This window comes from Chenopodium album, chromosome 15 (genome assembly GCF_948465745.1).
Source record: "Chenopodium album chromosome 15, dcCheAlbu1.1, whole genome shotgun sequence".
In the NCBI taxonomy this organism is placed as follows: domain Eukaryota; kingdom Viridiplantae; phylum Streptophyta; class Magnoliopsida; order Caryophyllales; family Amaranthaceae; genus Chenopodium; species Chenopodium album.
This window is the reverse complement of record NC_137848.1, coordinates 16,801,766-16,873,854: the sequence shown is the minus strand read 5'-3', so window position 1 is coordinate 16,873,854 and position 72,089 is coordinate 16,801,766. Positions and strand designations below refer to the sequence as shown.

At 34.1% G+C, this 72,089-nt stretch overlaps 2 protein-coding genes and 1 pseudogene across 2 annotated transcripts; 1 reads left to right on the top strand and 2 right to left on the bottom strand.

Annotated features, from left to right (window-relative positions):
- Positions 1–12,458: 12,458 nt before the first annotated feature.
- LOC145582013 (nuclear transcription factor Y subunit C-3 pseudogene) lies at positions 12,459–13,297 on the bottom strand (annotated as a pseudogene).
- Positions 13,298–32,173: 18,876 nt separating this feature from the next.
- Positions 32,174–40,685, bottom strand: LOC145583025 (stem-specific protein TSJT1-like). Its single transcript, XM_081640129.1, has 5 exons — positions 40,402–40,685; positions 34,120–34,360; positions 33,904–34,024; positions 33,443–33,552; positions 32,174–32,662 (listed from the first exon to the last, which is right to left on the bottom strand). The coding sequence occupies exons 1-5, from the start codon at positions 40,602–40,604 to the stop codon at positions 32,627–32,629; spliced, it is 711 nt and encodes a 236-aa protein (XP_081496255.1). The 5' UTR covers positions 40,605–40,685; the 3' UTR covers positions 32,174–32,626.
- A 5,715-nt stretch (positions 40,686–46,400) lies between these two features.
- On the top strand, positions 46,401–47,053 carry LOC145580913 (uncharacterized). Its single transcript, XM_081637996.1, has 3 exons — positions 46,401–46,540; positions 46,643–46,825; positions 46,909–47,053. The coding sequence occupies exons 1-3, from the start codon at positions 46,401–46,403 to the stop codon at positions 47,051–47,053; spliced, it is 468 nt and encodes a 155-aa protein (XP_081494122.1).
- The last annotated feature ends 25,036 nt before the right edge of the window (positions 47,054–72,089 follow it).

Sequence of the window (72,089 nt, the reverse complement as noted above, 5' to 3'; positions counted from 1 at the left end):
AAAATAAATAGTATTGATATGTTGATGATTAATGACTTCTCTTATTTAATATGAAATGGGAGTTAAAGTGGGATAAGTAAGAAAATTACTTAACTACTACTTTTTCTTTCTCTTATTTCCTCCTTCCCTTTCATTAAAAATTGTCTTTTACAGAGTATACCCTAATTTCTATCCCGTTCTCTTATACCACTATTCCTAATTATACAGAGTATTCTAAAGGGAAAACTTGCTTTATTTATCTCTATTCCACCCCGACTTAATCTACAACTTCTATTCACCACTAGGGATGTCAATGGAGCGGGGCGGGGAGGATGTTGGCTTTCCCATCCCCATCCCCATCCCCATCCCCATCCCCGCCTAACATTCTCATCCCTATCCCCACCCCCATCCCCACGACGGGTTCAAAATTCATTCCGATCCCCACCCCACCCCCCACTTGGATATCCACCACCACCTAATCCCCGCCTAAGATCCACCTAATCCCCACCTTCTAAATACAACTATATTACATCATAATAATTAAAAAAAAATTATTTTTAAGTTACACATTTTTTTTTTGTTTATAATTTAAGTCTATTATTACAAAGTATTATACTTTTGCTATATTTTTTTTACTTAATTTATATTTAAAATAGTAAAAAAGTACGGAGTATATATTTATATGTAATAATATACTAGGTTAGTCTCATGCGATGCACGGTTTTTAAATGAAAAATGAATCATAGACTCTTTAGCATATGTTGAGAGAAAACAACTACTTTCTCTGTCTTCCTAATTACTTTCTAATTAAATATGAAAATATAATTTCCAAAAATCCATTATTTTCATATTTAATTAGGAAGAATCAATTAAACTATATTATTAACTATTTTTAACAACTACTTGTAAATAATAAAATAGCGTAATATGCGCAGGATCGTTTCTGACATTTTATGGGCCCTAGGCAAAATCATAAACAAGGGCCCTTCGAAAAAAAAAAGTATTCTAAAATAATGTAACATATACTATGTACTTCATATCAATTACTCCGTACTATTAGTCCACTTGATAACATAGTTCTATGTACTACATACAGAGTAAATAAGAACAATCTATTGCTATACTAAGTAGTACGAGTATATTTTAAGAGTATCAACAATCGAATTATTCTTCAATTACATAGATTTAAAATAAAGTGGAACACTTGATCATAAGTTTGTAAATTTAAAAGTTAAAACTAGAGTATTTGAATTAAACAATACGGAGTAATTCCCAATAATTTTCCATGGATAAAAACAGAGAAAGGAGAGAGAAACTTTACCTGAATGTCAAAGTGAATAAACACAATTAGTATAAATACACGCAAATGACTCGATGAGATGATTAAATCAATAATTGCCTTATTTTCATTCATATTTCATAGTAGGATATGAAAATGTACTCCATATAATTGAAGCTAATTACTGATGTAGTCTTTTAATAGTTTTAAGGATATTTTTACGTGCTTATAACATTTTCATTTACACTATCAGAATATTTAGGGAATTGGTAAAAGTGAAAGGCAGAAGCCATTAATTTATTTGGTGGGGGAAATGAATTTTTTTTTTTTTAGTATTTAATGCTTAGAGAATTGGAAAGTGGGAATTGCAACAATTTTAAAGTAATATAAGGGAATGTGAAGCGAAGCGTATAAAGAATTACTTGTATAAAGTTCTCTCTTCTCTCTGTTGTTATTAGAGTTTTCCTTTTTTATTTATTTATTTTTTTTTTTAATAATAATTTTATGAAAGCTCGGATAATATACTTTTTTTGGGCCCTCACTGGCCATGGGCCCTAGGCCTAAGCACTCCCCGCCTACCCTCAGGGTCGGGGCTGAATATGCGTAGAAAACCTAAAATTTAAAATTCAATTTGAATTTAATTTTCAAAACAATGTTAAATACTGTAGCTCAAAAAGGAATATATATATATATATATATATATATATATATATATATATATATATATATATATATATATATATATATATATATATATATATATATATATATATATAACATCATCCTTGCATTTTGGCGGGAAAAAATTAAATAAGAGAGTGACATGTAAACACTGATGACGTCAGCAGCTGTCACTTTAGTAATATTTATAGATAAGGATATGGGTATGGAACTGGTACAAAGTTAGGCGAGTGGATGTGAAGTGGAGATGGGACGGATACAAAATAGGGCGGGTGGGGCTGTGCGGGGCGGGTATGAAGTGGGGATGAAGCGAGTATAACCTAAAATCCACCTCCGCCCCATCACCCATGGCGGGTATGGTTTTTATCCCCATCCCCGTCCCACCACCCACCAAACCGAGACCCATTCCCGCCCCACTGAGATGGAAATAGAACGGGTCTCCTATTTAATCCGCCCCACTGACATCCTTATTCACCGCTATCTCAACCATTACTGTCAACAAGGGCCTATGTACACTCATCGAAGCAATGCGAGACAAGTTCAACAAACTTAACCTCCACGTCACCAACTCAACCATGGCCGCCAACCCTCTCCAGCGAGTCTCCTTCCCCGAACTCCCTTCACCGACCACCGTCAGACCCCCAACCACCGCCCTTACCCCGTCAGAATTCCACCACACCATCGCCAAACTCGCCGTCGCACAAATCCTCCGATCAACCGGCTTCAAACACTCCAAATCCTCCGCTCTCAACACCCTTGCTCGCATCACCACCCTCTTCCTCCAAACACTCGCCACTCACGCCGCCTTCTCCTGCAACCGTACTCAATGCAACATCTTCGACCTCATTCACGCCATTGAACACCTCTCTCTCTCCTTCGGCTTCCCTGGTGCTTCCGGTATTAACCAACCCCTTCTTGGGTCTAAAACCCTTAATCACCTCCGTTACTTTATCCACGCCATTGATGAAAACCCCCCTTTTCGTCGTAGAATCCCTCGCCGAGGAATTAGCTCTGATTCATCGGTATTTTTTTCTGGGAATGTTGAATTTTCTAAGGGGAAATGTAGAGGTCCTGAGATTCCGAAATGGTTGCCGGAGTTTCCGGTGGTTGAAACCGTTGATGATGGTGGGGTGAATAGTGGGAATAAGGAGGTTTTGTGGGAAGATAGAAGGTTTGAGTATCGTCCTTTAATGGCGGCGAAGGTTGGGAAGAGTAAAAAGGAGTTTGTGTTGCAGGGTAGGAGAGAGAGAGTGAAATTCAGGTTGGGAGGAAAGAGGAGGAATGTGAAAGTGGGTGGTTTGGATGATTTGGAGTTGCGAAATGGGGTTTGTAGAGGAGGTAAAAGGGTGTGTTTGATTAAAAGGGTTGGTAATAATTGTAGGATTTTCGATGATGAAGACGATGATCACGAAAAGGATTTCAACATTGGATTGTGAACTTAATTCTTTCAATTAATTTTGGGTGATTTGTGAAGATGGATGCTTGAATTCAATTAAGTTTTCGGAGGGATCGAAATCGATGCCAGTAACTATGTATGTTGCTAATTTTTTTGGTATGATTTAAGTATGTTTAGTTGGGTTCTATTTGCAAAGCAATTGATTGAGTGTATATACATATATAAATATATATGATTATAATAGTATGAGATGATTATATATCAATGGGGATTGGGGATTGGGGATTGGGTTTAATTGTTCCCCTTTAATCCAATTATACCGATTTTGCTGCTTAATGAGAATTATTTTGCTATTGCTGTTCCTATTCTGCAATTCGTTTCCTTGTTTTCAACTTATTGTTATTCTCGATGTATGAAGTTTGCTTGATGCATTTGCAGTATTGTGTTAATATACTCTTTATTATGCCTAGTTTAGATTTTAGAATATAAGAAACATATGGAATGAATGTTTCAGCTGTTTAGTGTGGTTTTAATAATAAGTTGACACTTGACAGCAGGAACTTAGAAAATCATTATTCGTGTTGCATAGAATAGAGCTTAGTTATGTATGTTAGTTTGGAAATTGGATACAATTACAAGCAAGTTTTCCTTTGAACGACATCTTTATTGTATATAGTTTGGTGATTCGATGCTGGCCTTGTTGCGTTGCTATCTTCTGTTTGTGTTCAATTGTTGTGAATATGCTATGGAGTATATAAAACTTGTTTGGCTTGGCATTGTGATTTTACTAAACAAGGATCGTTACCATTTTATCAACAATCTGGAGATGGAAGTTGATATTGAGAAGTTCAAGGGACAATATTTTGCTTTAAATGATTCTGGGAAAGATTACTTCATCAATAGTGTTGAGGGCTGAATGATATTGAATGAAGTGGTAAGACCTATTGCTTTGTTCGGATGATGCTGATAATAACTACAAGGTGTGAGTTAAACATGATGAGGATCTGTACTTGTTTGTTAGGGGTTTGTATCTATGGGAGAGAGTTTATAATTTGATAGATATTTACTGTGACCAAGATTTGCGCTTATTTGTTAATACTGATCATCTTCCTGGATATATTTGAAGGAGCACCTAGGCACCTGGACATTGGTGTGTTGTATTTGGATGATAACTATTGTCTGTGAATATCATCTAACCAACACTTGTCTGCATTCCCCTTTTGTGGCTATTGTCAGATCATTCCCCTTTTGTGGCTATTGTCAGATCATTCCCCTTTTGTGGCTATTGTCAGATTTGTGCCCCTCAATGCGGTCAAATCTCTGTATCTAACACATTAATATTGTAATCTTAATTATTGGAATTAGGATGGCATATAGGATGATTTGCTTAACTGCTAGTTAGTTTCATCATTTGATAGTGTAGGATGTTATCTCTTGAATACTTCGTGCCGGATTTACAATAGATTGTGTCAAAAAAATATACATAGCCTGAAAGGCTTTAAATTAAGTAATCAGGAACGATAATGTAGTGTAATTTTTCAACTTGGGATCAAACAAAATGTTTACATTGTGAGTGTGGCCATAAATCCTTTTTTAGCTTGTATATGTTCTTTTGGCTTACATGCTATCAGCATCTTGTTCTAATTCAAGCCTTCAATAGCTAAAATAGTTTTACAGCTTTTGAAGCAAAATGCAAAGTCTTCAGTCCAGCCAGTCTGACTATCTGAGTGGCTTGCATAGGGTTTTTGAGGGTGAAGAATTGGATTTATGTGGTTTATTTGGTCCAGAATACAGCTGAAAGGAACAAAGTTCTCTAATTTTTCACAACATGAGGATATTCCAGGTTATAGATTCAGAATGTAGCTAAAAGGTGTGGGATTCCTCTGTTTTATATATGGTTCAAATTGATACTCCTGACTCTTGGTTAGAAGAATCTAGTGCCTGGAATGGTTTTACTCAATTTTCTCCTGGCTCTTAAATTTTATATACTCATCTGTTTGACTTTTGCAGAGGAGTTTGCCTTTTTTTTTTTTTTTTGGATTCCCCTTCACTTAATATTTGGGAATTGATTTGCTTTAGTTTATAGTAATAGCAGAATTATGATAAGTTGATTCTGGATGTATATTCTCCTTATCAAGCATATTTAGAAGGCATTGCTATTCTGGTGGCCGTCATGCTTTATCTTTTGAGAGCTTTTTAGGAAACTAGTATAGTGCTTTTTATCTTCTCATGCAGTTTCCTGAAAGCAATGCTTTAAAGAAATATGTTTGAGGAACATGTTTTCTGTAACTCAATAGCACATATCCCTAGTTTGAAGTGGAGTTGCTTTCACTTATTAAGGTACATCCATGGTTCATCAGTGTTCACTCTTTTAGCTGCAGTTCTTTCTCTTGTAGAATCAGTAACAAGTAGGGTAGCTAGTTCAGCTTCTGTGTTATGGGATAACTCCGAATAGCTCTTTACTAGAGTAATTCAATTGGGTGACCTGAACTCCAATTCTATTCCAGGTTTGCAAAAATTATGGGATATACAGTACGGATTAGTTTATTTATGAGATAGATAAGCTCCATATATATAGTACGGATCAGCAACTAATCTGTACTGTATATGTGTTTTATACCTATTCGCTTGATTTAAAGCTATGTGAATATATGTGATACACGTAGCTTATCAGTCTCATAAATAAACTAATCCGTACTGTATGTGTGTTTGCACCAGTATGATTTTTCCTTTTCCTAATGGAGAAACTTCTTCCTTTTCTCATTTCCGTTGGCTTGTTTAAAGCTTTGTATTGCAGATTTATTTTTAAAGGGAGCTTCAGTGCTACAAGAATGTTTGTATCAGAATTCAGATCAGTTTCAGCTCTGATTGTCCCTGGTACTTTTGCTTAAATTGCTTTATTCTTCATAAGTATTAGGTTCAATATTTACGTATCTTGCATTGTTACTCGTATATTGTAACGAGTTTCCAATTGTCACACTTCTATTCTAGATTTTGTAAGACCAACCAAGTAGCATGACTCTCCTTGGATTAATGGCATCCGTCTATCCTTTTTTTTGAATAATAAAAAAGGCTACATTAGTCGGCCCACGTCTTGAAGGAAGTATCTTATGCAATACTATTATTAATAGTTGAGAGGAGAGGAGAGGAGAAGCGGTCTATTACAGTGATCATATCCCGTTAGCCCTCCTGTTTGTGGGATTCTGGTGAGAGGAGACAAATCCAGTTGATGTCGGTAGTTGTTGGAGTATTTGTTGTTGAAGAATGAGAAGAGACGGTGGCGGCTTAATGGAAAACTCTTGCAATTGAGTAGAATTTTTATTTATTTATTTTTTTTAAAGGTAAGGAGAAGAACCCTGACTATACCTCAACCCAGATGCTTTGAGAGTGAGGAGGAAGGGTAAAAAATCCCCATCCTCAAAGTGTCTTTGGTAGGATTGACCGTGAACCTCAAGGTTGGAATGTATAACCTGTACCACTAGACCAAGCTTAACTCAGTGAGTAAATATTATTGTTGAAGGTGCCATCATTTTGTTCTTTCAGGATACTCCCAAATTGAGTAGTAAGTTTAACTTTCCAGTTTTAATAAGAGCATAGCAACCAATAAAAACTACTATTGTATCCTGAATTTGACTCTTTTAAGGCCCAAAAGACTTAAAGGACTTAAAGTTCAAGAATAGGTAACAAGTACTCTCTATACACAAATTCCTCTATGGTTGGCCCAAATGAGTAAAAAATAGATTGAAAACACCTATTCCTACCAACCAACTTAAGAAACCGGAAACCACAATTAGGAGGGAAAATGTTGCATAAAATGGCTCCGAAGAGAACAAGTAAGCTCACAAAATGCTAAGGAATGGGGTGAAATATACTCCATAAAATAGACGCATTGATTGCTCGAGCATTATGTGTAAAATAGAACCAAACTCACCTTCTAACGAGGGTTCAATAGAACCCTTCATCTTACCATATAAATAAAAATAAAAATAAAAATTATGGGTAGACTAGGGCTGGATAAGGCTGCAACACCTTAGATTTTTCATGATTATGCTCATATATTTATTTTAATTATTAAGCACATAAAGGTTTTTATTTTTATTTAATTTTTTTTATTTTTGAAAAATAAAGAGATTAGATTGTCAGGCTTTGAATTGAAGGATATAGTAGTAAAGCCTATATGGACTTGTTTAAGAGATTTTTGTATACATCTGGGTATACCTTACACCCAACTAACTCCAAGGTTAATTTTTGCTCTTTATTTGATGATAGAATGTAAAATAAACATCAAAATGAGAGCAAATAGTCATGGGTGTACGGTACACCGGGTGTATAAAACAATTTCTAGACTTGTTTGTCTTCTGGAGCATTAACTAAGGAAATGATTTCCTCAATAATATTTTCTAAACAGTTTATAAATTTATTGGATAATTCTTTGTCAAAATTTTCGTTTTTGTCATCACTGTTTTGAGAGGTACATCTTACAATGCCAAACTGCTATTGTATGGTTCAGATTAGGTCATATTTGGGTGCACAATGCACATTTGCGTTTGTTTATCTTGTTGATTGATCCAACCAATATACAGTACTTAATTTTTCTCCACTACTGTCAATTGAAGATAAATCTACGGAGAGCAAAATTCAATCAATATTATTGTTGAGAAAACTTAACTCAATTGAATACATACGTAGCTAGTATTATAGAGAATCAGAGATTATGAAGTGTTTAGCTTTTTAATGTATTGCACGAAACTTGTACACTATATATGTTCCAATTGTTGAAGTTTAAATGGTATTATAGAGAATTAGAGATTATGTAGTGTTCCAATTGTTCCATAATGCATCTTGCTTTGAAGTGAATAAAAAAATCAATATAATACTCCGTATAAAAGAGCACACACTGAAAAACAAATGATAAAATGTATTCATATACAATTAATGTATTTCTTTTATCACAGTACAATTCCATTTTCTTTTGTTATAAATTGTATTCCGTTTCATATTATTTGCAACGATTAGACATTTTCTGTAATACCCCGTATTTTATAAAGTATTTAAGTACTAAAAAAATATAGTGTTAAGGGCTCAAGTATTTTAATTAAATATTTTAAAGGGTTAAAGTATTTTAAATATAAGGTTTTATAAAAGTAAAATATATTTTGGGCCAAACGTTTATTAATTATTGGGCAATGTAAATTATTCCTACATACTCTTTTTGGAATAACCCATCCCAAAACCCATAACTTAAGCCCACATCTTTATAAGCCCAAATTTAACCCTACACTCTCTACTCTATAAATACACCGTGAATCCCCAAAAATTTCCCACACAAAAAGGTTGGTCTTATTTTCTTCTTTGTTTTATTAATTTGTGTAATTATAATTATTGATTTATGGGTTTTGATTTTATTGTTTGAAATTAATTTAATTAGTATCAAATTGTATTTTGATGATTAAACTTTATAATTTCAGATTTTATAATTGTCATAATTTTCAGATTTTGTAAATTTTATAACCTAGGGTTTTTAATTATTGAAAATCACGATTTTAGGGTTTTTACGAACAATTGATTTAGGGCTTTTATAGTAATGATGTTTGAAATTTTGGTGATTATAACTACTGATTAGTTTAATTTAATCCCAGAATATTTTGAACACGTAAATTCGTGTTTTAATTCTTATATTTCCATTCGTTAATATTAATCCCGTTTTAATCCCGATTAGGTTCTGAACTCATCCGATTTTGATAAAAAAAGTAGTGTTTTCCATGTGGAAACAATGTTTTAAGAAAGACTCACTAACTTTGGTAGTGAACACCACCCTCTCGTGGCCAAATTCAGCCTCTAAATATGATTTTCGGGCAGTTTTTGATTTTTAACGAAGTTTTTTTATACTTTAAATTTTATTCTTGAGTTTTAAAGGGTTTTTGATTAGTTTAAAATGATGGAATTTTATTTAAAGTAGTATAATTGTGATTTTAATGAAAGGGTGTGATTACCCATTAAAAAGGAGTTTAATTAGGGGTTTTTAAATAATTTTCAGATTTTTTTTAAGTAGTCTAAAGTAAATTTAAGTTGCTGGAAATTGTGTATACAAGGAGAATTAATATATTATTATTGTCCCTTTATGTAGGAGATTTGATTCGGGAATTGTTGTAGTGTAATCGGCTATTTTAAGGGCTTATTTGAGGTACGTTCACGTATTTAGCATAATTATGTTGATGTAATAGCATGCTACATGCGTTTGATTGATTACAAGTAGTATCATGCTAGGTTTGGATTGGAAATTATGATTTGGATGTTATTGGTTATTGGATTATGAAGCATGATTTATTTGTGATGGATTATTGGATGGAAAATAATAGCTTGGAATATTATTTATGAACCACATATTTATTTATGGCATGATAGAGAGCATGTTTAATTAAACTAAATGTTTAATTTGGTTTGGGTTATTTAAAAGGAATTTATTTCTAGTTCATATAATTGTTATTGATGCTATAAGCATGAGGAAAGGAGCTATATAATTAAGTGTCTATGTACACGAGGAATAAATTGTATGTTGGTGCCTTAGTGCACTTAAGGTGTTTTTAACACCGATGGATAGGATTTGTGGCGCTTTATGCGTTTAAGGTGTCATTGGCACCGAGGTAGAATTAAAAAGGGTTCAACATTAAATATTATGTGGTCACTAATTATTCAAGAATTAAATTGAAATATTTGATTGTTTGAATAATTATTGTTGATTGAATGATTATGGTTTGAGAGTCATCACCAACTTTAATAACTAGTAAATAACGTAAAGTAAAAGAGATTATGCACCAAAACTCTTGGAACGTATATACCTTGAGTATGAACATATGGGGGGAGTTATGGGGTTTTATATTTAACCATAACTTCTAATGGAGTACAGGACGCCGTATATTCCTTTTATTATTATTATGCACAGGAATTCCGCCACCTATGTGTGGTTTTTGATGCTGGCACGGTTAGCTCCCGTGTCAGTAACCTCAATTTATTTGGGGGAGGTTAAGGGGAAACCCGTTCGATGCGTAATCAACGCTAAATAAATTATTTAGTATCTAGTGAGAATTTTTATTGAATGTGGTATGCTTGAAAAACAGGTGCAACAAGGTAAGTAGTGTGTTGATAGAGAATTGTGTGCTAGTGTGTTATTTGCGCTTATGTACTCAGCTTTGCTGATTGTGTGTTTTGTGTGTTTGTTGGTCTTGTCTTTATCTTGGCCCTATGATGACCCATTTTTAATGGAGAGTAGTGGAAATAGGTAGAGATAAGTTTTTCAGGTGATGAAGCATTTTCATGAATGGGCATGAGTGAAGAGCGTATTATGCTAGTTTCTATAAGTATATGATGTGTTACTGCTTTAATTATTTATGATAATATTATTATGCGCGACTAACGAAAAGGTTTTGAATTTGGTTTGGTTTGGTTTGGTTTTAATAAGGGCCTATAATGGTTCCAAGTTGTAGGTTGATTTTATTTTACTTTGTTTGACTTTGGTTTAACTTTACTTTTGTGGATTGACTTTTCAAGTAGACTTGTTTTGAAAAGTTTTGAAGTTAGTCTTCCGCTGTGTGTCTTTGATAGTTGCCTTAGCCGTTATCACGGTGGCGGTAATGTCTTAGATATTCCTAATTAAAGTTTTAAACAGGTATTTCTAAAGAAAGGAATTTTTAGGGTGTTACATTTTCTACTCACACTTTATATTAATAACTGCAAATAATATGAAACGGGGGGTAATATGTTCTTTCACTCTATATCTTCTTTACCATGCATGTTCTTTTATGAATGAAGATGAATTTTTTACCTTTAATTTTGAACTATGTGCCTTTTACATACTTTACTTATACTTACAAATTCATACGTTCTTCCATCTTGAATTCTAGGTTCTTTGTGGCTTTGCCTCTCACTATTGCTTCTCAAGCTGTTATGAATTTTAGGATTTGGAATTCTTTCTTTTTTAGAAAATAATTATTAGAGATTTTTGCAATTGAATGAGATTGATAGGAGTTAGTGATAATTAATTCATAGGTTTTGGTACATATATGGTGATTAGGGTTTTTATTTGCGCTGGAGAAAGATATAGAGAATGAAGAGGAGATTAATTACAGTGGTTTGATGAATGTGTGCCAGAATTTTGAGTTATGAATATAATTTCGTGATTTTTACATAAATAGTTTTTCTTTTGCTGCACAATAAACCTTATGCACTTAGATCCGTAGTTTAAGCTTTGTTCGCAATAGGAAGATGACATAAAAATTAGAATTTAGAAAACTGCTGGATAGTTTATATATGTACACTTCATGGTACAACTTGTCTAAGCAAAGAGCAAACTAGTTAAGCGTCTAATGATACAATAGAAAATAACACATTGATCAATTTGACACTTTTTGGTTCATTTTCAACTAGCAGCAACTTTTATCTGTGCAAGAACCGATTAGGAATAGAAGAGTAAAAAGCATCAAGCAATTTGTAATCTCATAGAAAACCAAAATTAATCTAATTCTAAGGAAATATAATCGCTAACAACACATATAAATCAGAAATAGTTTAATTGTTTGTATTCAAGATCTTATACTGCAATATTCACACTATTAATTAATTGATGAATAGGATATAGGTTGTTGGCAAATGCGTAATGAGGTGACTAACAATGTATAAACATGGTTACTGATAAGAGTGATAACCATTATAATGTTTTAAACAGGTTATTCTTAATAGATTAACGAAATTACTGATAAAGTAAAGTGGTAACACTATCATTTAAGAAAAAACTTAAACAAGCTTAGATAATTATAGTTTTTTCTATTTTTGTAACACCAAATAATTGATGTTTTTTTAGCATAAGTGTTTTTGTGACAATAGGAATCCATCTCCATTCTTTTTCTAGCTCAAGTGTTTTAGTGACACTATATAAACGAGGCAACCATTCAATCACAACTCACTAACACAAAATAACTTTATAATTAACCAAGTGGGCAATCATATTAAGTCTGAATTAATGATAAAATGACCAACTTGATTCATTAAATAAATTAAAATACATGCAATCAAACCACTAGGTTATGTAAAATAATTATCATATGTTAATTAAAAATAGCTCTTAAACTAAAAATACAACCCTTTGGGCTTTTGTATGTTCCATTATAATGGTCAAAAATCTGGTGGAGGCCAAGCAGATTGTTGACTATGATGAGACAAATAATTAGGCCACCCTCCATAAATATTATTCTTACTATTATCAAATCCTCCATTATTTACCTGTTCATGTTGCTGATCAACTCTCTGATTCATCTGTAACCCCTTACTTAGCCCGGTACCTGCAGCGTTGCCTACAGAGTAACCCTCATGCTGCTGCTGATGCTGATGATGATTACCGATTACGCCGAGGCTGCTAGAAGCTGCTGTATTCATCATGACATTCATGGGTGGGATAGTGGAGGTAAGTGGTTTCTCTCTAGGCAAGATATCAACCAAAAAATCGAACAAGTCTGTCGTCGACAGTGCAGCTGATATGTCTGCTTTCTGCAGTGTCTTTCTCTTACCCTCTTCAGTACAGCTCCATGCTCTGAGGGTTAAGTCCTGTATGAACATTTCGCAGGCTCGGGACAACAGCACCGGAGCATCAGCCGAAATCATACGTACATTATCATCAGACTTCATGATTTTCTTTATTCTTGCTAAAGGCAAGCTGTGGTTTCTGAAATCAACAGCTTGACTGCTCTCCTGACACTGACTTTCCCAGAAGCCCTTCAGCTGCTGCAGCAGGAGGTTGCCGGAACCGGATGGTGCTGAATCAACATGGGGTTTTTGTGGTTGCTGGTCATTAAACCGAGGAGTGTTATCGACGAATGAGAGTTGCTGATCAGGGTAGTTAAAAGACCAATGGGAATCCATGTTTAATTAATTTAGAAGGGTGTGTATTTTTAAGGGAAGTTTGATGTAAGAATTTGAAAATTCGGTGTATTTTGAGAAATAAGATTGGACAGTGGATTATTTATGGAGTTAAAAAGAGCAAAAAAAAGTGACAAAATGATGGGGTATGATGGAAGAATACACTAAGCTTTTGATGCCAAAGAAAAGAAAAGAACAATGGAGTCATGATCATACTAGGGTGAAAATACCTATTGTTGCAGTTTTTAAAAGGGATATTAAATGGTTATCATTTGATTTTGCAATCAATAATTTTGCCAACTTTATTGAGTTAATTATACCTTTTAAAATTTGATTGAAATTAATAAATTTGTTGCATTGTCTACAATACATATTTTGTTTGTAGAACCTTTTTGAAATTTTCAAAAATAAGGTTTTTTTGTATAATTAACTATCAAATTTGCATTAAATACCATTATACATTTTTCTTTTCTAATTCTATAACTTTCTAAGTTCTGTACAACCTAGTCGGTCTAAACATCTACTTGCATTATTTTTATATAAAAAACAAAAAATCAAATCAAATTGATCAATGCAATTATCATTTTACTTTATAATTTCTAGGACATGCATTATAATATAAGTTTGAATATTTAAAGGTTATGTACCCTAATGTATGCTTTGGTCCGTCCTCGTGAAGTTTCTATTGTTTCAAAAGCATATCGACATTTTTAGATGTTTTATTGAAAAATTCTGTGTTGTAACTTTTTTTCTTTTATTGGCCTCCAACGTACCCTGTATAAATAAACTAAAATTTTACAAGCTAATTTAAGTTTTTATGTTAGTGTACCTTAGTTAATAGTTAGCGGGTATATCTAGGGAAAACATTATATATCTAACATGAATTTTCTCTCAAGTTTATATTGATGTACTACATTGCCACATAAACATTTTACGATGTTTCAGCTCATTCATAAGCAAATAAATCTATGTGCTTGAAATTAAAAGTAATTAGCACGAGAAATTGTGCTTAAGGTCCTGTTTGGCAAAAGTAACGGTGGCGAGTAGCTTTTAGCGGTCGATCGGCGGATAGCTATTAAGGTAGCGAGTAGCGGTCAATTAGTAGTGGGTAGAGTTTAGCAGTCAAAGTAACGGTTGATAGTAATAGTGTTTGGCAAAAGTAACGTTTGCAATACTAAAATATCTCAAAATTTAAATAAATATTATTTACGAAGTAATAAAAATTTGTCAAACGCTACCCACTACTTCTAAACGCTACCATTTTTAACGTTTGAAAAAAGCTACCTAGAATCGCTACCTTGTCAAATACTCCCAAAGTTTTTCCAGTAGTGTTCTAGCCGATCAAAACGCTAACCGCTACCTTAAACGCTACCACCAAACATGGCTTAAATGTTCCTACTTTAATCAAAACTTACTTTTTTATGAACTTATACTATCTCCGTTAAATGTTATGTGCAACTTTGGAGTATTATTTGTGAGATATAAAATATTCCAAAGGGAGGTAGTATAAAAAGTTTAGTCATTTAAATAATACTCCTTATAAGATTTTAATCAATTTTTTTAAAAAATACAATTAAAAGATTGTGTGACCCTTCTTTCAAAAGTGAACCCTATATCAAATATAACCCACCTTTTGAATTTCTATATAAAAAGTCTCATCTGTTATATTATGTTAAATTTATTTCTTTTGAATAGATAAACCAACTTGTTACATACTTCGTCTCTGATTCGTAGTATATTTCTTTCTACTATATACTTCGTATTAAATTTGACCAAGTTGTAACTTGATGCATATCAATTGGTCACTCAATCAAACCCATGCATAATATTTTTTTTTAATTTTTTATTACGGTAAAGTATTATACAAACCGTATTTCTACGACAAAAGGTACGTCCACGATAAGCTAAAAAAATAAATAGTAAAGATACGAGGAGGAGTGATCATTATTTTGATAAAAAGTTTTGTCTTCAATATTTTTGGAAAGAGCTACTACAGCGTGATCTATGCCTGGAGTGGTAAATTGTTTGTTTTTGTTATACGAAGTATAATTAAACAAACAAATAAAGCTTTTTTGAATTGACTGATCTCTTAGCTTTTTATTTGCTGCTAGTCTAAGATAACATCATGATCATGATAAATACTATTATAAAAATTTAACAATTTAAAAAGTTGGGAGAACATTTGTATGATTGAGTGCGCTTGCTTGGCAAAGCTTTCAAGGCACCCCAACCTATTGGAGGAACAGTTGTAACAAGTGTCAAATGTTACCATAATGCGCCAATAAACCCTAAATCAGAAGTGGTAATCAGGTCATTTGGAATGATTTTGATTTAAATGAGTTATTTTTTTAGACATTTTGTTTTAGAGATTGAGACTCTAAGGATATTCGAGGCCTATTTGAATTTAGAATCGTAACAGTTAGCTAAAGACTTGATCGAGATAGTAATTCTCAAATTCACCTAGGTTCCCACTTACCAAACATCTATTTTGGTTATATTTAGAATTTTAGAGGTGACAAATGATTAATTTAGATGATATTTTGATCTGTTTGTATTTTTGAGTAAACTTTGAATTTAGGTTAAATGATTCATACAAGTACGAAGTATCAAGTATAATTTAATTTTGTTATGTGTTTAGCCAAGCTTAATGTGTTAAGTAGGGTTAAGGTTACGAATTCAATGTTTTTAACATATGGAGCTACAACATTTTAAATTAGTGATGATATACAAGTGTATAATACATCTAGAAACAAATAAAACATTCTAGGGCATGCAATGCAACTTTAAGAAATAGAAAAATAAAGACAAAATTACACATGAAAATAATTGTGTACCCCTCAAATAAAATCATTTTCTAGGAACTACTTCTGAAATTCCACTATAGAAATAAAGGAAGACAAATGAATCCAAAGATCGACGCGTACAATGTTGTTGATAATTACTTTAAAATCGTATAAACTTGGGTCCATAATTGAAAATCATTATCAAAGTTGAAAAGTTTCATGCTTGAGGGTTGAGGTGTACAATGTCTGTACTTGTTTTCCAAAGCCATCAAGTTTTATATCATCATTAGCTAGGTTTTGATATCCTAAGAAGTCAGCATATTTATTGGTATCACCAACTATTTGAACTAGTATCCCATACATATCACTGAGTAACTTTGTTCCCCTTCAATTCAAAATAAGTACTTTATTTATTTATTTTGACTTTTTTACTATTCACTTACTAATTTATTTTCAATATTGATGCTTACATATAGAGTTAAACATAATCTTGTGGGTATTGATAAGTCGTCTTAATATATGCATGCTTTGTGAATATCAATTTTTTTTATTATTATTTATAATTATAAATAATTATTACTCCTACTTATAAATATTATTACTCCTTATATGTATAATTATTAGTCAAAGTTTCATACTTCTTCCGTCCCTTAATATAGTTCCCATTTACTTTTCACGGTCTCTAAAACGTATTTTAAGCTGGCTATATCTCTATTTTCATACGCATAAAAATTATAAAAACTTGATATTAATAAAATATATAATGTGACGAATTCAACAAGATCCCACATGAACATATATATAATCTCTTATAAATAAATAAGAATTTATGGTCAAAGTTTGACTCAAATAAGTCAAATGGAAACTATATTAAAGGACGGAGTATGTACTAACAGATGTGCTAATTTAACTGGGACATTTATTTTGAAATTAAGGGTGTATTTAACATACTTTCTTCATTATTTTAAGTACATTGATTTGTCCAGCACATACTTATAGAAAAAAAAATACTGTATTATGTAAGACTATAACTGGCCTGAGTTTGTTTAAGTTATAAGGGAAAAAAAAAAAGATATAGTGAAGTTATAGTTTATTACAAATATAAAGTAAGGGATCGATCGATGTGAAAGAGGAGAAATAACTATATATATATGTTGAGGTGATTTGAGATTGTACAATAGTAGTAGTACTTTTTTTTTTTTTTTTTTTTTTTTTTTTTTTTTTTTGAAAGAAAGCAAGGCACATGTCCATGAGTACAAGGCGAAACAACATCCGGACAATGATTTATCCAAACTTGTTCAAGACCGAGAGGGACAATACGTGCTAAATGGTGCGCAACGTAGCTTCCTTCTCTTTTTACATGTGACCAAGCAATAAAAGAAAAATAAGAACTAACATCAAGGACATCCTCTAGAAGCGAATCCAAATCTGAGAGATAAATGGTAGCAATCGAAAGTCTCTTATGATCCCCTGACAATCCGATTCAAGAATTACTTCCTTGACTTCCTGCTTTCGTGCCAAGCTTACTGCAAATAATATAGCCTTGCATTCAGCAAGCTCAGGGTCCCAGTTACCCCTAATCCTTCTCGTTCCTAAGAAAATAACCTCCCTCAAGTGATTGCGTGCTACCACACCTAGCCCAATCCAGCCTTCATCCCTGGTGGACACATTACAATTTAATTTAATGCATCCTTGAGGAGGGGGAATCCGTCTGGAAGGGCTTTTGTCCATCACTTTCAACTTGCAGCCATAAATCCGAGAAGCATACTTATCATAGTCCTCCACCAGCTGATGCATTCAAGAGATGATGACTGTAGACACCTGGTTGTGTCTCCCCAACAACCAAACCCAGTGATGAGTACCTTTCACGTCATTGATTATAGAATGAGATGAAATGTTGAAGATTCTCGTGAATTCTTCTAAAAAGTTTTAATAAAAATATTCATTTCCTACTTCGAAAATCATTCATTTCGTATCCTATTTATGAAAAACGTCCAATCCAATTTAGTTTGGTTTATAATATGGGTCCAATAATTTGTAGTTGGATGGGGCTTGAAAAGATCTTTCCAACGATATATTATAAGCTCAATTCTGAGTTATAACGAGGAAGTTATGGTCAAAATACTAAATTGGGCCTAAAACGGATTGTATGTACGGGCCCTATTATTATGTGGAGGGTCCATTAATTATAATTGTATTCCTAAAGTCATTAGGATTTATCTTAATCTTCTATAATTATGTAGAAGGTTATTTTGAGTTCTAAAGGGATTATGATTGAGAATTATAATTATTATTTACTTTGAAAAGATAAAGAATTCTACATCGGATAAAACATGTGTTTTAAAAAGGATTAAATCTGATTTAATAAAAGATAAGTACGGACTCCGGCTAACCCAATTTGATTGGAAGTCGGATTCCATAAGAATTTTATCGTACATCATCTATCGCGCCGCAATAGCACCGATAGGCTTATCGCTGTGCGATGGCGCTATCGCGTCGCGATGATCCTGTCGCGTGGCGATGGAACCAGTTTTAGTCCGATTCGAATTCTGACTCTTTTCTGATCGTTTTCTGTCATTTTCTCTATACATAGGGATGATTTTCTCCGTTTTCATTCACCAAAAATCACCCACAATCATCATCTTTTCCCTCTCTTTAAGCTAAAGTTTATTCTTTCTCTCTCTCTTGATTTTCTAAGCCTTTTCTACAACTTTTTACAAACATGCACCATACGTTCTTCACGAGACTTAGACACACATAACCAAGCTCGAATTTTCCTTAGACCTCGACGTGAAAGGTTGATAGTTCTGAGGCTTTGGTCCCAAATCTATATTTCAATTAATATTATTTTAATTGTTTGATTTAAAATTTTCCTTGAAGTTACTAACGTGTGTTTTGTTTTGATAGAAAGAGGTACGAGGCATCAAAGTAATTAATTTGATTACTTAACTATTCTTTTGATATAGAAATCATGCTTAGATTATTTTAATTCCTAGTATCATGTTTAGGGAGTTAATTAATATTTTTAATATTTTATTGCTTCCCAGTATCATGTTAGGAATCAGTGGCGGAGCCAGGATTTATAATTCGGGGGGACAAATTTCAAATGTTTGATAAAATCGACAAAAATTTTAAGAAAAAAAAGATGATCACATAAATTGCTTAATATATATTTTTGTTATGGACAATACAATTATTTATATATGGCAAAAGAGGAGTTTTTATAAGTGTCATTGCATATTAAGAAAATTATCAAAAAAAAATATATAATTTTTTTGTTTGGTGAACCCCAATTGTAAGCTATGTGAACCCCGATGATCGAAAAATACAATTTATCAAATATTAAGCGTTTAAACAATCTGAAAATATATATAAAGGGATTTGGGTTACATTCGAAGAAAATAAAACACAACTTTATTTAACTAATAAAATTATTACAATGTGTTCTAAAAATAAAATTAGAAATTTAGTTCTAAAAACTATAAAATAAAATTTTTGAATTTAGGCACACATAATTAAAGAGATAAATAAGACGGAGATATGTCTTCATTACAAATAGTTGAATAGCACATTATTAATCATTATAAAAAAGGTAGTACTTGATTAAATAGCTAGAGGTTTAAGAACTTATAATACTTTAAATTTATAACTTATATATAATAAAATGAAATCCAAAACAAGTATATAAAAAAAAAGGAAAAAATCCAAAAACAAGAAAAAGAAGTTAAATGACAGCACTTTGTATAAACTATAAAATGAAATAAATATTAAGTCCAAAAAGAGGAGGAAAAAAAAAAGTATACAAAAAAATGTTTGAGTGAAGAGTCGAAACTTGGAAGAACTATAAAATGAAATAAATATTAAGTCCAAAAAGAGGAGGAAAAAAAAAAGTATACAAAAAAATGTTTGAGTGAAGAGTCGAAACTTGGAAGAACTATAAAAGGAAATAAATATTAAGTCCAAAAAGAGGAGGAAAAAAAAAAGTATACAAAAAAAAAATGTTAGAGTGAAGAATCGAACTAGGAACAAGAGGAGATATGAAAGTCTTATCCAAGGCCCAACAACCACTAGACCATCTCTTAACTTTGTGATAGATATTGTCTATGTAATGTATATAAGCGTATTCCTGTATCTTTGTATGCTAAAGATTTTTTTTTTTTTTTTTTTTTTTTTTGTTTTGAAAATGGGGGGACAGCATGTTCCTATAGTGGCTCCACCACTGTTAGGAATAAAGCTTTGATTTCATTTTTATTGTTTAGTGACATGGTAGGATTTGTTATTAATCTTGTTAGTATCATGCCTAGGATCTTGCTAATAATGTTATGCTTTGATGAGATTGTTATGATGATGATGATTTGTGGAGTTGATGTTATAATCATTATGTTGCTTGATATTATTGTTATTGCTTGATCACGTCCTCTTTTACAAGTTTAAAGGAAATTTGTACTTGAAATCACGCTTAATAAGATAATTAATAATTTGATTTAGGCTAATATGATTTTAATTCAAGTTATCGCTAATAATAGATTTATTTGTGCATTAATATTCAACCAACATAGATTAAACAGGTTTAGGATTAATATAATGATTGTATGTTGATCGAAAAACGCACATGAATATGAGGAGAACAAAGTAGAGGCCTATTAGGGCGAGTTCAATCTCTTTTAGGTTGGATTCGTACCATCATCCCCGAATGTCCAGTCATGGTTTAAGACCACAATGGAGTTAGCGATCTCTGTGATCGTAAAGGGGTGTAACCTTCACCTCGTGAACGGTTTACAAGTTCCTAAAACTTGTTGGCGACTCTTTTACCCTATCTTCCTTCCCTTTGAATGCCACCATACTTAAGTGCATGATCACAGTGGCGCTCAAAGTTGGATGTTTGAAATATTCCCTATAATGACCATGTGAGGGGTGTCTTTTTTATTAAAAACCATATCATTTCGCCTCCTCCAAATAAGCCATAAAAGAGCAGCGCCTTTCTATTGCAGCTTCACATTCGTCTTGCCCCACTCTTCGAACACATCCTTGAAATCAGAAAAAGTGTCATCCCAAACAAGCTGCTCATAGCAGGCGTCAAACCACAAGTCACGAACTGCAGGACAGGTGAATAATGCGTATCTTAATGTATGTGGTTCATTTTTGCACCAGGTGCAAGACACATCCTTTGACATATGTCGGTATTTCAGAAAGGATTTTACAAGTAAAGTCTGAGTATATGTGCGCTATAGCATGTGTCTGACTATTGGAATGGTGTCCAATTGCCAAATTTTCACCCAAGCTTGATGGAATGTGTCAAAGTTACAACCTTTTCCTATCAGTGTCTGACTTTTGAAATGTGTCCAATTGCCAAATAGATATATTGAGTATTATCCATCCTTGGAGAAGGCCCAAGTGAGACAATCACTGGGAGCTCTAATACTCAGGGGATAGATCGAATGCAAGCCACATCTCGTGCTATAAAAATGCGATCCAGAAGGTCATGGTTGATGTAAAATCAGTTATGATTATGTTCCCCTTCTCGTCTGCTACCCAAGAATCCTCCCATATTTTGATGTTACACCCATTGTCAACTCTCCATATAGGCCCCTTCTCCATGAGATACCCTGCCCCCAAGATACTTCTCCACGAGTGACTATAGGTTTGACCAGCAGAAGTGCTCATGAAATCACCTTTTGGGTAATATTTCATTCTCATGACTTTACTCAAAAGGGTGTCAGGTTTAGAAATTAGCCTCCAAGCTTGACGCCCAAGCATAGCGTCATTGAATACATCCATATCTCGAAAGCCAAGCTTTCCCAGACATTTGGGGGGAGCATATATAGAGAATCTCAATTAACCTAGTGAACTTTTCTTCCTGTGTCCAAGATTCCACACCAGAATCTAGCTGTCATTGCTCGAATTTCATTGATCACACTAGCGGGAATTTTGTAGACACTCATGATATAAGTTGGGATTGCTTGAATGATCGACTTGATGAGAGTTTCCTTGCCGGCTTGGGAAAGTAGCTTTTTCTTCCACCCTTGGAGTTTCTTCCAAATTCTTTCTTTTAGAGCTGCAAAGACATATTTCTTCAACCTTTCGATAATGGTAGGAATCCCGAGGTATTTTCCATGATCATCTACCAAACGCAATCCTAACAGTTCCACCAACTCCTTTTGCTTCGATTGGCAAACATATTTGCTAAATGATACCTCCGACTTATCAAAATTGATTTTTTGTCCGGAAGCTGCTGCATGACTGTTGAGGATGTTAACTATCTTTGAGCATTCCGTTCGGTTGGCCCTGGAAAATAGCAAATCCTCATCTGCAAAAAAGAGGTGAGAAATTTCAGGACCATTACGTCTGGCCTTTAATTTGCACCATAAATTTCTCTGTTCAACACTACTTTGGAAAGAAGTCCAAAAAAAGCATCTGCGATCATTATGAACAAATAAGGAGAGAGGGGATCTTCTTGTCTCAATCCTCGGGAGGGCTTGACATTTCCACCGACTACCCCATTAATAATGAAGGAGTAAGTAGTAACAGTCGTCACACAATTCATAACCACCCTAACCCATCTACTAGCAAAACCCAGTCTCAAGAGAAGTTTTTCTAGAAAGAACCATTTGACTTTGTAGTACGCCTTACTCATGTCAAGTTTAGGGCAATGGTTCCTTTGTGGCTTGTACTTCTCTTTTTCATGGTGTGAAATAATTCCAAGGAAATTAGAGCGTTATCAGTGATCAATCTTCTCGGGACAAAGGCACTTTGATTTTCAGAAATATTCCGGGAAGAATTGATTTCAATCTCATTAACAAAGCTTTCGACGCAATTTTGTATATTACATTACAAAGAGCAATTGGTTGAAAGTCAGACATAGAGTACGGAGATTTTACCTTCAGAATTAAAACAATATTAGTACGGTTTTCTTCATCCGAAGAGCACATGCCATGAATAATACTAAGAACATGATTAGAGACATCGTCTCCAATAATATGCTAGAAATTTTGATAAAAGATGGCATGAATTCCATCGGGCCCCGAAGCTTTGCAAGGGTGCATTTCACAGATTGCTCTATATATCTCATCTTTAGTGTATGGCTAGAGGAGTTGATCATTAATTTCATTGGATACGGCAGGGGCTATAGCATTGAGGACCTCTTCGCATTGAGTGTCAAGGTGCGTGCAAGAAGAAAACAAATTGGAGTATTAACTTTCTGCTATCTCTTTAAAATCTTCTACATCAGTATACCATACTCCATCAGCATCAAACAAACCTGTAATTTCATTCTTCTTTTTCCTTTGCGACGCCTTGTGGTGAAAGTACGAAATATTACTATCTCCGTCTTTTATTTCTGCTGATCGAGACCTCAAAAACCAATAGGCTTCCTGTTTATCAAGAACATCTTTCCTCTTCTTTTTAAGCTATGTACACATTCGAATATGATCATCCGATATTTCCTTCCCCTGTAATTCTTGTAGTTCTTTATCCAGGGAATCAATCTGTTAATTGAATTTGACACACCGCTTACCACTCCAATTTCTGAGAGACCCCAACATCAGACCCAACCTATCCAGCATACCCTTCCCCTCAGACTCGTTCCAAGCTGATTTAACAGTCTGCTCACAAGAGTCTTCTGGTAGCCAAGCTGTTTCGAATTTGAAGTTCTTCTTTCCCCATCGTCGCTTGCGTTTGGGCCTTTTTTGTCGCACAAAAATTGGGGAGTGATCTGATTTAACTCGCACAAGGTGTTTAACATGGAAATCTGGGAACAAATCAAACCACTCCTTGTTTGCCAAAATGATCGAGTCTTTCACGCACCATTGTAGCAGCAGTAAGTCTCCTCTCCCATGTAAACCACTGGCCTTCGAAGCCTAGATCGCGCAGTTTATAGTCATCTAACACTTTCCGAAAGCCGTCAATTTCTCTCCTCTCCTTCTCAGAACCTCCCTCATTTTCTTCCATACTCAGAATTTCGTTGAAATCGCCTCCAATTAAGACCAAGCCATCAAGATTTTCACACAAAGTACGAATCAAATTCCAGGTGTGATGCTTCTCACTATTACCTGGCCACTCATAAATGCCAATGAAATTCCAAGACGAATTTCCTTGTTCCACTCTCCCACAAATGTGATTGACGAAGTATGAGATGAGATCATAAGTCATAATATCCCTGTTCTAATACAGACATAAGTCTCCCGCCTTACCCACACTACTAACACCAAAAGCACTATTAAAGCCTAACTTGTTTTTTAAAGCTTTCGAAGCTACATTGCTTATCATGGTTTCCGAAAGAAAATCAAGGTTAGGGGCAAGAGAGGTGTACCACTTGCGTAGTACTCAAAATGCACGAGGGTTGCTAAATCCTCAGCAATTCCAGCATAGTGTATTCATTGCTTTTTGAGGGGTTGATTGCAGCCAACGCCCTCTACTTATTTTACCCCGTCTCCGACATGAATAGGATTAGAACTTTTGGTTATTTTATTTATTATATCTTCCTCCACCTGCTCATGTCCTCTCTTTCGAATCCCCTCCTTCAATATGCTGCTTGTGTCACAACCCTATAAGTGTCCAGCAATATTTACTCTTGTTATCCTTTTCCAACTCCGTCCCGATGTCATAGTTTCATCAGGATTTTGCTTAAAAGGATTAGCATGTGTGGCCATGTGAACTTTTTTACTGGCAGAAGAGGGAGGATAGTCAATAATACGACAAATGTTGTTATTTGTACTACTTATGAGCACCTTCCCACTTACTGACTTCTCAACGTTAAATTCCCCATCAGACTCCACTAGCATAGGACTCACATCCATTCCTTCCTCTGCTTCATTAAGTACCCCCTCTTTCACCTTCTCCCCCTCTTCTACGACATTCAGATCTCCATTTTTATTATTTTTATTTATCAAGTCCAGCCCTCTAGTTTTGAGCACCCTTTTGGATCCTTCTTGTTCATGTTCAATCATTAGCCGAGCCTCTCTTTCCCTTGGAAAAATGATAGCTAGCTTCCCCTCCATCTGGTCATTTGCTTTTCCAAAAAGTAGTTTTCTAGCAACTCTTGGAGGTCCCAATTTAATGGTACCAGGGTCTTCATAATTTTGCGGCTTTGGAGTGGAACCCACTCTGAGATTTTGTCTCCATTTTTTTTCCTTCTCTCTCTTAGCAAGACTGATTCTTGAGCGGTTTCTCGGAGTAACATGTAGCCATGGCCCCTACAGAAATACAAGAGCCTCCTCATTGTCCCTAGTACTTTCCTTGAACTGACAGTCTCTATCAGTATGGTTAATCCTCCCACGGAAGAATTAAAAGTCTGCCAGTCTCTCATACTTCCAATCTATCCATTTCGTAGTACTAGAACCTGTAGCAAGCAGTAACCCTCTTTGCAGAGGCTTGCGAACATCCACCATAACCTTCAATCGAACAAACTCATTCCAACCTAAAGGGTCCTCATCATCAAAATCGACAAAGCCACCCAAAAATTCACCGACATCATGCATTATAGATTTGCATCTTTTATTGAAAGGTACACAAAGAGTAGCCGAATCCACATAGGGGTATGTGTAAAGCTGATTTCAAAGGGTTGTTCGTCTTTATGGAGTTCTTTCAACAACAATAGTAGTACTTATAAATTTCCGATAATTGTAATATTACCCTCAAATTTTCTGGCTTCGCCCCTAATTTAGGTATTGTATGTTTTATACATATGGTATAACATGGGAAACATATGACAATGAAAGAAGGCCCACAATTCCCCAACACCTTATGATAATGAAAGTATTGTATGTATTGCATATTGTACAACATGGGCAACTTATGACGTACAATATCAACAAAAAAAAAATTAAGGTTAGATGAATGACCCTACTGAATAGGCACCTCTCACATATTAAGTCAGCTCAGTTCTGCAGGTAAACGCTTGAGAGTAGAAGGGAGGTAAGAGAATCCCCTTAATTCTAAGAAAATGTAGTTGGTGCCCTTGGTGGGGCTCGAAATCATGACCTCAAACTCACAAGGTGAGTTCTCCAAGTATTGTATGTATTATGGTATAACATGGGCAACTTATAGAGCTGTCAATTCCGGTAAACGTGTCGGGTTTAGGTCAAGTAAGTGTGGGTCGGGTTAATATCGTAAACTATGCGGGTTGGGTCATTCTTGAGTCCGGTCACGTCGAGTCATACATCTTATTGGGTTTAGATCAGGTTTAGGTCGGGTCAATAACAAGTCGAGTTACATTCGGGTCGGGTGCATAATAGGTCGGGTTTGATTCGTATTTTCACGGGTTAAAACGAGTTAGGGTCATTCTCGAGTTCGAGTCGAGTTTAGTTCAAATCAATAATTTGCAGGTTATAATCAGGTTGGCTCATTCTCGGGTTCGGTTCAAGTCAATAATTTACGGGTTATAATCAGGTTGGGTCATTTCCAAGTCGGGTCATTCTCGGGTTCAAGTCAAGTTCGGTTCAAGTCAATAATTTGCAGGTTACAATCAAGTTGGGTCATTTCCAAGTCGGGTCATGTTTGGGTTCGGGTCTCAAATATTGGATTAATCTAGGTTTAGGTTGATTTCAGGTCGGGTCATATCAGGTTCGGGTACATTTTTTGGGTCAGTTTGTTAACAATTCATGTAATGACATTCACGTTTAATCATTATCAATTTCTTCATTTATTGTAAGAGAAATAATTTCTAAAAAGTTTAAATTGGAGCTAATTAGTTCAAATAAGTTTAGATAAGATTAAGATATTCATAATAAGTGACAATGTAACTATATAACTATACTTTGATCAATAGTAATAAGCTGGTCTAAAATTAATTTAAGGTGATTTAAAATCAGGTCATGTCAATAATAGGTTAGGTTGAGCTCAAAATGGGTTAAGAACAATTCGGGTTGAATTTTTGTCAGGTCAATAACAAGTCGTGTTAATTTAGGGTCAGCTAGTAATAGATCAAGTTGAATTTCGGGTCGGGTTAGTAATAGGTCGTGTAAAATTCAATTCGGGTCTGTTTAATAACATGTTGGGTTAAATTCGGGTTGGGTTAGTAACATTTCGGGATAAATTCGGGTTTTGACGGGTTAAAACGGGTTTGGGCCAATCTCGGTTCAGGTCACTAATTTACGAGTTGTATTCAGGTTGGCTCATCTCCAGGTCGGTTCATGTTCGGGTTCGGGTCTCAAATACTCAAATTAAATCGAGTCTAGGGTTGGTTTCAGGTCGAGTCATGTTTGGTTCTGTAGGGAATGTTTCAAGCATCCCACACTTGAGCCCCATTGCGATCATACACTTAAGTATGGTGGCGTCCAAAGGGAAGGAAGCTAGAGCAAAAGAGTCGCCAACAAGTTTTAGGAACTTGTAAATCGTTCACAGGGTGAAGGTTACACCCCTTCACGATCCATGAGATCACTAACTCCATAGTGGTCTGGAACCATGACTTGATATTCGGGGATGAAGGTACAAATCCAACCTAAAAGAGATTGAACCTGCCCTAAATAGGCCTCTACTTTATTCTTCTCATATTCATGTGCACTTCTGACTAACATACAATCAATATATTAATCCTAAACCTGTTTATCTATGTTGGTTGAATATTAATGCACAAACAAAACTATTATTAGCGATCACTTGAATTAAAATCACATTAGCCTAAATAAAATTATCAATTATCTTATTAAGCGTGATTAAAAGTACAAATTCCCATTAAGGCTGCAAAAGAGGGCGTGATCAAGCAATAACAATAATATCAAGCAACATAATAATATATTATTGATACAACAAATCATCATCATAATAATAATCCCAATCTCATCAAAGCATAATAATAATAGCAAGATCCTAGGCATGATACTAACATGATTAATAACAAATCCTAGCATGTCACTAAGCAATAAAGATCAAAGCTTTAGCCCTAACATGATACTAACATGATAAGAGAAATAGAAAGCAACCTAAACATGATACTAGAAAGCAATAAAAGCATCTTAACATGATACTAGAAATTAAAATAATAAAAACATGCTTTCTAAAGATATAGGGCAATTAAATCAACTTATTTTGTTGCCTCGTATCTCTTTCTATCAAAACAATACACACATTAGTAACTTCAAGGAAAATATTAAATCAAACAATTAATTTAAATAATTGAAATAGGGATTTGGGACCAAACCCTCAGAAATTATCAACCTTTCACGTCTAGGGCGAAGGCAACTTCGAACTTGGCTATGTGTGTCTAGAACTCGTGAATGAGGAACGATGTATTTTGAATAGGGAAGTCTTAGAAAGAGGGAGAAAGAATAAGTTATTGCTTAAGAGAGAGAGAAAGATAATTGTCGATGATTGTCAATGATTGAAAACGGGGAAATACGACCCTATTTATAGGAAAAATATCCCGGAAAAGATCAGAAAAAGACCGAATCCTATCTGGAATAAAACTACCTCTATCGCGGCACGACAGGGTCTAGCGCGACGCAACAGCCCTTGTCGCTGTGCGATAGATTTGTCGTGGCGCGCTAGTTTTGTCGTTTTGTGATGGTGCACGCGTTTTCTAAAACCCGTACGGAATCCTTAATCTAATTAAATTCGATTAATTAACGTCCGTACTTATCTTTGAAAATGAGATTTAATCTCTTTAAAACACTTGTTTTAATCCAAATAGAATTCTTTATTTTCATAAAAACATAATTATTAATCCTAATTCCATTAGAACTTAAAATAACCTTCTACATTATTCTAGAAAGATTAAAATCAATCCTAATAATTTTAGGAATATTAATTAATGGGCCCTCCACTAGATAATTGGGCCATATAAAACCATTTTAGGCCCAATTTAGTATTTTGGCCATAACTTCCTCATTATTCATCGGAATTGGGCTTATAATAAATCGTTGGAAAAGTCTTTTCAAGCCCCATCCAACTACATCATTATTGGACCCTTATCATGGACCAAACTAAATAGGAATGAACGTTTTTCATAAATAGGGTACAAAAAGGAATATTTTCAAAAACAGAAAGAAATATTTTTGTTTAAACAGAAGCATTCACAAGTCTCTTTCACATTTCACCTTATTCGATAATCAATGACGTGAAAGATATTCATCACTGGGTTTGGTTTTTGGGGAGACACAATTAGGTGTCTACAGGTTCGAATCATAATTTTTCCAGGTTCAAATAGATCGGTTAAATCGGATTCAAATCGTTGTTTCGAGTCATGTTAGCTTTTATACATATTGTATTTTCTGGCTTCGCCCCTTTTAACTTGAATAACAGCTGGCCTCTAATGCAATGGCCTCTAATGCAAAATGGATTGTTACATATCAAAGAAGACCCACGCTAAGGCCCACAACTTCCCCAATAACCTAATAAGTATGCTCAATAAATGGCAGGGACGTCCCCACCCATTTACCAGTGTCCAGTGCTCCAAAGGGAAGATGATCAACTAACAAAGTTGCTCGTCTTTTCATTATTCCTTTTGCTATACATCATTTCACAAATCATATCACAATCCTTCCCCACTTGTATTTTAAATACCCCACCCTTGGGTTGTACTAAATTTATTATGCTTGAATATTACTAACTTAGTACTGTTAGTAGGTTTTTCTGTTTCACAAATCACAATAGCCAAACATTTTTATTAAAAAATTAATAATATTAAACTTAAATTACTACATTGTTGCGTACTAGCATTATGAATAAATAGCAACACCGGGATGAACGATGGACTAGTTTGTATGAGTCTGTTCCCTTAGACAACTCTGACGGAGATTGATTTATTTTAATAAAATGCTCGTGTTACCTTTTCCTAGAAAAAAAAAAGAATAATAATAAAATAATAGATAGCAACATAATTAACAATATGCTCGAGAACATGTGATAATGTTGTTAATTAGTGTTAAATGATATCATAATAACTAAATTTAAAAGTCGAACCGCTCATAATATGGATATATGTAGTCTCTCTTCTAATGCATTAGGAGTTTTCAAAGCGATGAGGATCTCCTAGTGTCCTCTATTTTACTTATTGTTCGGGGTCATTTGGTTGAAACTTTTTGACAAATTAGAGAGAAAATAGAATAGAATGGCTTGTATTGCTTGATTATATATACTAGCCTAACCATAAACCCTAAAGATATATTCTTAAAATGATATCTTAACATAAATATCCTAAATATATTATTCTCTTAATGATATCTACAGAAAATATATCACACATATATTTTCCGGTATCTCATATGTCTAACACTTTTTGAATGGATTTGAAATTCATTCCATCTACTTTTTTTGTTTGGCTGAGTATTTTAAGTATGAAATTTTATACCTAAGGGGCTTTGACACTACCTTATACCTTTTGGAATTGCATACCCACCTGTTTTCCTAAGATTTACAATCCATTGTATTAATGAAGCATGTAATCCATTCCAATATTAAAAAGCAAACAACTTTAGACTAATACGTGTTTTAATATTTATACCTCTCTAATCTATCTATAACTATTACTAAAGCTATAACCGCTGACATCATCTTTATACACATGTCATTTTTTAATTAAAAAATTTCCCTCCAAAAATTGATTATGACATCATCTTTATTTTTCAATCATTTTTTTTAAATTTTTTATTTTTCCAACAAATAAATTCAAATATTAGGAAGATTATTTTGTAAAAAATAATAAAAGTACAAGTATCAGTTACTAAAAACGTATTAATGAACTTTTTCTTCCTAAAAGTACTCTTTCATATGATTTGTTGCAAAATTATTAATTAATTAATAATATAATATTAATAAAAATATCTTTCAAATTCCTAAATCGTGCATCGCATGAGTACTAATCTAGTATGAAATTTTATAACATTCCATTCCAATTCAATGAACTATATTTAACCGATGAAATTGTACTTGAAAAGTTGAAATTGCCAAGCAATCGAAATTGAGTCAAATATTAGGCCCATCAAAAATAGCCTTGCAGGATCGATCTAATGGCTTTCCGTCCAAAATTCAACCCGATCCAGTAGTCTAGTTGTTGCTGTAAGTCTTGTAACTACAATTTACATCTTGTGTATTTTAATGCCAAAGTTTAATATATACTACCTCCGTTTTTTTTTTTTGACACGTTTTGACTTTAGCAATATTCACACAGTCGCCTTTGATCGTGTTTTGTGCTTTATACGTAATGCAAATATAGTCATGTGAGATCTTGTTAGATTCTTCACGATATATATTTTCAATATGTCAAATTTTCATAATTTTTTACTTATCGATAACTAAAGATTGAATGATTAAAGTTGTACATTGACAAACGTGAATAAAGAAACGTTTCAACTAAAAAGAAACGGAAAAAGTATGTACGAGTAACAAAATTTGGAGGCCACATTTATTTAGGTGACTTATGTTCTATATGTCCTCTTGGACCGCCCAAAAGACGGGCTTGATACAATTTGCCTCATCACAATGTTCATCATTAAACTTGTCCACACCTAAATATTTCCTTTTTCTTATCAATAATTATTACCAACTAATATCAACTATAAAGTTATAATGAATGATCATCAACATTAAATAAATTCGCCTTTCAAAAGAATTAAAACTAACCAATTTGGGACTAGTATTTAGGTTATTTTTACCTTTTGAACACTTCTTTTTTTTTTTTTTTTTTTTTTTCTGTCCATTTTGATACTCAAATCTAAATTCAGCCAACTACAATTAATTCCTCTTTAAAAGTCGGTTACTTTAAAATGTTAATTGCTTGAATTATTAAAAGTGGATCCCTTTTTTCTCCCTACACCTTCGGAAATCTCTCAAGTCTCCTCCTATTTCACTTACCTAAATCTTCAGTTCACAATTCTAATTACCTACAATCCTAGATATCAAGAACTAGATTGTGTTTATTCAATGGATCTTCAACCCCTCCATCATCACACATTCACACATTCTTTCATCAATTTTTTTTTTTCCCTTCATATACTTGGCCAATTTTGTCATTTAGATGTAAAAAAGTCTTGTAGTTCACCACCGTTGTTGAAGAAATAATGAGTGATGTAGTCTTCATCAAAACAACACAAATTTATATAGTTCAATTACAAGTCTCCCACTTAAATTCATATATCATGACAGTATGAAGTTCTTCATTAATTCGTTTAAAAACCATGCAATACACAATAAATAAGAAATGGAAGAAAATAATAACATCAACTTTTTTGGCGAAATTTATTAAAATCACATGTAGTAGCTAATGTAGCTATGCATAGTGATATTATGAGTACTACATTACATGGGACACCAATAAGTTTATCTTACCATGTTTTTCTTTTTCTTTTCTTTTTTTTTTTTTTTTACAACGCATCATACCAAGTACTACCCTAGACCTTACCACAAATAAAAAGTAGAATATATTACCCTAGACAGAAAATCTTACAATGATAAAGCCACACATTACAAACAATAATGATAAACTTAAGTATCACAAAAACTCGACCCGCCCGAGCTGGCCCGCCTGCCCGGCCACCCGACCCTGACTCTAATTAGACATCATCTGTACATGGCATCCCTATACCACAAATTTAGTGACTACAAATTAAATGTTGGATGATAGCAAATTGATCTGAATGTGAAGGCACCGAATTTGGAGTGACAATCCTATTTTGTGGCTGCCAATACTGCTGGCCCTTCAACCTGAAAACATCATCCAAATATCCAATCATGTGTCTTATTAACTCAATAGTATAAAACTTATATTTGTGGCTATAACTTCTTAGATGTGGCTTTTGGACATACACAATCAATTATTTACATTATTGTGATTTGTCGAGTGCAAATCAAGGGATCCAATGTTAATCAATGTATAAATAATGAAAGATCCCTACAAAACAGTGATTTTCTTAACATTATTTCGTTTCGAACAAAGCTAACCTAGTATTATTATAGATTTAGAATCATTTAAGTCTTGTAAACTTACTTCATCTCTCTTTACGACGTACTAATTTGATTTGAAAGTCGGTTGGTTGTTAATATATTATTGTATAGTTATCTTTAATTTAGTAAATATGTCTTTTAGGAGTTTTAGACAAGCTAGGTCAATATTGTGTACTATGAACATATATATTGTTGTGATTAGTATAAGACTAAGCCATTTTCTCCAATTCCGTCTTTATGTTAACAATGATTTTAACAAGTCAACTTTTAAGTTTTTTAACGCTCAAATTAAGATTATAAGTGATTAAAGTACTTCAGATTAGGTGCATTCACAAATTCTGTGATAAACTAAATATTAACTCAAATCATATTTTTTTGATTGCCTTTTAATTAATTAGAATGTTTGCTTTGTGTAAGTCAACAAGACTTTGATCCTAACACACTTTAATTTGATTAGTATGCTTTTCACTAACTCACTACTATGAAGTATGAACGCACATATATTTTGTTTAAATTAAGTTTACGTGATCATTTGATTACCTTGAATGTAGCACCCCACATCTCTTCATCAGTAGCAGGAACAGCAGTAACCTTGTGCTTAGGATTCTCATAGCTTCTTAATTCTCCTATGGCAGTGGAGAAGAAACACCCTGCAAAACAAGTGTGACAGTAGTATTATGTATAAAGTAATACGTAAACTTGTATATATATTACGATAAAAATATGTTTAGTAAAATTAGTTGAGGTAGTAGCTGGTAGCTGTGTAAGTACATGTTAGTCGTGAGACTAGATTTCTTCATTTTCACTCGATATATTATTAATTTATTATACTTTAGTTTTGTTTATTAGTCTTTATATGAACATATTATTGGTCCATTTTCAACCTATATTATCCAATATTTTGTACCAGAAGAGTGTTCTCAGGGTTCCATAGTCAATTTAATAGTTAGGGTGGGTTCGATATCTATCGCAATCTAAACAAGTCATACTCAAGCACCTACCTTGAGGGAAAGAAGCAAGTGACTTGCCACAAGAACCTTTAAGCAAGTCTGCATCATTAGCGAAGGCGACGTACCCATCACAAGTGATTCCCCAGTATAGAGGAACTTTACCGGATTGGTCCTGCAACAAAAGATCGATAGATGTCACAAGTCTATTACAATTCTTAATAATCGGGTTGCTATATACATATATTTGGATGTACGTAGTATACACACCGATGCCACAAACAAGGTGGAGGTAGACTTGTCGAAGACAATGAAGGAGAAGTCTCCATCGAGGTGGCCTATAACATGGTTTGTAGGGTGTGGAGCTCGATCACGAAGTGCCTTGTATGCTTCAATGATCAAAACTGATTCATTGGCTGTCTTTGATAGTCCATAATGTTGGTTTAGACTGCCTAGATTGTGTAGTGCTCCTTCAAATAAGCAGAATATCTCATCTTTCGCGGCAAATGACCTGAAATTTTATGCATATAAGATATAAGATTTGCTAGTTAGCATTATTGAAATTTGATGAGGTTGCCCCTTTACATTAAAACGGTTACACTTAAGTTGTTTATGATTGACAATGTAAGACTTTGACCAGTGAAATATAAGAAGATATCTGATGTTTCAAATATAAATATAGAGACAAATTATCTAACACTTTTTCAGGACTATTTTTCCACCAGCATGAATCATAAGTATTAGTCAAAGTTGAGTTCGTAAATAGTGTCGAATTTCAAAGTGTAACCATCTTTATGAAACATGGGCGTAATATTCTGTAAAAGCAGGATTATATTGTAGAAACAGTTGGATGTACTTAGAATTCATATACGTAGTACATATTCTGTATTAAGGAACCAAGAATCAAAGTATATACTCTTTTGTCTAGTAATAATTAATAATTAATAATAAATATATAGAAATTTTGTGGTCCATGCATTCAACTTTTTAAGAATTCTAATATATGTGGGTAATGAATTCTTATTCTGCAAATAAGCTTTAAAAATCTTTCATATCTGGTATGGATTAATTGATCAGAACGAAATACATGACAAGCTGACAAGTATATACTTCGTAGATGTTATAAATAATATATTATATTCCATTAATTTTAACTTCTAGCTCCTTATATTCAACTCTTAGAAGTATCAGTTTTCTTCTTATAAAACATATTTGAAATTGTTTTTGTTCTTAAATATTGAATTGAAAATGGTGTGAAAAGTATACAATAAAAATTGTATTGCTTGGAAAAAAAGGAAGTAGATTTGCAAGAACAATGTTAAATTTAGAAATGTACAAAATTAAAAATGCAACTCTAGTAGACTCATAAATCCAAAAAAAAAAAAAAAAAAAAAAAAAGAAGGTATTCTGTTATAAGTATTTCACTAAACTTCTTCATTCATCCAACACAATGAGAGACAGGAAGAATTTAAGGGGAAAAAGAAAGACTACAAGTAAATGGGTAAGTAGTAAAGGTAAGCATCCTATCAAGTATCAACATCTTACCTAACTTTAAAAAGTGTTCTTAATTTTAATAATGATGTTTAAAATCTCATCTACATTTCAAAGTTAGATAAGCAATTTAAAGATAAACAGGTTACTTAGCTCCAATAAGGCTTGATTAAGTACGATCCAAACAATTTGACTCATATTTAACTGATTAAATTTTTGCTTCATAGTTTGTCCAAGTGTGATAAAAAAAAAAAAAGTTTATTCTAATTGGGTCATGTTTGCGTTTATGGCAACTAATATGTCATGGGGTTTCAAAAAAAAAAAAAAGAAAAAAAAATAATGTATGTTAATAAATTAATTATTGAATATAAGTCACACAAGGTTTCTAGTTTGGTCAATCTGCGTCAATTTTTATTTTATAGGATCATATGATTGTGTCCGAAAAATTGCTAGACAACTTATGTATAACCAAAGTTTCCAAACTTCCATAGTCCTAAAATCTTAAAAAAGGAATTGGTAGTATGTCATATTAATAAAGTCTAGATAAGTAAAATTTTTAGCCATGAGGTTAGCGGTTTAATTCTTGTAGAGTTATAGTCATCGATATAGAAACAAGATTTTGTTTTGACTTATGAGTGATCTCTTTATTTCTTCATGATTTTATCTCATACTATCATCTAAGAGATAAGGTTATTCCATTTAAGGCTACTGCGCGAATTTTAGAATTGAACGTGGAAACTTATATTTTGTCTATTTTATATTCTCTCTGTCCCCTTTTGATAGTTTCTTATGGACATTTTTCACAACAATTAATTAATACAAATAAAAATAGTAAAAGTACATTGAAAAAGTAAATTGACATTGGGTATGCAAAAAAGTAGAGAGAGAAAGTAATAAAGTACATGGAAAAACAAAATTTATATGGAAAAGTTAAATTTGCAAAAATATTGTTGCAAATTGAAGGAAATTTTGGTAAAAATTAATATTAATGGTTATTGAAAAAAGCAAATGGGGTGAACATTTTGGATCTAAAATTTGCCCATAAAAGACTATTATTTAGAGACAGATCCCTTTTTATATTTATCCTACAATTAACTGAGAAATGATCCATTGTTATCTAAATACATTATTATTTCCAATATCAAAAGTTAGAGCCCCACCGCGGCCACAATCTATCTCTCTCACACAAGCATTCATTATAAATTATTTCACCATAATCTAACCGCACCCCCCCCCCCCCCCCCCCTCCCTCCCCCTATTTCTATTTTTCTTTCCATTTAATATTTTGGTATTATTCAACTTTTTTTTTTTTTTTTATTAATATGTAATTAAAGATATTCATAATTAAAATAACGCATTAGTAAACATCCACGATTTATTATTATTATTATTATTATTATTATTATTGCTAACGAATGCTCCGAAGGCGTTTAATAGGAAAACTAAAAGTAGGAATATTAACTTAAAATAAACATTAATTACACCGATCGACATGAGATTTTGGCATGCATTCCCAAATTAATAACATTTTAAGTAATATTTTAAAGGATTATCTAACGCCCCGAGAGCGTTCGTTAACATTATTATTATTTGTTCATTGAAAAAACAATAGATAATTAAACAATGATTTATATTCGTAGTATATACCTCCATCTCTTTGTTTGCGAAAATTTTTCCTTCATTTTTTCAATATGATACAGATTTAGAGGCACCTAGTTTTAAGTAATTTATTGACTTTAACAATTAACATAATCCACTATTCCCTTATATCCATAGCACTTTATTTTTTGAGTCAAATTTTTAAAACTTTGATAATTAATTAATTTATCAGAAATAATGTATTCGTAGCTATATGGATATTATTAGGTTTATTTCATGTTTACTTTTTTTATTAACTGAAGCAAAAAAAAAAAAAAAAAATAAATAAATAAATAATCACGCAAACAACAATTTTGTCAGCAGCCAAATCGTAAGAAATTAAGAATAATGTACTCCGTATGACAGTAGTCACTTCAGTGTCCAGGCCCGTTTCTGAGATTGTGGTGGCCTAGGGGCGGGAAAAAAAATGGGGCCCTAATTAACTAACGATTGAATTTGTTGAAGGAAAAAATTGGGTATGCAAAAAAAATTTAACTATTCAGTACGGAGTACTGTAATACTTAATCCAATGTTATGAAATTTTAAGTACAATAACATAAATTCAGTATAATTGAATAATACGTTTAATTTATAAAAAAGCATATTACTAAAAATTCATGTAGAAGCGGTAGAGCAGTAAGCCCGTAAGCAACATTTGACAATTTGATAATTCAAAATCATACATCATAATTCAAAGAAAATATAAATCTGACACATTGATAATTTATTATAAATCAAACATTATAATTCGTATACATGTATAATTTCATCTAAAATTAAAACTTTTAATTTCTGAAAAAAAAATGAAAGAATTTATCAATGATTTTAGGATAATTAATGGCTGCTGCCTAAATTTATAAAACTGGTGAAAAAATTATAGAAACAAATGGAAAAAACTGTTTAAGAAAATTGATAGAGTAAAATTTTATAGGAAAATTAGTACTCGTAGGAAAATCCCATTGAAAATTGATTGCAAAGAACATTTACGGAAGAAATCAACTTTTGAGAATTAAGTTGTGAAGGAAGTTCAAAAAATCAGAAAAATAAAGGTAAAGATATAAATAATTGAAATTTGGTTAGATTAGGGAAATTAATTTGGCAATTGCAACTTCCCAAAATGGAGGAGCTATTTTCAAGGAAGAATATTAATGTGAGAGGATTACGGAGTATTAAAGGGAATGAAATCAATGAATTGATTAACTGGCAAGTGAAAATGTTGCATAATTAATTACGGATTGTATTTTTTATTTTATGTTTTTTTGTGTGTGTTTAATACATATATGGGCTTCGGATTTTGGGGCCCTGGGCGGCTGCCCCGGGCCAGATACGGCCCTGTCAGTGTCAGTGATATATACGGAGTAATATGATACGACGATGAATACGGTGTTATCACCACGTCAACCTTTTCTGTCAAAAATCAATCCATATTTATGTTTATGAAATCAATCAATCCATTTTTGAGTTACACGTCAGTATGAGTTATGACATATCTATAATTCTATAAAAATTTCCTTTTCAAAATAGTTGTACTCTATTAATTACTCTCTTTGTTTTTAAGTGTTTTATTTGAATTTTGGCACTATTTATTAAATATACTTTAACTAATATTTGTAAATTATACGAAAAATTATAGTGTTGTGGGTAATTGTTGAAATTATCTCAATAAGTAAAATATTAATATTTAATTATTATAATTTATAATTAATGATAAATAAGATATTATTGCTAAAAGTTTTGCATCGGCATGCATGATATGTTACTATGAGACACTTAAAAAAAAATAGAGGGAGTATTGCAATACTATCTTTAATTATCAATATATAAATTATAAATAATTATTATAAAAGTATAAATTGAAATAAATTGGTTAAAGTAGAGTATACAAATCATCAAAATTGGTTAAAAAGGAGTATATAAACACGATTAACATTAAAGCCGTCAATGTATGTAAGAACATACAGTAATTATTTGAGATTTTATTGTTTTGAAGGAATGAAGTTAAGTACTACAAGTACATTTTATTACGGCAATACTTGGAGAAATGTGTTATTTACGCAACTTTTTTTTGAAACTTTGTTTACGCAACTTTCTTAAGAGTGCTAAAAAATAATTACTCCAATATTTGTCAAGAAACCAACCTTTGGATTTAGAGTCAAACCAATGTACTCCCTCCGTTCTTTTTTTACATTCTTGCTTTTCTTTTTGGGTATTTTAAAATTATATTCCTACTTTCCTTTTTTAGTAAGTAAATTTTTACCAAATATCCCAAATTACTCCTATTTTTCTATTTTGTAATTAATGCTTTCTCTATTTTCTCACTCTTATTTTCTAATTCTCACTCTTATTTTCAGAATCCATGTGCATCAATTTAGATGAAAATAATTGATCATTTTTTTCCATCATAAAATATTATTAGTCATTTTTCTTTTCAAAGGATTGATGACATTTGCAACATTAAATATTATTCTATCTTTGTTTTACTCAAAAACATCAATTAATGTCTTGTAATTCCCGTTGTAGTTTGTTTTATTGTTTTTTGTTTTATTTCAAGTTTCATAATTCTCGTATAATTTTACAAAAAAAATGTAAAAAAGGGACGGCGGGAGTAATCTTTAGGCCATAAATCTATTACCAAATCCAACTTAACTCCTTATCGGGCTGGGTTGGACAAAAGGGTAATAGCCCGAATAAAATAATCAAGTTTTGTATGTTACCCAAGTGGATCGGGCCAAAGTTAATAAACTCTAAATTAGCATTGAAAATTATAAATTAAATAGAAAATATTACTAATAATAATAATAATAGTAATGTTATTCAAAAATAATAATAATAATAATAATAATAATAATAATAATAATAATAATAATAATAATAATAATAATAATAATAATAATAATAATAATAATAATAATAATAATAATAATAATATGGGCCTTTTATTTAGTTTCCTATTTAATTTTGCGATCTACACCCACTCATAAGTCACAACTTTCCTATTCAACTTTTAGTATGTGCTTGATCACCTATGTCAATTAATTTAGCCAATTAAGTCATTGGTGATATGATTGATATCAAAGACTTGAGATCGAACAATTATAATCTACTCTTATAATTTACTTTAGCTTTAATTAAACTATAAGAAAAAGAGATATCTTAAGCTGAATGCAAATTTAATAAGAGAAAATACAATTAAAAACATCAACCATCACTTGTTTATCTAGTGGCAAATTTGTAATTAAATAAGGTATTTTTGCAATGTTTATATGTAAAACTGTCAACCCACCATCAGTGATTTTACTGGTGTTAGCGGTTCTACCCATTTTTATCCCAAAATATTACGATTTTGTCCCTCAAAAAATGAGAGTAGAGCTATGAATATTGAATAAGAACCCAAAATGAAAATTTGAAAGCAAACATATATACCTAGGCCGGAGAAGAGATTCTCTTTCATGAGAGAAGGCTAAGTGAGCAAAATCCCCAATCTGAGCCGAGATAGCGGCGGTGTTTCCGGCAAGGAAGCGGCTAACGAGCTCGGTCGCCTTCGTCTTCGGCGAAGGCGTCCGACTTCCAGCAGCCACAAGCTCCTCCGGGGGTGACACTACTGAGCTGCTGAACACTCCCAACATATTTAGCTCTCTTTCCTTCTCGGATCTCTTACTTTGTACTTTTCTGTAAGTTTCGAAGTTCAGAGAAAGGACATATAATTTGCAATGATCATAGCATTGCCTTTTAAAGGATGCTATAAGGGCATTTTTGTCATTTTTTCTGGGCGCGTGACCAATATGAAGGTTCACTTATCTTTAACAAAGACTAATAGGAAGCGTCTTAAATAAAATTACCTAATTTTATTACAATACTCCAGAGTATTAATTAATATTTTTTTTTTTTTTTTTTTTTTTTTTTTAGATGTGGAAAAATTAATAATTTGATAACCACAATGCATACCCGTACCTCATTTGTTTCATATAGTTGATGTGTTTTAACTTTAAAAACTGGAGTATTTATTTTTTATCTTTAAGCTAGCGTGACTTGATTTAAATTACAGTAATTAATTAATTTTTTGGGGATTTGGATAACCTAATTTCTTTTTTTTTTTAAGCTTACATTTTAGTTCGGGCTGAAAATGGTCCGAAAGCCATCCCTTTTTGGCTTGAAATAGTAGGGTTGGGCACAAATTTCTTACTGCAAACTTGGGCCTGGCTCAAAGCCTCGACCCGAGACAATTTTTTTAGCTTAGGCCCGACCCATGATCAAGTCTGTATTTTATTTTTATCTATAAATCACAAAAGGTAGTCAAAATAGAAATTGTAAATAGTGGCAATAGTAAAAATGTGTCAACTAAAGGCCTGTTCATTTCAGCTTAATTTCATTTCAGTTCAGCTTCAATCAGTTCAGCTCCTACTTTCCTTCTCTCATAAAATATTCATTTCATCTCATTTCAGTTCAGCTCCAATCAGTTCACTTTAGCTCAGTAAATGTGAACAGGTCCTAATTTGAAGAGAAGGTTTTGCGTAGAACGGACTCATGTGAGACTGGACTCAGCAACAAAAAGGCGCGGGTCTGAGAAACCCGATCAAAGCCCGCGCATCAATATTTTATAAAATCGATAATTTTGTTTTATTCATGATAAAAATTATCTTATTCCTGACTAAAATAATCTTGTTGTTGACTAAAATTTATAATTTCTGACAAATATTAAACCAATTAATATTAATCTAATACCTGACAATACTAATCTAATACCTGACAATACTAATCTAATACCTGACAATAAACATTTAATACCAAACAATAAACATCTAATACCTGACATTATTTTCTCCTTCATCACCGACCTTCTTCTTCTTCCATGACTATAATATTTTATCTCTCCTCAACCCTCAGATTTCACATCATCCCTAACAAACTCCTACATTTCATCATCAATTAACAATTCCATGATCAAATTTTACAAAATCAAATTAATCAAATTCACCCAAAACCGCCTCGACAAAGCCGCCTCACCAAAATCCTCCTTATCTCGACCATCATCTATAGAATTCGAACTCCCCAAACTCAACAAAGTAGAAGCACGGATCTGGTCATTCTCCATATCATCTCGAAACTCCGAATTCGAAGCATTGATCGCCAAAACAAGTTATATCTGATCATTCTTCATCGCCGGTAAGTTGGGAGGATCTGGCCGCCATTGATGGGCGGGAGAGTGGCGGAGGATCTGGCCGCCATTGATGGGCGGGAGGAGAGAGAAAGGAGAAGAAGGAGAATGAAGATGGTGGACTTATGTGAGTCTGCCTCAACCAAAAGTTTACCTAATTTGAATGTTATTAAATTATTTTTTAATATATTAACTTTTCAAACCTTTAGTTAAATTATGTATTAATAAACGCAAATACGCAATAGTTAAACTATCGTAGTTTAAGAATATTAATGTTTAATTAATGAAAGATGGCTCTGAGTAGAGGTACTTCATCAAATTTTGACCCAATCCGAAAGTGACATGATCTAAATTTCATTTTGTAAGGACAAAATATTTTAGGATGACTCAAACAATCAAATCCAAAATAAACCCAGCAGACTCAACCGACCCTAGTGACCTGATCTGAATTTTCCAACCAAGACTTGATTCATTTTTTTGTTTTATAATGAAGCACAAGACTTGATTCACTTTAAAAAAAAAAAAACTTGTTATTAAAGGCTAAAGCTGTGGTTAACCTTAATTAAAAATAAAATAAAATAAAATAAAATAAAATAAGTTAAATGATGAGTATTTCACGTGTAATGGGACCCAGAATAAGGTTGTTGAAAATCATGTGTCCACAAGTGTTTAAGGTGGGGCCCTTGGTTGTTTTGCATGGATAAGAAATTCTGAAAAATAAAATTCCAAAAGTAAGGAAATTAATGGAATCAAAGTCCAAAAATAAATAAAAATAAAACACATGACTTAAAAGAGAATCTAGAGAGTTCTTATCTGGTGTGGTAAGGATCAGGAACACTATTCTGGCACCATTTATCAAGCCACTTTTATTTTGTCTTTTTCCGCCATGTCATATCAATGATGAGTAATTAAGATATTCACGCCAAATCTGTTGCCTTTTCTTTTTAATTTTATTTCATTTAATTTAATTTAATTGGCATTTTGTAATTTATATCGTTGCGTATTTTAGCCACCAAACCAGATAGTTTGATAGTTGTGTGGTGGAGAAGAATAATGTCAGATTAAGCCAACGCCCCACGGTATATCGCCCATGGTTTGCCACAGTTTTTTCCTTGACCAAGGTAGTAATACTAATACAATAATAATCGGGCATGTTCTCTTCAAATTATTTTCATTTCAGTTCACTCCAGTTTTTAATTTCCTTCTCTCAATACAGTTCATTTCAATTTAATTCATTCAATCAGAACAGACCCTTAAATCAGACCTAAACAGAATATGTGAATCAATCTTAACCTACCGATTATATACATTTGTGATAATATGCAAATATTTTTAAGTTTTTTGATAGGAAATTTTGTAAAATAATACCACAAAATAGTAAAAGAGAATGGATTATAACACCATAAAATATAAAACTTTTATTGTAACATTACAAAATCAATCAATCAATCAATCAATCAAAGCCTTAATCCCAAAAGTGGGGTCGGCTAACATGAACCAAATTTGATTATTCCGTGTAGTCATCAACATAAATCTTTCTCCTCCATCCCTTACGATCCAAAACTTCATCCTCACGTAAATCCATGCACTTCATATCCTTCCTCACTCCTTCCAACCAAGTCATCTTTGGTCTCCCTCTTCCTCGTTTAATCCCTCCATGGTCCCACTCTTCCACTCTTCGCACCGGTGCACCCTCGGGTCTCCGTCTTACATGTCCAAACCAACGCAGACGATTTTCCCTTAATTTATCTAAAAAAAAAAAAAAAAAAAAAAGGATTTTACCTCCACTTAAACGATTTTTGGATGGAATCCGTTAGTGCAACCCACTCTGAACACGTGTCAAAAAGACATTGGTTTTTAAAAATGATAAATAAAAAGAAAATTAAAAAAAAAAAGAAAAGAAAAAAACCCTAACCCTATCCCAGCCACTAGCCCACCACCGCCATCCATGACCCCACCGCTGGCGGCAATCCAACCCCACCTACTAGAACCCCCTCCTTCACTGTCGAAATCACCGGCCATCACCCCCCGCCCATCATAGCCCCCCTGCAAATCCCACCAATCGGTGGAAACCCCACACCACAAACCCTTAACCGACGACGGCGAAAGCCACCCCTGCCCTTTGTCTCACCGCGATATCGACCATTCTAGGGATTTGAAGGTTGATTTCGTCTGTCTTGAGGGTGAAGGGTAAGGCTAGGGTTGGTTTTAATTTCGAGGAGGGGGAGAAGGGGCTAGATGGTTTTCACGATGGTTTGAAGAGGTTGGGCTGGTATTCGGGGAGGGGGAAGGGGGGAAAGGTGGAGTCGTCGGTTTTAAGGGTGGTGTTTGGGCTGGTTTCGATGGTCAAGGTGGAGGCAAGGGGTTCCGGCAACTGGGGTTGGGTTGGCGGCAGTGGGGTCACAACTGCCAGTGGTGAGCTGGTGGCTAGGTTAGGGTTTAGAGTTTTTTATTTTATTTATTTATTTTTAAAACCAATGTCTTATTGACACGTGTCTAGAAAGGGTCCCACTAATGAATTTTATCTAAAATTCCATTAAGTGGTAGTGAAATCCAATAATTTTTTATTTATTTATTATTTATTTATTTATTTATTTATTTATTTATATTTTTATAATTCATTTTTTAAGAAATTTGTGGTGTTATAAGTCAATATTTTCTTTTTGATTTATGTAATAAATTATCCAAAATCGACACAACGCCAAGAACAAACCCAAGTACCCAACTCAAAAATTTGTTTTTCCAGCTCTAATATGAGCATCTTAGCTCACTTGTTTAATCTATTATAGTTAGGGTGGGGGTTGTTCGTGTATAATGTGTTGTTGATGCAAGTCCATGCAACAATTATCGCCAATTTAAAATCAATAATTGATCGTGGTGACATATAATGCACAAAATTTATAGTGATATATTAATCACAATAATTTGTTAAAGTCCATGATGTGTGCTATCATATGTGAGTTGTGCCAAATAATTAAATTAAAGAATATGAGAGACACTAACTACCTTCAAACTTTCATAAATCATCGTTTTCATCACTAATTGTCTTATTGATTTTGATAAAAAAGCTCATTTAAAACGTAGGCGATGGCTTTATTCTTAGGTTCCTTCTTGAGCATTACTAAACGACATTATTCAAAATTCTTTAACACTTGCATTATTCTTGTAGATTTCAAATAATTGTGCTTTTATGACATTAGAAGATCACACATATTCTGATACATATCATAGTGTTAAATTTTTGAGATAATATGAAATAGGTTTGGGCAACCCGAACAAGGAGGATGAGAGTTTGGTCCACAAATAAGGCTTAGAAGTTTCCATAATAAAACCAATTGAAAATAGTAGAAGATACTCCTATACCTTATAAAGTGAAACTATCTCTCCTCTTTCTCTAATGTGGGACACTCACAAGTGGGCTACAATGGGTTTCAACACATAGTAAGTACTCCCTCCGTCCAATAATTTCGTGCCCGTATTCCTTTTTGGGTGTCCCAAAATGTTGTGTATGTTTCTAAAAATAACCTATAATCATTATTTACTTTTTATCTGTTCTATACAAAATGCACATAACCCAAAAAATCATTACATACTTTTTCTTTTTTTCATACAATATTCTTTACTTTTTATTATTTCCATACAATATTCTCTACTTTTTACATTTTCAATAGAATATTCCTTTACTTCCACCATTCCCCTTTATGAAATAATACCCTCTACCATGTCATCATCGCATAACAAACTTATGCCAGCTCAAAGGAAGTTAGTTACAGGCATTTAATTATGTTATTAGCCTTGTAATAGTAGAGCATTTATAAGTTGTTGCTCAGCCCATATTTTTGTTAATTCAATGAGAAACTTCTCTCTCTAAAATAGTTTCCTCTCTCATTTTCTCTCTCTACATTTCTTCCTCATGTTTTGTAAAAACCTCGAACTCCATTAATGGAAATCAGCTTGTTTCTTCTTCTTTGTTTGTTCATTCCGTCAGCTTAAGCTTTCATTTGTTCGTTTGTAACATGGTATCAGAGCAGGAAATCGGTTTTGGTGATTGTTGAAGAAATTTTGAGCTACTTTAATAGTGGATGTCTGGTAATCCTACTACTTCTGTTTTTCAATTTTTTTTAGCAAATTTCTGGTGATTCTTGATTGATTGTTACTGCAAATTGGTTGTTTTTTGAGCTGTTTTGATTCTTCAGTTGAATTGTTGGGTGAATCTGTTCATTTGTGAAAAATTTATGAAATATATATTCTGTAATTTGTTGAACTAATGGCGGGTGCAAATTTAGAAAGAGTTTTAGATCTTAATCAAGATCCTACTTCCCGTTATTGCTTACATCCTTCTGATTGTACTGGGATGAAACTTGTGTCTAATGTGTTTGATGGGAATGGTTATGGTAAGTGGAAGAGGTCAATGATAATAGGGTTGACTGCAGAACAAAATGGGTTTTAATTTATAGATGGTTCTTTACCTAAACCAACTGATGCTGTAGTTTTAAAGGCATGAAATAGGTGTAATAGTATGATAATTGGTTGGATTATTGTTGTTCTTGATCCTCAAATTGTTGGTAGCATTTTGTTTGTTGAAACTACAAGAGAAATATGGTTATATCTTGAAGAGAGGCTTGGTCATGCATCATCAGCACAATTGTATGCTCTGCAACAAGAAATTTCAGGTGCTGCTCAGGACCTTATGTCAATTCTGAGTATTACAATCATCTCAAGAAGTTATGGGATGAACTGGATAACCTTTATCCTTTGCCTACTTGTTCTTGTAGCCATTGTACTTATTCATTAACTCGGAAGTATATTAAGTTACAGCAGGATCAAAGATTAATGGTATTCTTGATGAAACTCACTAACAACTATGCAAATGTGAGGTCTAATATTCTTATGATGCCAAGTCTTCCAACTTTGGCTTAGGCATACAAAATGGTTCTACAAGAATAAAGGCACAAGGCATTGAGTGCAATTCCTGAAAAGGCTATTGAGTGCAATGCCTGACAAGGCTATTGAGTCTATAGCCTTTGCTGCAGATAAGAGAAAATTTGATGATAGAGGTGGTCAGAACTTCAAGAATTCTGGTTATGGAAGAGGTTTTAGTCAGAATGGTCCTAATAAGTTTGCTGGAGGTAGGAGAACTATCAACCACTATTGTGATCATTGTCAAATGCATTGTCACAGTATGGAAAGATGTTTTAAATTGAAGGGTTATCCACCTAGTTATAAAGTGAATCAAACAGTTCCAACTGCCAAGAGATTTGCTATTGTGCTGATGTGAATTCTGGTTTTGATGATGCCGAATCTTCTGAGCAAGCAAACGTGATGAAGTTGGCTACTAGTTTCACCTTGGAAGAGTTGACTCAAATGAGATATTTCCTCAATAGGCAGAATACAGATCAAATTCCAGACAATCAGGAAGCTAATGCTATGTTTGCAGGTAACTATTGTCTTTTGTTTTCTGCTTATAGTAGTGGTTGGATAGTAGACAGTGGAGCTAGTGACCATATGTGTCATAAGTTGGAAATGTTTGATTCATATGAGTTAGCACATGATCAGGATTGTTATATAACTATTCCTGATGGCACAAGGGTAAAGGTGACCCATATAGGAACTGCTGTTTTAGGGAACAACATTACTTTGAAGAATGTGTTGTATGTTCCAAGTTTTCAGCTCAATCTCATCTCTGTGCACAAGTTATGTCAAGATGGAGTTTGTATAGTTCAATTTGCCACTAAGTAATGCATTATTCAGGATCAACATTCTTTGACTCAGCCACTTGTTCTAGGTAAAGTGGGAAATGGCCTCTATTTCACAGAAGATTCTCATGGGATTGCTGCTTCTGTTTCAAGTTCTGCTTCAGGGTTCCGCTTCTTCTGTTATTGTGTGCCAGTCTTCTTTAGAATAGGCTAAGTTGTTGCATCTTAGATCAGGTCATGCTCCTTTTAGTCAAATGAACATGATTCAAAATAAAGTAGATAGTAGACAGCTGGGTAATGAAGTGATTTGTAGTACTTGTCCTGCAGCAAAACAACATAGAAAGTCTTTTGCTAGTAGTTCTATCAAGACTACTCATCCTTTTGAACTAATTCATGTAGATGTGTGGGGTCCATATCAGTCTAAAACACATAATAATTGTAATATTTTTCTTACTATTGTTGATGATTACACAAGAAGTGTTTGGGTACATCTGATGAAATACAAGACTGAATCTGTGGATATTTTAGTCAACTTTGTGACTTTTGTTGAGAAGTAGTTTGAAGTTTCAATCAAAATAATTAGAACTGATAATGCAAAAGAGCTTTGCAAAGGAAAAGTTTTACATTTGTACAACAGAAAAGGAATTTTGCATCAAACCAGCTGCAGTGATACTCCAAAGCAGAATGGAGTTGTTGAGAGGAAACACAAGCATCTCCTTAAAGTTGAAAGGGCTCTTTATTTCTAGTCCAAGCTTCTTGTATCTTTCTAGGGAGAGTGTATACAGTGTGCAGCATATCTGATTAACAAGATGCCTTCTCAAGTCTTAGGTAATCTGTCTCCATATGAGAAGCTTTATGGAAATTAAAGGCACCTAATCCTGATCATCTCAGGGTTTTAGGGCGTTTATGTTATGTTAGTACACCAAAGCAGCACAGAAGAAAGTTTGAACCCAGAGCTGATCCTTGTGTATTTGTAGGTTACTCTCCTACTCAGAAGGGTTATGAGGTGATTCACTTATCCACTAGAAAAATTTCAGTTTCCAGAGATGTTGACTTTCATGAAAAACACTTCCCTTATCACATTTTTGCCACTCCTCAATCTACACCCACACCTTTCTTCTTACCTTCCCATACACCCACTCCATCTCCTTTTCTTGATAATGATGTTCCAGATATATTTTAACCCACACCCAACCTCAACCCACCTGTCAATATTCCAAACAGTCTTGTTCCAGACAGTCCTGTTCCCCATTCTTCTTCTGATCACTCTTCTTCTCATTCTAATAATCATTCTTCTACTGTTGTTGATTTGTCTCATGATATTACTGGTCCAGTAACTAATATACAGTCAGTGAGGCATAGAAGACCTCCTAAATGGGTGGGTGACTTGGGGAAACTAGGTCGTTGACTAATCCTCCCTAAGCCAAACAAAATTTATAAACACTTAACAAACCTAAATACAAGTATAGAGGTAAGTCAAGGGTCCAACCCAAAGGAACTGTTATGCTCAAGTGCTTTCAATTGGGCGCCTAAGCTAGGTCAAAGTCGGAGGTGAAGAGGTAACACTAACAACTAATAAAACAAATAACCAAACAAATAAAACACTAGGGAATGGGGATCAACAAGTAATCATGACAATTGCAACAACTTGGGAACAACATGCTAATCAATGGTTGTGAAGACTAATGACAAGAGCTATCAATTGGAATCAAAGATCTATCTCCTAATCGTTAAGCTAGTGGTCTCTACGAATAACAAACTAAATCAATTGGTCGTGTCATTAGCAATTACAATGCAATCTAGCATAATTCTCAAGGCCTAATCAAATTACACACATGCAAACTTACATTAATCACTTTAATCTCAACAATCAATCAACACAATTCCCAAATTAATCACAATCAATCATACAAGTTTCACCCAATCCCTAGCCAAACAACTACTCAAGAATCATCATCTATCAACAAACAACTTAAGAAATCAAGAATCAACAAAATATGAAGAACATTTATACTAATCAAGAATCAAACATCAAAATCAAATCAAATAAACATGAAATTGAACAAAGCAATAAGATGAGATAGAGTAAAAATGCTTATTGATAATAGAGAAGATCTTCAACACAATTGTCACCCTTGTATCATCAATCTCTCAAATCACCATTGAAATATCTCACTTTCTCTCTCTAAATGTACTCCTAAACTAACCCTAAAACTAGAGAGAGAAACTCTCAACTAAGATAAAATTATGATAAAAAATTATGTCTAAAACTTCTTACAAAAACTGGAAAATAAGTATTAATAAGAGGCACGAATTCGAAACCGAGCAAAACCGGGAACCCACGCTTGCGCGCCCTCGCATGGGGGTTGCGCACCCGCGCAAGGGTGGTGCATGCCCGCGTACGGGGCTTGCGCGCCTGCACAAGAGTGGTGCACGCCCGCGCACATGGGCTACGCGCCCGCGCCTTTCTGAGTTCTTTCGACTTCTTTGATGATCAATGCGTTCACAAAAGGGTCTTCGAGTGTGCACACAGTATGATGATGATAGACACTAAGCATGGCAGATTCAAATGGACTTCGCGGTGGGTTCAACACCACATCTTCATGGGAGCACGACTTGAGAGTGCAAGAGCTAGAATTGAGCATCCACTTTCTTGCATCTTGAGCTTTCCCAATGCTATGAGCTTACTCCAAAAGCATCTTCCAACTTAGAAAACCACCAATATCGAGAACCAAACCTTGTACAATACCTACAACCACGAAAAGAGGAGAAATAAAGGAGAAAACACAAGAAAAACCATAAAAACACAAAACAAGAGAGAAAAGGGAAATAAAGAGAAAAACGCATAAAACTAAGCATTTATTAAGAAAGAAAGCTATGAAAAGAAGATAAAAACAACCTAAATACTCATCAAATGAGTTCCATAAGTGGAACTCATCAGTGGGTGACTATTTTTGTGGGAATGCTATTGTTTTCACTGATCACTAGTGTAACTTAGCTTCCTATTCTTCTTTTTCTTCTGATCATAAGGCTTTTATAGCTCAGTCAATCCCTATTAAAGATCCTACTTCTTACAAAGAAGTAGCAGGTGATCTAAATTGGGAGGTAGCTATGAAGAAGGAGATTAAAGCTTTTTTTGATAGCAAGACTTGGGAATTGGTAGACTTGCCATTTGGAAAGAAACCTATTGGGTGTAAGTGGGTTTTAAAAATCAAGTTAAAGAAATATGGATCTATTGAGAGATTCAAAGCAAGGTTGGTGTCTAAGGTTTCAACCACAAGTATGGGATAGATTTTGAGGAGATATTTTCTCCACACAACCAAAAATGAAGGTTTTTGCGACTGTCTCGAACGGTCGTTGAAAATAGCAAAAACAATCGCTAAAAATAATTGCGACCGTCAACGGTTGTAACGTGGTGGTCGTCATTCACTTGGTTGCAAAAAGAAATTATTACGACTGGTTGACGGTCGCAATAAATTTGTGACCGTTTTCTTTATTTTCAACGACCGACACTAAAACGGACACAAATATTATTAATTGCGACCGTTATCAAACCAGTCGCAAATATGGACATTTGCGATGGTCTTAGGCGGTTGCTATTTTTTTTTTATTTTTAAAAAAGCATCAAACGCAACTAGAGCTGTCAATTTGGGTATTCATGTCGGGTTGGGTCGGGCTAAATCAAGTTTCGGGTTGAATCAGGATCAAGTTATGTCAGGTCAATCTAGCCTCAGATCAGGTTCAGGTTCCGGTCGGGTCAATTTCGGTTTAGATTATTCCGGGTCGTTTACCTTTTTGGCTATAGGTCGGGTTCGATTCGAGTCAAATTCAGATATGGTTCAATTTTAGGTTCGGGTTGTGTTGAGTCAGGTTTGGGCAGGTTAATAGATGGTACATTCGGGTTCGGATTAGGGTTGGGTTAGATAATTATTTGGTTGGATAATCTTAAAGTTAGATCATTCTTGGTTTTGGTTCATGTTCAATTCGAATAAATATCGATGTGGTGAAGCTGAACCTATATAATTACGCCTTTTTTAATTTGATCAAACATTATCAAGATTTTATTAATCCTATATGCGAAGTAATAGAGAACAAAAGGTATATAACCTGAACAAATTGTACCAATATTTTGTTAAGGATTGAGGGTTTACAGAACTGTACCACTTGAACGAAAGGTGTGTAAAATTTTATTAAACCTTTCATGACTCGGGTCAATAACAAGTTGTGTTGGGTTAAAATCATTTTCAGTTTCTAATCGAGTCGGGTACTAATTCGGGTTTGGATTGTTGTCGGGTCGGATTAAATCGGTTGACGGTTACTATCAGATCAGGTGCAGGTTCGGGTTTAGTTCATAAAGTATTGGATCAAATCGGTTGTCGGTTAACATCAGGTCGATTCAGGTCAGGTTACAGGTCACTAGTTTCACCCCATTGTTCGGGTACAGATCAGGTTCAGATTATTGCTGGTTCAGGTCGGGTTCTCGAGTCGGGTTAGTTTTGACAGCTCCAAACGCAACCCAACAACCAATTCCCACCGACCTGTTGCATTCTTTCACACCCTAACTCCCCTTACCCACCACCATCGTCCTCCCTAAACAACCACTACCCACCACCACCATCCTCCCTAAACAACCAATACCCACCACCACCGCTATCCCTAAACTACATTTAACCAATAAAAAAACCCACAAAAATTAAATCAACCAAACATATGAACCTATAAAAAACCCACAAAAATTAAATCAACCAAACATATGAACCTATAAAAAAACCCACAAAAATAAATCAACAAAACCACCCACTAAAATCAAACCAAAAATCAAAATTAACAAAAATGAAACCCAAATTCAAAGCGAAATCAAACCCAAAATTAACATAAATCAAAGCGAAATTAAACCCAAAATTAACAAAAAAATCAAAACGTACATGAAACCCAAAAAGAACAAAAATCAAATAAAAAAAATCAACAATCATACATGAAAACTTGAATAAAAAAAAATCAACCAAATTAGAACAAAAAATCAATCAAAAAAAAAAAAATTACAAACACGAAAACATACCTCAAACATAAAATTGACTTCGAATTTGGTTTAATAAGGTCAAATTTGACCATGAAAAGTCTAGATCTAGCCTTTCAATGGTCGAATTTGACATTAAAAACCATTAACTTGCTTTAAAACACCACCTAAGCATTGAACCGTGCGTAAGCAATTGTCGAACTCGCCAACACCACCGAAGTTGCGGGAAACTTCCAAGAACTAGATCAGAGGAGAAGAGGGAATAGATGGAGAAGAGGAAAGAGAACGAGTGGGAAAAGAGGAAAGATCAGGAGAAGGAGAAGTGGAAAAAGAAAGAGAAAAGGAGAGGCAGAATGCGTAGAAAGAGAAGGAGAAGAAGAAAGAGAAGAAAGCACATCAGGGAGGAGGAGATGAGTGAGAAGAGAGAGAAAGGAAAGAGAACAGAAAGAAGAAGTGGAGCGGTTATTCAACATAATTAGGGTTAGGGGAGTTGGCCACTCATTTTATACCTATTTTTTTATTAAAAAAATAAAAATCCTATTACAACCGCTTAAAATGATCGCAACTTACGACTGTTTCTGTAACTGTCGCGATTCCGGCAATTTGCGACCTTTTTTAGCGGTCGCAGTAGAATTATTTTTATTTAGAATTATTTTTCACATGTCTTTTTTCTTTAAAAAAAATCTTTAAATACCTTTGCGACCGTTTGATAGCCCAAAAACGGTCGCAAATCTGCGACCGCTTTGAAAACGGTCGCATATTTTATATTTCACGACCGTTTTAATGACTGTCGTAAAAAAACGGTCGCAATTTGACCGAATTTTAGTAGTGTCCAATTGTTAAAATGCCAACTGTTAAAGGTCTGATTGCTTTGGCTGTTCATAGAGGTTGGACTATCTATCAACTAGATGTCAACAATGCCTTCTTGCATGGAGATTTAAGTGAAGAAGTGTATATGAAGATGCCAGATGGTGTTCCTAACACTGGTAACAAGGTGTGCTGAGAAAATCTCTATATGGTCTCAAACAAGCAAGTAGACAGTGGTTTGAGTAAGTGACAGCTGAGTTGGTTATTGTGGGTTTTATACAGTCAAATAATGACTATTCCCTCTTTATAAAAAGCTCTAGACAACACTCTAATCTTGTTGCAGTCTATGTTGATGATATAATCATCACAGGCACTGATATCCTTCAGATTACATCTTTGAAGCAACATCTACATGATACATTCATTATAAAGGATTTAGGTGTTCTGAATTATTTTTTAGGGATGGAAATTGTTATAATGGCAATGCCATTATCCTTTGTCAAGCAAAGTTCACTAGAGAACTTTTGGCTGATAGTGGACTTAAACCCTTCAAATCTGTGGCTACTCCTTTGCCTATACATTTGAAGCTCAATTCTGATGATGGTGATGTTCTGGAAGATCCTTTATACTATACATGTCTAGTTGGGAAGTTGAACTTCTTGACTAATACTCAACCCGATTTGGCTTTTACTGTTCAGTTCTTGAGTCAGTTCATGCAGCCGCCAGGTCTTCTCACTTACAAGCTTTAACACATACTCTTAATTATGTGGCTACAACTGCTATCAGGGTATCATTTTCAAAGGTGGTATGGATTTGAAGTTACAGGCCTTCTCAGACTCTGATTGGGGTACATGTGTTGATACCAGGAAATCAATCACAGGGTATGTTATGATGCTTGGCTCTTCTCCTGTCAGCTGAAAGTCCAAGAAACAGCCTGCTACCTCTAAGTCTTCATCTAAAGCAGAGTACAGAGCTATGGCAGCTGCAGCATCTGAGGTTGGCTGGTTGGTCAGGTTGCAAGGTGATCTTGGTCTTACAAACTTGAAGCCTATTACCTTACACTTTGACAACGAGTCTGCTTTGCATATTGCCCCTGTCTTCCATGAGAGGACAAAGCACATTGACATGGATTGCCATTTCACAAGGGAAAAGGTGCTTGAGGGTCTTATTCAGTTGACCTATTTTCCTACCACCTCACAATTGGCTGATATTGTGACAAAGATCTTACCTTCTCCTCAGTTTAATGTTCTGAAGTCCACGTCACACCCTAGAAATTCCTTTCCTTTAAAATACCTGTTTTGCTCTTTTCAAAAAATTCAAAATAGGAAAATCTAAGACATTACCGCCACCGTCAAAACGGCTAAGGCAACTATCAAAGACACACCGCGGAAGACTATCTTTAAAAACATTCAAAAACCATTCAACTTAAAAAGTCAACCAAACGAAAGTAAAGTCAAACCAAAGTAAAACGAAATCAACCTACAACTTGGAACCATTGTAGGCCCTTAACAAACCAACCAACTCAAAACCTTTGCGTTAGTCTCACAAGCATAATATAATAAAATAATTAAAACAATAAACTCATCATAAACTTATGAAAACTAGCATGATTCACTCTTCACTCATGCCCATTATGAATATGCTTCATCACCTGAAAAGTTTCTCTCTACTTGTTTCCACTACTCTCCATTAAAATTGGGTCATCATAGGGCCAAGGTAAAGACAAGGCCAAACAAACACACAAATACACAATCAGCGATGCTGAGTACATAAGCGTAATTAAACACACTAACATGCTATCACCTATCAACACGCAACTTACCTCGTTGCACCTGTTTACAAGAATACAACATACAACACGACTCTCAATTAAATATCTAATTGATTCATTTAGCATTGATTACGCATCGAACGGGTTTCCCCCTAACCTGCCCCAATAAAGAGGTACTAACATGGGAGCTAACCGTGCCAGTATAAAATACCCACTCGTAAGTGGAGGAATTCCTGCGCAAAATAATAAAAGGAAAATACACGTCCTGTACTCCTACTAGAAGTTATGGTCAAATATAAACTCGCATAACTCCCCCCATATGTTCATACTCAAGGTATATATGTTCCAAGAGTTTTGGTGCGTAATCTCTTTCACTTTACGTTATTTACATATTATTAAACTTGGTGATGGTTCTCAAACCATAACACAAACAAACATTATAATTTTTAAAACAATTAAACATTCCAATTTAATTCTTGAATAATTAGTGACCACATAATATTTAATGTTGAACCCTTTTTAAATCTACGTCGGTGTCAAGGACACCTTAAACGCATAATGGGCCACAATTCCTATCCCTCGGTGTTAGAAACACCTTAAGTGCACTAAGGCACAAAAATATAATTTATTCCTCGTGTACTGATGTAGCGTTAGAACGGTCGCTCATTCCACACTCAATCAAACACATTTATTAACAAACACCTTACAAACCAAGCATAATGACAAGTAAGAGTTCGGTCCACAAGGAACGGGATATGGTTGCTAAAGATCTTAACACTTAAGCTAATTCGAAGTCAATGGTGAATAGGGGTTCGTCAAGTAGACAAACAAACTATGGTTCTAAATCAATGGATTAAAGACACTAGGGAATGGGATCCACTCAACCAAGGCAATTAGGCAAACGGGAGTAAAATAGACAAGCTATAGCAAGGACTTTATGTAAAACCAACCTCATGCAATAAGAAAACAACTCACACTACTAAACTTAGATTCCTCATTAGTCTAGCAATAGATGATACATAATCAAATTACAATAAGTAATGACATACTCAATTTACACTTCCATGTCAAATTAGGCATATCATGCTATCAAGCTCCTAAGTCAAGGGTGGCTAATCCTATCATGAAGAACTAACAAGCAATCTCATATAATCAATTTAATTGCAATACAAACATCAATGTTTCTCCCATATTTGCATAACTAACCCAAAAGGTTGAGCTTCACCCAACCCCTAGCAAGAAGACTACTCACAACTCATATTTATCAACATGCAATCAACAATTAGGGTTCTAACTACTTCAATAATTGGGGAAAAGTGGTTAAAGATTGAAATAACTATCATCCAATAACAAATTACCAAGAACTTAAGAAGATTTAAATAACATGCAAAAGCAAATGAAATCAGAATTTAAGTAGAAAAAGGTTGGAGAAATTACTAATTGAAGCTTGAAATTGAATAACAATGGAGGAACTTGTCTTCTACAATGATTGAGATTGAGAATTCCAAACTAATAATTGAAATCTAACTAATGATTTGAGAGTATTTATGTTTCTCCAACTACAAACTAAGAGGAAGCTCTGAAAACTTGGATGCCGTACAATAGAGTCTAAGGGGGTATTTATATGACCCTCAAATAAAAAGGACGGAGAAAACAAGAGTCGGGATTTTCTGCAGGTGTGCACGGACGTGCCAGGGGTGGCACGGACATGCCACCCTAAGCACGGACGTGCAGATTTGGGCAGTAGCTCAGATTTGGCCAGGCTAACTGCACGGCCGTGCAGTTTATGGCACGGACGTGCTGGCTGAGATGCACGGACGTGCTGAAGCCTTGCACGTCTGTGCCAAATCGGGCAGTAGCTTGGTTTGGCTGGGACTGTCCTGCACGGCCGTGCAGGACATGGCACGTCCGTGCAGGGTCTTCTAGGCCCTTCTCTTCACATTTTCCTTGATTTTGCTCCATTGTCACGGCTTATATCCTTGGTTTATCATCCATATGCCTCAAATGATCGTTTTTAGACCTACAATCTCAACAAAAACACTAACAACCCGTGAAGCAAGGGATACAAAAAAATTGAATGAAAATAGGATAGAAGTGAACCAAAATGCCAATATATCGAGTAAACAAGGCTCAAAATCACCCTAAAATCATATCAAATAACAAGTTATCATGTACATACATAGACACTTAACTAGATCTTTTCTCATGCTTATAGAATCAATATAAATTATATGAACCATAATAAAATTCCCTTTTAATATTCCAAACCAAATTAAACATTTAGTTTAATTAAACATGCTCTCTATCATGCCAATAATAAAAGTGTGGTTTATATTTAACATGCCAAAATAATTATTTCCACTCAATAATCCATCACAAATAATTCATGCCTCATATTTCAATCACCAACATCAACCAAATAATAAATTCCAATCAAAATCTATCATGATACTATTTGGAATCAATTATTCAAAGCCTAGCATGTTCCTAAATCACCAAATAAATAAAAGTACGCGAACGTACCTTGAATACGATCTTAAAATCGCCACGACTAACAGAAATCACTTACTTGAAAGTCTCCTACAATCCAAAATTATAACATGGCATTAAAATATACTCCACAGAAATTTCCAGAAATATATACTCTTATTAAATTGCTCATAATTTAATTAAAACAAGCTGAAAATTGATTTAAAATTCCTTACTTTAATCCCATTTAATGGGTAGTCAAAATTCCTTCAAGAAACTTAATTTTTAGCTTACTAACAAAATTTCCAGCAATATTAATTCATAAAAATTTGCTGTAAATATACTTTAAAACCCTCAAATTAAAGGTTTAAACTACCCTAAATCATATTCCTTCAATAATCAATTATTTACAAATCTAGGGTTTTAAATTTCGGGCTTTTTAATTAAAATTAAAATTTGAAAATTAATTTGCATCATACTTATAATCAAATATTATAAAATCATCACAAAACCCATAATTAATAATTAGATTTAGGATTAAAGAAAATAAATAAAAAAAAAGAATAATTTTTTTTTGTTCGCTAGCCGCAAGCAGCAGCCACCATGGCTGGCTGCTGTCGCGCCCTGCCGGTGCCGCTGCGGCTGCTGGCGCTTGCGCCGGTGGATGTGGTGGCGGCCGGTGGTGCGTGGTGGTGGTCCGGTCGTGCAAAACAAAAGGGGAAGGGGAAAGAAAGAAAAAGAAAAAGAAAATAAAGAAGAAGGGAGAGAAAATTTACCTTGGCTATTCTCCACTCTGGGCAAAGTTTAATTTGCTCATGTGTTGAATATTTATACCCCTTTCTCTAGAAACCTTTGTACCTTAATTTCTCTTTCTATCCTTACTAATCCTTTTCCTAATAAAACTTAACTTTTATAAAGTTTTCCTTTTATAAAATTTTCCAAAAATAATCCCAACTTATTAAAATAATTAATTAAATAAAACTTTTCGTTTATAAAATATTTCCAAACTTATTTAAAATAAATATTTGAAATGCCATAAATAATTCATTTCAAATTATTTAAATACTTCACAAAATAATTATTTAAAATAAAATACGTACAAAAATTTGGGGTATTACAGTCTAACCCCCTTAAAAGAAGTTTCGTCCCGAAACTTGGGAAACGAAATTTAAACTTTTTCCTCACTTTGTGTAATATTGCTGTACTTTCAGCCATATTTTTACCTTTTTTTGTCTCTTTGAGATCACAATTACTCAAAATACTCGTTAAAATTGTGCAAAAAACACAAAAATAACTAAAAAATATAGGGAAAAAGCGCGAAATTCTACCCCATTCTACCCCCTTTAAAGAAAACGAGTTACGTCCCTGTAACTCAACATACCTGAAACAACTCTGGGTATTTCTTTTTAATTTCATCCTCAGCGTCCCAAGTAGCTTCCTCATATTCTTGGTTAGACCACTTTCACAATCTTAACATTCTTATTACGTGTACTACGCACTTTATTGTCAAGAATCTTGACAGGTCTTTACTCAGAGGTTAAGCTTTGATCTAACTTAATGGTTTCTGGTTGTAATACATGAGACTTATCAGGGATATATCTTCTCAATTAAGATACGTGAAATACACCATGCACTTTTCTTAGCTCCATAGGTAAGGCCAACCTATAAGCTACTTTGCATATCCTTTGTAGTATTTCATATGGGCCAATATACTTTGGACTAAGCTTTCCTTTCTTTCCAAACTTCATCACTCCTTTCATGGGTGACACCTTCAGCAACACCTTGTCACCAACCTCAAACTCCTCTTCTCTACGCTTCAAATCTGCATAGCTCTTTTGACGATCTTGAGCTGCTTGAATTTTAGCTTGAATTTCCCTTACTTGCTTCACTGTATCCTCGATCATTTGAGGCCTTAAAATCATCGTTTCACTTATGTCATTCCAACAAATGGGACTACGAAACTTTTTCCATACAAAGCCTCAAATGGAGCCATGCCTATGCTCGCATGATAACTATTATTATAGGAAAATTCAATCAAATCTAAGCTATCTTCCCATCCCCCTTGGAAGTCTATAACACAAGCTCTCAACATGTCCTCCAAGGTTTGAATGGTTCTCTTAGTTTGTCCATTTGTGGTAGGGTGAAACGCTGTACTCATCTTAAGTATTGTATAAAAGTTTTCTTGTACACTTTTCCAGAATTTCGAAAGAAACCTGGAATCTTTATCAGACACAATATCCTTTGGAACTCCATGTAATCTCACAACACATTTGATGTAAGCTTTTGCAAGTTGCTCCATCTTCCAAGTCTCTTTCATTGGTATGAACACTGCAGATTTTGTAAGTTTGTCCACCACTACCCAAATAGTGTCATTTCCACTCTTTGACTTTAGGAGGCAAGTCACAAAGTCTATTGAGATACAATACCACTTCCATCTAGGAATTTCTAATGATTACACAGTCCCTTGGGGTCTCTTGTGCTCTATCTTCACCTTTTGACATGTCAAACACTTTGCTACAAATTCCGCAACTTCATTCTTTATTCTAGGCCACCAATACACCTTTTTCAAATCCTTGTATAGCTTGTCCCCTCTTGGGTGCACTGAGTATGGTGTACTGAGACCTTCTTCCATTAACTTTCTTTTAACTTCCTTACATTTCTGTGGTACACACCATCGACCTTTGTACCTTAAACTCCCATCTTCATGGATTTTGAAATTTGTAGCTTTGCCTTGTTTTATTTTCTCGCGAATCCTATCTAACTTAACATCTCCTTCCCGATTTTCCCTTATTTCATCGAATATTGTTGGCTAGATGGTTAGGTTCGCAAGTATGCCTGCTGGCACTCCCCATTCTACAACTTCTAGATTCATTTTCCTTATTTCTCTACATAACTCATCTGCCACTATTAAGGTATTCAATCCATGACTGGTCTTACGACTTAGAGCATCCGCAAGTACATTTGCTTTCCCTTCATGATACTGTATTTTTAAGCCATAGTCCGTCGTATACTCCAACCACCTTCTTTGGCGTGAGTTTAAATCTCTTTGAGTGAAAATATATTTTAAGTTCTTATGGTATGTATAAATCCTACATTTCACCCCATACAAGTAATGCCGCTAAATCTTTAGTGCAAATATGATTGCAGCTAATTCCAAGTCATGAGTTGGGTAATTTACTTCATGAGTCTTTAACTGTCTTGATGCATATGCAATCACCTTTCAATTTTTTATAAGCACACATCCCAAGCCATTCTTGGATGCGTCACTATACACATCATGGATCCCACAATCGTCTGGCAGTGTAAGCACTGCTGTTGTAATCAACTTTTGTTTCAAGAGTTGGAATGCTTCTTCACACTTGTCATCCCACTCGAACTTTTTGTCCTTCTTCATTAGAGTAGTCATAGGTTTAGCAATCTTCGAGAAATCCTTCACAAAATGCCTATAATACCCTGCTAAACCTAAGAAACTCCAAACATCAGATACTGTTTTGGGCGTAGGCCAACCTTTCACTGCCTCGATCTTCACTGGATCTACTTCCACTCCATCCTTGGACACGAAATGACCTAGAAATGCTACCTTTTCCAACCAAAATTCACACTTAGAGAGCTTTGCATAAAGATGGTTTTCTCTTAATGTTTGCAAAATTGCCCTTAGGTGTTCTTCATGCTCTTCCTTGCTCTTTGAATACACCAATATATCATCTATAAATACTATTACGAACTTATCCATAAATTGATGAAACACCCTGTTCATCAAATCCATAAAGATTGTCGGTGCATTTGTCAATCCAAATGGCATCATTGTAAACTCATAATGTCCATATCTTGTCCTAAATGCAGTTCTAGGAATGTCTTCATCTGCAATTCTCAATTGATGATACCCAGACCTCAAATCAATCTTAGAAAACACTGTTGCACCTCTCAACTGATCAAACAAGTCATCAATCCTTGGTAACGAATACTCGTTCTTTATTGTTACCTTATTCAGTTCCCTATAATTGATACACAGTCTCATACTTCCATCTTTGTACTTAACAAATAAGACTGGCGCTTCCCAAGGAGATGCACTTGGTCTAATGTATCCCTTTTCCAATAAATCTTGCAGCTGCTCCTTTAACTCACTCATTTTTGCAGGTGCCATACGATATGGTGCTTTGGAAATTGGTGCTGTCCCTGGCACTAAATTTATTGTGAAATCAATTGCCCTCTTGGGTGGCATTCCAGGGATCTACTCTGGAAACACATCTAGGATTTTATTCACTATTTCTATATCCTATGGCTTAGTTGTCTCCTCATGATCTATGTTTCTAACACTACAAAAATACATTGGATGTCCCTTCTTCATGTACTTTGCCAACTTCAGCACAGATATTAACCTTGGGCACTTGGCCTCACCATGCATCAAATATGTCACTGATTCATTTTCACTTGTATTCATTTTTACTTTCTATGAACGACAACTGATTTTTGCACTGTATTTGCTCAACCAATCCATTCCCAGAATTAGATCAAAATCACTTAATCCAAACTCGATGAGGTTAGACAAAAATATTTTCCCTTCAATTTCTAAAGGCACGTCTCTAAAGGTTTTGGTACATTTCACTACCCCACCCGTAGGAATGGTCATAGGCAGGTCTACTACTTCTACTGTTTTCAAATAGTCTTTAAATTTCGAAACAATACCCTTTGAAATGAAAGAAAAAGTTGCGCCAGAATCAAACAAAACTTTAACAGGAATAGAGTTAATAGAAAAAGTACCAGTGATGACATCTTTCGTGGAATCAGCCTCATGCCTACTCAACACATTTAGTTTCCCTGCAGCTCCACCTTTCTGTTGATTATTCCCATTGCTATTGTTGTTTCCCTTCGTTCCATTTTGCTGCACTCCTTTATTCCCAGAATAGTTGTTGTTCCCTTGAAAGTTCTTTTGGGTCCCTCCTGAATTATTATTCTGCTTATTCCCATTACGATTTTTGGAGAAACACTCGTACTCCCTATGCCCCAGCTTACTACAGGCACGAGAAGTAACTAAATTGCCTTTACAATCCCTCCCAGGGTGATTATTCTTGCACCTCTTTCAAAAATAACGCCTTTCATTCTTGTTATTCCCTTGGTTATAGTTCCTAGCCCCTCCATTGAAGTTTCGTCCTCCTTGACGATTACTACCTTGGGAATTATTATTGTTGTGGAAGTTGTTGTTGTTATGGTGGTATTTCTGCTTCTTAAAATTGTTCTGGTTACCCTGTTGGTTTCCAGAACTTTGCCCCACCTCTTTTCTCTTCTCCTTCCCTTCTATCTCAGCTAGTTCTTACTTCTTCTTCACTTCTAGTGCATAAAGGTGTGCGGCTCTCCCATACACTTCATCCAAGGTTTCAAACACTTTCCCACACAACTTCAGCTGCAAATCAGTAGTCAAACCAATCTCAAACTTTCTAGCCTTTGCCTTCTTTGCAGTAACATACTCTTCAGTAAAACGAGACAGCTCAATAAACTTTGTGTAGTATTCAGTGACTGACATCTTCTCCATCTTAAGGTTTGAAAATTCCTTAGCCTTTTGCTTCTGTAAAAAGCTAGGGTAAAAATTATCTCTCACTTTCTCCTGGAACTTAGTCCAATTGAATCCAGGTAATGCCCTAATGGTAGCTTTGTTTTGCTGCCACCAAAGGTTAGCTTCACCTCTCAGATAATAAGTAGCACAACCCACCTTAGAATTTTCTAGGCACCCAGCTGCCCCAAATAGTTTCTCAAACTCCCTTAACTAATTTTCTAGTATGGTAGGGTCAGTCTCTCCCTGATAAGTTGGTGGCTTGCTTTGTGCCACCTTCTTGAAAAACTCTCCTTGAGCATCCCCATTATTAGTTGAATTCCTTGCCAACTGTTGGGCAACAGCTGCCGATTGCCTCACAACTTCACTCAACTCTCCTCCATCATTATTGTTACCACTTCCCCCTGCCATCTTTCTTCACCTGAATTAAAACAAGGGTCTATATTAAATATGATCTTGGTTAGCTCTCAAGGTATACACTCATCTATGATTAACACCCTTGAAACATTGACAATAAATTTGAAGCTAACAAATTGGGATAGCAAGAGCTAAAAATTCCCTAAATTTGTAGCTTTGTCAATCAATTATTGATTGCTAACCAACCATACATTTGATATAGCATCACATACATAAATAAAAATGATTCCCATAAATTCCCATAGCTTATAAATAATTTATTGGAGTGAAGATTGGTTCATGGGAATAGTGACATGGAATGGATAATTTTGGGAAGTGAAATGAATTAATTGTCAATAAAATAAATTAATTGACAAGGAAATAAAGAGAATTTTATTAACAATTAAGGAAATGAATAGAATACTGAAATAAAATTAGTTCTAAATACTTATGCATTACATAAGCTCACTGACTCACTGTTACTTTACTAAAACTGAAAGAAACAATAAGTGAAATAAAACTAAGGATCCTTAAAAGAAATGAAACCGCAAAGATCTAATCCTTTCGAACATTGTCCCTCTTATCAGTGGACTGTTTGTAGCTTCTATGATCGAACTCGGGATCATCTGTCTCCTCCATGGGTTCAGGTGACTCTGGTTCAGGCTCCACTTGAATGAACTCTCCCTCTTCCTCCTCATCTGATGAAATATCAATTATAATTGGGGTTAGAAGTGGATTTGGGTCAGAAATCTCTATAAGGGAACTGCCAACAGTGTTGTTACTCTCTTCCATCGCTTCTCCCTCCTCTTGCTCTCCATTTGCCCCTGCTTGGTTTCCCATGGAAGAAGAAGTACTTGACTGGTGGCTAGGAGAAGGGGGATTATTCCCCACTGGATTATCATAAAAGTAGTCTAGATATGGGATATGCATACGTTGACAATGGGCTTTCTCGACCCTAATGAGATAAGTAATGAAGAATCGGTAATCCGGATACCACTAACCAAAGAAATCCTTATGCTTGGAGTAGTTTGGGATGTTTCCCGGAAGGTAGAAATCAGAGAACTTTGCTTTAACAACGAGATATGGAGACTCATCCGGAAGGCAATGAACGATCATAGCAGATATACGGTCAGGAAGGTCATAAAGCTTGTTTCTGAGGACATTTCTCATGTAAGAACAATAGTAGCAAATTTTCTCTACATAATTATAGGGGTGTTCATTGTTTTTCTTAACAAGAGTACCAATTTTGGTGTTTTTGCTAGGAAGGTTCGACATCTTGTAAAGGAAAAGACTTAGAAAAGAATTCCCTTTCCCAAAGAAAGCAAAAATAACACAGTTCTTGCATGATTTAGGTACAATGTTCAATCAAACAATTTTCTTATTTCTAATCACATAATTACATGCTCCGAAGCAATCCATTCACATGATTAAACATCACAACCTAAATATTAATGCACACAAGAACATGATTATTTCTAACTTATATGCCCAAATTATTTCCTATCCAATCTCACCAACATGTTTTTAAAAGCTTTTAACACATAATACTTACCTCAATCCTTGCTTTCCGGCAAAATGAACAAACTAAAAAAAATTTGACTCCTCTAAAAATAAAATTTCGAAAATAAACTTCGAAAAGACCAAAAAAAATTTCGGCCCCTTTTTTAAAAAAAATTCAGACACCCTTAACAAATAAATTTTTTTTTGGATGTTCCCAAATAAAAAAATTATGACCTCTCCTCATAAAAAAAAAAAAAAAATCGGATTTTAAAATTAATTAAATAAAATATTCTATCTTCTTAAGACAAAATTAAATGAAATAACTCACTTTAGAAATTACACAATTAAATAAGTACTTGGCCAAGTTCCAAAACGAAACACTTTAAAACATGTTTTTGGCTTTAGTGGTAATAAAATCTCAACCAAAGCTCCCAGATACCACTTTGTAACACCCTAAAAATTCCTTTCCTTTAAAATACCTGTTTTTCTCTTTTAAAAAAACTCAAAATAGGAAAATCTAAGACATTACCGCCATCGTGAAAATGGCTAAGACAACTATCAAAGACACACAACGGAAGACTATCTTTAAAAACATTCAAAAACCACTCAACTTAAAAAGTCAACCAAACGAAAGTAAAGTCCAACCAAAGTAAAACGAAGTCAACCTACAACTTGAAACCATTGTAGGCCCTTAACAAACCAACCAACTCAAAACCTTTGCGTTAGTCTCACTAGAAATGTTAATTCAGGTAAACGGGTCGAGTTTGGGTCGGGTAAGAGTGGGTCGGGTCAACTCAGGTCGGGTCAATTCGGGTTAATACCGTAACCTATGCGGGTCGGGTTCGGGTTGGGTCATGCTTGAGTCGGGTCACATCGGGTCATACATCTTATCGGGTTTGGGTTGGGTTTAGGTCGGGTTAATAATAGGTCGGGTTACATTTGGGTCGGGTGAACAATAGGTCGGGTTTAATTCGGGTTTTCACGGGTTAAAACGGGTTAGGGTAATTCTTAAGTTCGAGTTGGGTTCGGTTCAAGTCAATAATTTGCGGATTATAATCAGGTCGGGTCATATTCAAGTCGAGTCATTCTCGAGTTCAAGTCGGGTTCGGTTCAAGTCAATAATTTGCGGGTATCAGGTTGGGTCATTTCCAAGTCGGGTCATTCTCGGGTACAAGTCGGGTTATGTTCAATTCAATAATTTGCGGGTTACAATCAGGTCGGGTCATTTCCAAGTCGGGTCATATTCGGGTTCAACTAACTATAAATAGATAATTATCATTTTTATCAAGCTAATTATTTCCTTTGACTATAATATATATGGCAACATACTAGGGTATATAGTCTATAATTTAGGAAGATAATTATCTCCTTTGACCATACAACAAATATATACTATATTTAACTCTTAAATTTGGGGATGATGCTCCTTTCTTTTGCTGGCCTGGACCAACTTGGTCTCCCTAGACAAAATGCTTTGATCAACAATAATAAGGTGGTCTAAATTGAATTTAAGGTGATTTGAAATCGGGTCGGGGACAATTTGGGTTGAATTTAGGTCGGGTCAATAACAAGTCGTGTTGATTTCGAGTCGGGTTAGTAACAGATCGGGTTGGATTTTTGGGTCGAGTTAGTAATAGGTTGGGTAAAATTCGGGTCGGGTCAATAACAAGTCGGGTTGAATTTGGGTCGGGTTAATAACAAGTCGGGTTGATTTCGGGTCGAGTTTGTAATAGGTCGGGTTAAATTCGGGTCGGGTTAGGAAAGGGTCAGGTTGAATTCAGGTCGGGTTAGTAACAAGTCGGGTTAAATTTGGGTTTTGACGGGTTAAAACGGGTTTGGGTCAATTTCGATTCAAGTCGGGTTCGGTTCAGGTCAATAATTTACGGGTTACATTTGGGTCGGGTCATCTCCAGGTCGGTTCATGTTCAGGTTCGGGTCTCACATACCCGGGTCAACTTGGGTCTAGGGTTGGTTTTAGGTCGGGTCAGGTCGAGTTTGGGTCACCATTTTTTCGGGTTCAGATGGGTCGATTAATAATCAGGTTCGGGTCGATATTTCGGGTCGGGTCAGCTTTTGACAGCTCTAAGTCTCACAAGCATAATATAATAAAATAATTAAAGAAATAAACACATCATAAACTTATGGAAACTAGCATGATTTGCTCTTCACTCATGCCTATTATGAATATGCTTCATCACCTGAAAAGTTTCTCTCTACTTGTTTCCACTACTCTCCATTAAAAAGGGTCATCATAGGGCCAAGGTAAAGACAAAGCCAAACAAACACACAAACACACAATCAGCGATGCTGAGTACATAAGCGTAATTAAACACACTAACATGCTATCACCTATCAACACACAACTTACCTCGTTGCACCTGCTTACAATCATACAACATACAACACGACTCTCAATTAAATATTTAATTGATTCATTTAACATTGATTACGCATCGAACAGGTTTCCCCCTAACTTGCCCCAATAAAGGGGTACTAACGCGGGAGCTAACCGTGCCAGTATAAAATACCCATTCGTAAGTGGCGGAATTTCCGCGCATAATAAAAGGAAAATACAGCGTCCTGTACTCCCACTAGAAGTTATGGTCAAATATAAACTCGCATAACTCCCCCCATATGTTCATACTCAAGGTATATACGTTCCAAGAGTTTTGGTGCGTAATCTCTTTCACTTTACGTTATTTACATATTATTAAAATTGGTGATGACTCTCAAACCATAACACAAACAAACATTATAATTATTCAAACAATTAAACATTTCAATTTAATTCTTTAACAATTAGTGACCACATAATATTTAATGTTGAACCCTTTTTAAATTTATCTCAATGTCAATGACACCTTAAATGCATAATGAGCCAAAATTCCTATCCCTCGGTGTTGGAAACACCTTAAGTGCACTAAGGCACAAAATATAATTTACTCCTCGTGTACATAGACACTTAATTAGCTCTTTTTTCATGCTTATAACATCAATAAAAATTATATGAACCACAATAAAATTCCTTTCTAATATTCCAAACCAAATTCAACATTTAGTTTAATTAAACATGCTCTCTATCATGCCAATAATAAAAGTGTGGTTCATATATAACATGCCAAAATAATTATTTCCACATATTAATCCATCACAAATAATTCATGCGTCATATTTCAATCACCAATATCACCAAATAATAAATTCCAATCAAAATCTATCATGATACTATTTGCAATCAATTATTCAAAGCCTAGCATGTTCCTACATCACCAAATAAATACCAAGTATGCGAACGTACCTTGAATCACTCACTTGGAAGTGTCATACAATCCAAAATTATAACATGGCATTAAAATCTACTCCACACAAATTTCCAGCATTATATACTCTTATTAAATCGCTCATAATTTAATTAAAACAAGTTGAAAATTAATTTAAAATCCCTTACTTTAATCCCAAACAAGAAATTAATTTTTAGTTTACTAACAAAATTTCCAGCAATATTAATTCATAAAAACTTGCTGTAAATATACTTTAAAACTCTCAAATTAAAGGTTTAAGCCAACCTAAATCATATTCCTTCAATAATCAATTATTTACAAATCTAGGATTTTAAATTTTGGGCTTTTTAATTAAAATTAAAATCTGAAAATTAATTTGCATCATACTAATCAAATATTATAAAATCATCACAAAACCCATAATTAATAATTAGATTTAGGATTAAACAAAAGAAATAAAAAAAAAATTTGTTTATGTTCAACAGCCGCAAGCAGCAGCCACCACGGCATCGCGGCTGGGCTACTGCCGCGCCCTGCCGGTGCCGCTGCTGCTGTTGGCGCTTGCGCCGGTGGCTGTGGTCGCGGCCGGTGGTGCGTGATAGTGGTCCGGCCGTGCAAAACAAAAGGGGAAGAGGAAAGAAAAAGAAAAAGATAATAAAGGAGAAGGGAGAGAAAATTTACCTTGGGTATTCTCCACTCTTGGGAAAGTTTAATTTGCCCATGTGTTGAATATGTATACCCTTTTCACTAGAAACCCTTTTTACCTTAATTTTCCTTTCTATCCTTACTTATCCCTTTCCTAATAAAACTTAACTTTTATAAAGTTTCCTTTTATAAAACTTTCCTAAAATAATCCTAACTTATTAAAATAATTATTTAAATAAAACTTTCCTTTTATAAAATATTTTCAAACTTATTTAAAATAAATATTTGAAATGCCATAAATAATTAATTTCAAATTATTTAAATACTTCATAAAATACTTATTTAAAATAAAATACCTATAAAAATACGGGGTATCACAGTCCAAGCTTGGCATGTCTGATACACCCCAAGCTTGAGGGGGGATGTGAAATAATACCCTCTGCCACGTCATCATCGCATAACAAACTTATGCATGTTCAGAGGAAGTTAGTTACAGGCATTTAATTCTGTTATTACCCTTGTAATGGTTGCCATGGGCTCTCAACTGGCTGAGTCAGTTGTTTGTGGAAGTCCCACTACATAATAGCAGAGCATTTATAAGCTATTGCTCAGCCCTTATTTTCGTTCATTCAATGAGAAACTTCTCTCTCTAAAATAGTTTCCTCTCTCATTTTCTCTCTCTACATTTCTTCCTCATGTTTTGTAAAAACCTTGAACAACTTGTTTCTTCTTTCATTCTGTCAGCTGAAGCTTCCATTTGTTCATTTGTAACACCCTTAATTACTGTGTTTTTTGAGAAATAAACACCAAATTATGGGACGGAGGGAGTATAATATTTTATTCACATAATTTATTTGGATGTTACTTATCTAAACATGTTTTTCCACATAATAACTTAACTAGTATCATAACTTGTGTACTCCGTAGTATTTCTTTTGTGAAGATAACTTATTAATATTATAATTCCATTTCTTCTCATTTGAACTATTAATCGAAATTATTTTTGAATAAGTACCCGAAATTTAGGTGTAGAGTAGAATGCCATATTGACTTTTCTTTTGCTTCTCAAATTTTTTGTCACTTGTAACTTGTAAGTTTCTTTGTTTGGATATAGGTCTTGTGAAAAGATATTTCTAATTTTAACAAAGTTTCTTTATTATTTTTTTTTTTTTTTTTGAAAGCCAAAGTTTCTTTGTTTGAACATAGGTCACTGGCTATTGGCTAGTAGGCTAATTTGGAATTGTATAGGATAAATTTTTTTATTCGCTTTGATTGCACATGATCGTTCTTGAATTTAATAAATCTAATTAAAAGTCTATTATGTTAACTGTAGATGATGCTTTTTTTTTCTTTTTATATCCTTTTTATAAAAATAACTTGATGAAAATTGAATATATTTATTAGTTTATTTATTTATTTACACGACCTTAAGTAACCTCTTTGAAGATTTAAAGTTAATTAACCTCTTTGAAGTGTTTCAAAAAAAAAAAAAAAAAATTGACGAAAATTGAATATATTTATTAGTTTATTTATTTATTTACACGACCTTAAGTAACCTCTTTGAAGATTTAAAGTTAATTAACCTCTTTGAAGTGTTTCAAAAAAAAAAATAAAAATAAATAAATAAATTACCTCTTTCAAAAATTAAAGTTAAGAATTGAAAGCTCATGTGAATATGATAAAATTTGGGTGTTTACCCTAATAAATGAAAATGTAGCAAGTGCAAATTCATACTCCAAAACATTAATTAAATTACCAAACCCTACCTTGGTAATCGAAATTCCAAGAGAAGGTTTTGTGTGAGTCCGTTTCATGTGAGCCTAGTTTATAACATCACATCATCAAAACTCAACTTCATCAAAACCCACAACAATGGCGGAACCTTTAGCCCCCGATCTAACCGACCACCTTCCTCTACAACTAATCAAATCAGAAACAATTCCACTATCTCCAAACCACTCGTAATCCGGATCTTCCACCGTTGATTGGTTGCCGGACTTCGCCGGATACTCATGGATTGCTTATGGAGCTTCCTCTCTCCTCGTTATCTCTCACTTTCCTTCTCCTCTCTCTCCTCAACAGTCTCGCATTGACCCTGCTTTCCGACAAGTCTTTGAACTTCGACGTGGCTTGGTCGCCGGCGGTTCCTTCTTCTGGAAATCTCGCCGCCGCCGCTAATAATCGTGTTTTTTTGTTTCAATATGATTCTTCTCCAGGTATATTTTTTTTGCAGTTTTTACAATTTTCTGATATATATAACCTAATATCTGATGTATATAGCCTAATATCTGATATATATAACCTAATTTCTGACAATTATAATATAATTTCTGATATTTATAATCTAATATATGACCATTGTAATCTAATTTCTGACAATTAAGACCTAATATCTGACAATTATAATCTAATACCTGATAAGTATAATCTAATATCTGACTGTTATTATCTAAAATATGAGTTCTGACGCTTATAATCTAATATCTGATATTTATAATCTAATATCTGACTATTATTATCTAATTTTTGACAATTAAGATTTTTTTTCCCTCAATTTTTGTTTGTTTGTTTGTTTGTTTGTATGACCGGACTCACGTGAGTCCGTGCTACACAATACTTTGTGAAATTCCAATGATTTGCAAATGTCTTAGTAACAACCAAACAAAATTTGATTTAAGTTCCAATGAAATACAAAAGCCTTTGGGAAATTAATTCTCATGTAGGGCTCATAATTAATTAATTTGTGTCAAATAGTAATCACCCCATTCCAAAATGTTCTTCCCATTTTGATGATTGTGCGCGTTGTTAATAAATGCTTTAACCATA

Coding starts and splice junctions, on each gene's coding strand:
- LOC145583025 (XM_081640129.1), bottom strand. CDS start 40,604: ATGTTGGGAGTGTTCAGCAGCTCAGTAGTGTCACCCCCGGAGGAGCTT. Junction 34,025..34,119: donor CCACCTTGTTTGTGGCATCG/GTGTGTATACTA, acceptor CTTTTGTTGCAG/GACCAATCCGGTAAAGTTCC. Junction 32,663..33,442: donor TGTGGGGTGCTACATTCAAG/GTAATCAAATGA, acceptor TGATGTTTTCAG/GTTGAAGGGCCAGCAGTATT.
- LOC145580913 (XM_081637996.1), top strand. CDS start 46,401: ATGGCGGGTGCAAATTTAGAAAGAGTTTTAGATCTTAATCAAGATCCT. Junction 46,541..46,642: donor GGTTATGGTAAGTGGAAGAG/GTCAATGATAAT, acceptor GGCATGAAATAG/GTGTAATAGTATGATAATTG. Junction 46,826..46,908: donor GGTGCTGCTCAGGACCTTAT/GTCAATTCTGAG, acceptor TTGTTCTTGTAG/CCATTGTACTTATTCATTAA.